This window comes from Salvia miltiorrhiza, unplaced genomic scaffold, assembly GCF_028751815.1.
Source record: "Salvia miltiorrhiza cultivar Shanhuang (shh) unplaced genomic scaffold, IMPLAD_Smil_shh fragScaff_scaffold_39, whole genome shotgun sequence".
Taxonomy (NCBI): domain Eukaryota; kingdom Viridiplantae; phylum Streptophyta; class Magnoliopsida; order Lamiales; family Lamiaceae; genus Salvia; species Salvia miltiorrhiza.
The window spans coordinates 1,268,868-1,340,956 of record NW_026651458.1 but is presented as its reverse complement, the minus strand read 5'-3'; the positions used below and the strand labels follow the sequence as shown (position 1 = coordinate 1,340,956).

At 39.3% G+C, this 72,089-nt stretch overlaps 2 protein-coding genes across 2 annotated transcripts; one reads left to right on the top strand and one right to left on the bottom strand.

The window, feature by feature from the left end:
- The first annotated feature begins 25,658 nt into the window (after positions 1–25,658).
- LOC131002949 (uncharacterized) lies at positions 25,659–30,761 on the top strand. The gene is made up of 3 exons (XM_057929440.1): positions 25,659–25,853; positions 27,592–28,084; positions 28,667–30,761. Exons 1-3 carry the CDS (start codon positions 25,659–25,661, stop codon positions 29,098–29,100), a joined length of 1,122 nt encoding a protein of 373 aa, XP_057785423.1. The 3' UTR covers positions 29,101–30,761.
- A 547-nt stretch (positions 30,762–31,308) lies between these two features.
- On the bottom strand, positions 31,309–47,096 carry LOC131002911 (uncharacterized). The gene is made up of 16 exons (XM_057929396.1): positions 46,723–47,096; positions 46,285–46,418; positions 44,977–45,034; positions 43,433–43,648; positions 42,404–42,676; positions 40,657–40,791; positions 40,439–40,564; positions 38,211–38,255; positions 37,901–38,008; positions 36,378–36,520; positions 36,155–36,278; positions 35,213–35,287; positions 33,427–33,795; positions 33,251–33,343; positions 32,592–32,751; positions 31,309–31,843 (listed from the first exon to the last, which is right to left on the bottom strand). The coding sequence occupies exons 1-16, from the start codon at positions 46,951–46,953 to the stop codon at positions 31,608–31,610; spliced, it is 2,526 nt and encodes an 841-aa protein (XP_057785379.1). The 5' UTR covers positions 46,954–47,096; the 3' UTR covers positions 31,309–31,607.
- Between the last annotated feature and the right edge of the window lie 24,993 nt (positions 47,097–72,089).

Below are 72,089 nucleotides of genomic sequence, written 5' to 3'. Positions count from 1 at the left end.
GGTGTCTCTATCATGAAAAATAACATGACTATTTGCTCCGAAATTTTGAACAACTCTCTCTATACTATTACATGTCCAATTAATAACTCTGTCCAAATTCAAATAAAAGGAAATACTTTTCTCATGAACAACATACACATGCGTGGCACCTAAGGTTAGGCCACATCAATCTAAATAGGATCCAAAGGCTCGTGTCAAATGGAATCTTGAAAGACTTTCAAGCTGTTCCATTTAGAACATGCGAATCCTGTATAGAAGGAAAGATGACGGCAAGGCCTTTTAAGGTAAAGGGGAATAGGGCATCGCATGTGTTAGAATTGATTCACTCTGACTTGTGTGGACCGATGTCCACAAAAGCTCGTGGAGGGTATGAGTATTTCATCACTTTCATTGACGATTACTCAAGATATGGGTATATTTACCTACTTCAACGCAAGTCTGAATGCTTTGAGAAATTCAAAGAATTCAAGGCGGAGGTGGAAAAGAAAATGGGTAAATCTATCAAGTCATTGCGGTCTGATCGCGGTGGCGAATACCTCGGAAATGAGTTTAAGCAATACTTGTCATATTCTGGGATTACATCCCAATTGACTGCACCAGGTACTCCCCAACATAATGGTGTAGCGGAGAGAAGAAACAGGCTCTTTTGGAAATGGTACGATCAATGATGAGTTATGCATCATTGCCTATTTCATTTTGGGGATATGCCTTGGAAACAGCGGTTTATGGTATGGGCCGTCCAAATCGGTTCCTAAAACTCCTGTCGAGTTATGGTATGGGCGTCAGCCCAGTCTAAACCATATAAAGATATGGGGTTGTCCTGCATACGTGGTAGACAAGGAAGCGAAGAAACTGGAGCCTAGATGCGAAGTAATGTTGTTTGTAGGATATCCTAAGGGAACGAAAGGTGGTTATTTCTATAATTCTAAATATCAGAAAGTGGTTGTTAGCACCAACGCACAATTCTTGGAACAGGATTATATAGATAAACACAAGTCTAAGTCCGAGATTGTTCTTCAAGAAATCGAAGGCAATGGACAGGCGATTCCATCACCACAGCCAAGTGTGCAAGTGAATGCACCACAGGATACTGCACAAACCGTTGTCACAGCTGTACCACCACCGCTTCGTCGTAGTGGGAGGGTTATCGTCCAACCCAATCGATTTATGTTCTTGGGAGAATCTTCGGATCTTCATCCTGTTGATGAACAAAAGGATATCGACCCTGATAACTTTAGACAAGCGATTGAAGATCTAGATGCAGATTCTTGGTACGATGCCATGGTTTCTAAAATAGAATCCATGACTGCTATGGATGTATACGAGAAAACTGAACTACCAGATGGCCTTTTAGCTATAGGTAGTAGGTGGGTATACAAGAGAAAAAGAGATTCGGATGGCGAAGTCGTAGCTTTTAAAGCTAGACTGGTGGCGAAAGGCTATACCCAGGAACAGGGTATAGATTACGATAAAACTTTTTCGCCGGTTGCCATGCTTAAGTCTATCCGAATACTCCTTGCCATAGCAGCCCACATGAACCTTGAGGTTTGGCAAATGGATGTCAAAATCGCTTTCTTAAGTGGTTTGGCAACTGAACCTTGCCATATGCAGCAACCCGAAGGGTTTGTGAAGAAAGGCGAAGAGCATCTTGTTTGGAAGCTGAAGAAGTCCATTTATGGACTTAAGCAAGCTTTGTGGTCATGGAACAAACGTTTTGACGAGGTTATTAAATCCTATGGATTTACTCGTTGTGAAAACGAAAGTTGCGTGTACCGTTTAGATGCCAATGGTGACGTGGTTTTTCTTGCACTTTATGTAGATCATATCCTCCTTATTGGCAACAATGTGGCGCTATTATCGGACATAAAGAAATGGTTATCCGAACAGTTTCAAATGAAGGACTTAGGAGATGCAGCGTACATCCTGGGGATCAAGGTTGTTCGTGATCGCCAGAAAAGGATGTTGAGCTTATCTCAAGCGTCCTACATTGATATTGTGATTGCTCGTTTCAGCATAAAAACTGCCAAGAAAGGGTTGCTACCTTTCAGACATGGCATTCCTCTGTCTAAGGACATGTGTCCTAAGACGCCTAGTGAGATTGAGGAAATGAGGAAGGTACCATATGCTTCCGCTGTAGGTAGCCTCATGTATGCAATGCTTTGCACGAGACTTGATATTTGCTATGTCGTTGGCATGATTGCAAGATATCAGTCAAACCCTGGACCAGGACACTGGACTGTGGTAAAGCATATTCTCAAGTACCTAAAAGGACTCGAGATTATAAGCTAGTTTACCAGTCAGACAGTCTAACTCCTTTGGGTTATACCGATTCAGATTTCCAGGCTGACCGGGATGAGAAGAGATCTACCTCTGGCTATGTGTTTACCTTGGGAGGTGGAGCCGTATCATGGCGGAGTGCAAAGCAGAAGTGCATTGCAGACTCCACCATGGAAGCCGAGTATGTAGCTGCTAAAGAGGCTGTATGGTTCCGGAACTATCTCTTGGATCTAGGAGTGGTACCTGATTTGCCTAAGAGTATCATAATTTATTGTGATAACTCGGGTGCAGTGGCAAATTCTAAGGAACCCAAGATCCACAAGGCGACCAAACACATAGAGAGAAAGTACCACATCATACGAGAAATCGTAAACAGAGGAGATGTGCTGGTTGAGAAGATCAATACCTTGGAGAACTTAGCTGACCCCTTCACGAAGAGTTTGCCGCAAAAGGCCTACGAGAAGCATGCTCGAGGGATGGGATTGCGGTTGATGCCACCCACTTAGGAAAACGTTCAGTATAAGTGGGAGAAGTGATAAGTGTTGTAATAGCTAGTATTTAGACACATTGTATACTAAAAGTTTGCTTTAGTATAAGTGGGAGATTGTTGGATTTGTATATTGAAAGCAAGAACGTTATATGCTTGTATACAATGATTCATGTGTTCACTATTTAATCTCCTATCTGATTGTGTTCATGATTGCATATGTATGTTCCTTATCTCTTTATAAGTAGATTATATGGTGTGTTGTAGATCACAGAAGACCATATAATTGGAATAACCTTAAGAGATATAAAATGATCACAGCTGAGATGACTTTAGGACGAGTCATTGGTTTAGGCTGCAGTATAGATGGAAGGAATTTGTCTTGACTACTTGTCTATACTGGTACGTCATAACGTATTGATAGGATCACAGTGAGATGTATTCTTCTGTCTGACATAAGTGAAGAATCAAGATCTCGGTGACTTAAGAGAATCTTAATACTAATAAGATTTCGAATATATGTGTTGATTCGTGTATCACTTTGATTTACTATGGGTGAGAGTTATATAGTAACTTGAGTACTCTGTATCTTGGGTGATAACGGTCAATATATGATATTTGATTATCTGTATTAGTACCCGTATCCGGTAAAGGATAATGACATCCCCTTAAGGAGCTCAATAAGGTTTATTGCGTTAAACCCTGCAGGTTGATTAAGTTCAGGCGCAATAATAAAGTTTGAGTGGTACTGCTTAAGGATTACAAAGAGATTAATTAATTTAAGCTGTCAGAGCTCTAATTAATTAATGGATGTCGGATATTTTAAATACGGAGATTTAATAAGTTTAAATACAAGCCCCGACTCATCACCGGTAATAAAGGGGTAAGTCAATATTGGTTCTCTAGTGGAATGAACTAATATTTATAAATTAATTATGGTCTGGTGACGAAGCCGTCGTTTGAGCTTCGCACAAATAAAATATCTTGTGCCCACAACTAGACTAGCTAGCGGTAAGTCCAGAGTCGAATCCACATGGAACTGAGCAGTAACTCCTCCTGCAAGGGTGTCACTAAAAAGGGTTTGTATCCTGTAGTGTTCTGACCACAACGTGCTTATGGGCAGAACGGGGTTTCCAACTTAAACTGAAATACAAAGGTAGATAAATCAAATAACAAAACAATTCTGACTTGGGTTTGAATCACTAAACATGAACTAAACACTCGATCATTAGTGCAAAGATAATTACTATACTCGCATACCAGTGGTTATAGGAATAAGGATTGTTACGCCCCTATTGTCACTCGTCACGCATGCAAAAAAGCCCTTGCCCAATCTATCCTTTCAGTTTATGATCCCTTAGAAGGTTCAGCTAATGGAAATCAGCTACCCCGGGCAACATCCACGCTCTTTGCGATGGCCTATCGCTAGTTGTATTTTGCCCAGAATGCTTTAAGATTTAGATAGACCCACTTGACTCTTACGCCGATATTTCACAGCAGTCACGGCTCCAACACTCGTTGTACTATTTTGGAGGTCGATGGCATCTCGCCTTTTGCCCAAAGTTTACTTGTGGCCAAAACTCCCTAGTTAACTAGTGATCAATTAATTAACCAAGTTGTTACAACCTTATGGGAATCAAACCTAGTATATCGGGAATATGCTCGTATAGTTGTTATGCCCAAAGTAGACCTCTCGAGTTAAGTGTTCATGCTTAGATCATCTTGCCCAATTCAGAATATAAAACTTAGCCAAACATTAAATAAATAACAAAGGCAAAAGACATAAAAGAAAACATAAAGTAAAAACTGAAATAGAAACTTACTTAAGGCAAAAGGGTACTTACGGCCAAAAGTGCCGCAGAAAACATGAGCAGAAAATTAAACAGCTATGCCCATAAGGGGCAACTACTCCTACCTAACTATGGAAAGTAAAACTACAGCAATGGTCTCTCAAAATTCGTCCTCCCCTCTCTCCTCTCTGCCTTGAATGGTTCACAACTATGTGGTATTTATAGGCATAAGTTAGGGCTACGCAGGCTGGGCCCAAAAGGAGTGGGCTGGAATTAGGGCTCCTTCTGCCAGAGATTGCATCCAGATCTGGAGGCTGATTCTTTCCTTATCCAAACCTCAAGGGATAAGGTTTTTGGATTTCTTTCCTTATCTACATCTTCTGCACTCTTCTTCTCTACCCCGTCTGTACCTTCTGCCCACGATCATCTTCTGGTGCAACTGGGTCCCACACGGTGCTTATGGGCAAAACGCTATTTTGACTTGAGCAACTCCAAACTTCATCTAAAGCTTTTGTACCCTGATGCTTTAAGCTCTGATTGGCTTTGTATCTATGCTCATACTTCTTCCCCGAACCGAAGTCGCATTATGCCCAGAACCTTCTTCCGATGCAACTGGATCTCGCGCGGTACTTATGGGCAAAGGGTCGGTTTGCCCAACATCCTGCTTCTCGGTCTTTTGGTCTTCAAAACAAGCTTCTGAGTGTCCCAAACTCCTCTGCTTCAAACTCATGCCTCTTTCGCGGAATGCAGCAGCATTATGCCTTAAAAGCACCTTCTGCCCAAAGAACGGGCCTGCCCTGGAACTACGCCCTCCCAGGCGACTAACTCTAGCAAAACAAAGGAAAAAGACTCGATCTAGACCCAAAACAGACACGAAAAATGAGCACAAATATGGGCTCATCACACGCACACACTTTAAACACGATTGTCCTCAAGCGTGGACATGCAATTATGCCCAAAAGACAGACACAAACAAAACGGACAAGACTCGACACAAGGGTTAGCACAACCAAAACGCAATACAAAAATGCAAGAGAATATCTAAGCAAAAACACGCAAGCAATCAGAGACAAAAAAAATCATGCCATGCCATCAGTTGAGTCAAGAAGGGGTCTTTGGGAAGTGTTTACGCTCGTGACATCATACTAGGTTCTGCCATAGGCTTGCCTATCTTCTATTGTCTCCCCCTTTTGTCAAAGTTCTAGGTGCATCTCATTAGGTCTTTTATTGTTTGTAACGTGGCTTAAGGCATAAGGTGGGAATTTTTGGTACGAGGCTAAGGTCATTCTGAACTTCATTCTGGGCAACAGACTTCCCAGATTTTTTAAGATCCTTGCTTATTCTTGCGGGCTTAAGCACATACTAACCAAGACATTAACTCTTTTTTTTTCTTTTCTTTTTCCCTTTTTTTTGGACTTTTTCTTTATTTTGGGATTAGATGTCCCATTTTACAATTTTTGCACTAATCCTGCCCATAGGATTCACTACACTATCTCCCTTTCTTTTGCCCTCAAGTTCAGTTTGACCGAGACGGCTCAAATCTAGTAAATTTATAAGTGAATTCAAATGAATTATTAAGCTCAAAAGGGCTCACAAGTGATAGATGTAGGGTTGGTCAGTTTGGCTTTGTGGGCTAAAGAAAGAATTGCCTAAATCATTTAACACACCTAGACTATGTACACAGGGTTCGACTAAGAATCAAGGCAAGTTCTAGCATTACCCTAGTCAAGATGTCAATTTTCACACAAGAAATATAAAGTTGTTATGGGCATAAGACAACATATATCAAAGCTCAAAACCTCACATGGTATTCCCACAGCCCTATCCATCGTCCTCAACTACATACGGCATGCTTGGAAATTCGAATCTCAGACTACTTGCACAACAAACTCAGAATATAATCATGCTTAATTACTTGCACCCAAAGGGGTAGGGCTCTGTTATGCCTATACGGGCGTCATTACTTGCACCCAAAGGGGTAGGGCTCTCTGACTTTTCCTTGTTCTTACTTGCTGGGGCAGATGGCTGAAAGATTGCTGCGGGCGTAACCTTTTCAAGGGTGATGAATCTAACTCTCTTGCCCTTGATGCGCACGTCCTTCAGGAGAACCATGCTGAAATGCGAACAAAACACATAAAAAACAAGTATTCCTCCCCACTCACACACTTTGCCTTAGGCAAAGGGTGTTAGAAGGAGGAATACCAACAACAAACGAAAATAAAAAAGGTGACCCTCCCCACACACACACTTTGCTTTGGGCAAACTGGGTGTGTAGAGGAGGTCGAAGCACAGACACTACGAAAATAAAAATGAAAATAGATAGACTCGGCCAAAGCTTTGGGTGCCCTCATCATGTGTTTTGCTTTGGGCAAAACACAGGTGAGGGCAAAAGGATCACCCCTCCCTTGACCTTGACCAAACAAGATAAAACAAAAATAAGAAAGAAGGTAGAGACGAAACAAACTCAAAACAAAACCATAAGAATATGATGCATGCACACATCTTTCACGGTTGGATTGAGCTTTCGTTGTGGGTCACGAACTGGAACGTCATCCTCCTCCATGAGAATATGATGCATGCACACAGTCTGGCTTATGCCCTTGATGTCCGCAAGGGTCCAACTGATTGCCTCCTTGTGTGTGCTCAAAATCTCTCGGACTTGCTCCTCCTCTGTTGGGCTTAACTCCAAACTGACGCTCAAGGACAAAGTCTCATTCTCACCTAGATAGATGTACTTTAGGTGCTTAGGCAAATTCTTCAATTCGAGCTTGGGTGCTCTCTCGGGCGACAACACCAACTTGTCTTCTAGTCCGATGGTGGGAATATTAAGGGCTTCTGTGTATCCCACTTTCTCCTTTAGGGTATCCATCATTCCAGTTAGGGCTGGGAATCGAGTCGGGATCGGGTACCTTACCCGAAAAAATCGGGTACCCGGTCCCGAATAAGGAGAAAAACTGAATCCTAAACCCGAACCTGATTTTTAATCGGGTATCCGAATCGGGTATTCGGGTACCCTAAATTACCCGATCAAAGTCGCAACTTTCAAATCTGTACAGAATTTCATTTTTTTTGCCCAATTCTCAAACCAAGATAAAAAAAAAGCATATCTGTTTATTTAAAAAAAAAAAGAGGAAGAAGAAGAAGAAGAAGAAGCAGCGCCTGTTGGAGCTCGGAGGCGGTGCGGCTGCTGCGGGGCGAAGTCCTAGGCGGCGGCGGAACGACTGGCGAGGGTATCGGAAACGGCTGGGCGACTGAGCAAGGGTCTCGCCGTCTCGGATCTGGGGGCGACTGGTGAGGGTCGCGATGTCGAGGAAACGGCAACGGCGGGTGGGCGAGGGGCGCTGGGTAGGAGGCCGGAGATTCTCTGGAACAGCAGGGCGGGAGGCGGAGACGGAGACTCTGAATCACGAAGACGAAGGGAATTAGGGAAAGGAAGGGAAATAGGGAATTTGGGCGAATTTGGAATTTGGCGAATTTGGAATTTGGGCGAATTTGGGCGAAGGGAAATAGGGAATTTAAAATACATTTAATTAAATTTTCGGGTATTTCGGGTATACCCAATACCCGATCGGGTATACCCGATACCCGATTTTTTTAGACCCTAAATACCCGATCCCGAACCCGACCCTAAATACCCGATCCTGAACCCGACCCCATACCCAATTTTTTCGGGTCGGGTAATCGGGTACCCGATACCCAAACCCTATCTTCCCACCCCTAATTCCAGTAGCTTCCTCCATATCCTCGTCTTGGGCATAGTCTTCTGTCAGGCTTTCTTGGATCATAACATCTGTTTGGTCGAGAAGTGCTTTCTGGGGCAGGATATCTTTCGCACTCATCAGCTTCACAACATTCACCTCCTTAACCTCCACCTGGGCAGGAAGCTTTCCCTGCTTCTTTTCCATCCGAGCGATCGTTTGGGCAAGATGGGATAACTGGACATTGACATTCTGCATTCCTCCTCGAGTTTCCATCTTGAATTTCTCGAACTCTTGCTAGAATTTAATGTTTTCTTGTGCCATCGTGTGCACAAGTTCTGCCAAGGAAGCCCCTCTTGCCTGTGAAGGCTGTTGTGGGCACTGCTGTCTGTAGGGCTCAATGAGCTTCTGACCATTTCCTCTATTGTTTCCTCCCAGCTGTCCCAAAGCATTGACTTCTTCTTCATCCTCAAAGAGTTGAGGGCATTCATCCGTTGCATGGGTGTATGCCATACAAAGTTGGCATGCTTTCACCGGTTTCTTGATCAAATGAATTTGGTTGCTCATGAACTTCTCCAAGGCAATGCACAGCTTGTCAATCTTATCGTCTTGGGCACACGATGGTTCTGGTGGTGACATTCTCTCTATTGTGCCATCTTCATCCCTTGACTTCTCCGCCATATTAGCTATAAGTTGGAATGCCTCTACTGTCGATTTGTTCAAAATGGATCCTCCACATGCAGCATGCAGCCATTGCCTTTCTTGCCTTCGAAGTCCTCCCACAAAGTATCGAACAAGATCGTGGGCTGGTATTTGATGTTGTGGGCATTTGGCTAGCATTTGTTTGAATCTTCCCCAGTAGTCATATAAGATCTCTCCATCCCCCATCTTGATGTTGCTTATTCTGGTCCTTAGGCTCTGGATCCGGCTGACTGGGAAGTACCTTTCGAGAAACTTCTGCTGCAACTGCTGCCAGGTCGTAATGCTGTTCTCGGGTAAAACGTACAACCACTCCCTCGCTCCCTCTTGAAGAGAGAACGGAAAAGTAAGGAGTCGAATGTACTCAGTAAGGGCAGGAGATGCGGTGCGGATAGTTCCACAAGCCATCTCGAAATCTTGCAAGTGCCGCATAGGGTCCTCTCCGGGCATATCATTGTATTTGGGCAATATCTGGATCAGGGTGTGCTTCAACTCCCAATTCCCAGTAATATTGGGCAACACTATGCCCGTAGGTCGGAGGTTCAGATTGTTTGGGAACATCATATCCCGAAGAGTCTTATTGGTTGGATTGTCTTCTCCGACCATATCTCCCTCTTGGTTCCTGTTTAGCTGTGTCTCTTGCTCTGCCCGACGTCGTTCTCCATTATTTCGGTGTACAGTCATTTCGATCTCGGGATCAAACAATAATAGCTCCTTATGACCTGCACTCCTAGTACAATGCATACACAAACGTTAAGGCAAAACTCACATAAAATTTTGCAAAAGAAATTACTAGCGCACTCAGTTCCCCGGCAACGGCGCCAATTTGACGAAGCCGTCGTTTGAGCTTCGCGCAAATAAAATATCATGTGCCCACAACTAGACTAGCTAGTGGTAAGTCCAGAGTCGAATCCACAGGGAACTGAGCAGTAACTCCTCATGCAAAAGTGTCACTAAAAAGGGTTTGTATCCTGCAGTGTTCTAACCACAACGTGCTTATGGGCAGAACGGGGTTTCCAACTTAAACTGAAATACAAAGGTAGATAAATCAAATAACAAAATAATTCTGACTTGGGTTTGAATCACTAAACATGAACTAAACACTCGATCATTAGTGCAAAGATAACTACTATACTTGCATACCAGTGGTTATAGGAATAAGGATTGTTGCGCCCCTATTGTCACTCATCACGCACGCAAAAACCCCTTGCCCAATCTATCCTTTCAGTTTATGATCCCTTAGAAGGTTTAGCTAATGGAAATCAACTACCCCGGGCAACATCCACGCTCTCTGCGATGGCCTATCGCTAGTTGTGGTTTGCCCAGAATGCTTTAAGATTTAGATAGACCCACTTGACTCTTACGCCGATATTTCACAGCAGTCACGGCTCCAACACTCGTTGTACTATTTTGGAGGTCGATGGCGTCTCGCCTTTTGCCCAAAGTTTACTTGTGGCCAAAACTCCCTAGTTAACTAGTGATCAATTAATTAACCAAGTTGTTACAACCTTATGGGAATCAAAACTAGTGTATCGGGAATATGCACATATAGTTGTTATGCCCAAATTAGACCTCTCGAGTTAAGTGTTCATGCTTAGATCATCTTGCCCAAATCAGAATATAAAACTTAGCCAAACATAAAATAAATAACAAAGGCAAAAGACATAAAAGAAAACATAAAGTAAACACTGAAATAGAAACTTACTTAAGGCAAAAGGGTACTTACGGTCAAAAGTGCCGCAGAAAACATTGTATACAAACATGAACAGAAAATTAAACAACTATGCCCATAAGGGGCGACTACCACTACCTAACTATGGAAAGTAAAACTACAGCAATGGTCTCTCAAAATTCGTCCTCCCCTCTCTCCTCTCTACCTTGAATGGTTCACAACTATGTGGTATTTATAGGCATAAGTTAGGGCTATGCAGGCTGGGCCCAAAAGGAGTGGGCTGGAATTAGGGCTCCTTCTGCCAGAGATTGCATCCAGATCTGGAGGCTGATTCTTTCCTTATCCAAACCTCAAGGGATAAGGTTTTTGGATTTCTTTTCTTATCTACATCTTCTGCACTCTTCTTCTCTGCCCCGTCTGTACCTTCTGCCCACGATCATCTTCTAGTGCAACTGGGTCCCACACGGTGCTTATGGGCAAAACGCTATTTTGACTTGAGCAACTCCAAACTTCATCTAAAGCTTTTGTACCCTGCTGCTTTAAGCTCCGATTGGCTTTGTATCTGTGCTCATACTTCTTCCCCGAACCGAAGCAGCATTATGCCAAGAACCTTCTTCCGATGGAACTGGATCCCGCGCGGTACTTATGGGCAAAGGGTCGATTTGCCCAACATCCTGCTTTTTGGACTTTTGGTCTTCAAAACAAGCTTCTGAGTGTCCCAAACTCCTCTGCTTCAAACTCGTGCCTCTTTCGCGGAATGTAGCAGCATTATGCCTTAAAAGCACCTTCTGCCCAAAGAACGGGCCTGCCCTGGAACTACGCCCTCCAGGCGACTGACTCTAGCAAAACAAAGGAAAAAGACTCTATCTAAACCTAAAACAGACACGAAAAACAAGCACAAACATGGGCTCATCATCTGGGCTGACCATGGAGAATTAATTTATTTGAGGCCGATCTTTATTCCTTGTATCTGGTCCCTGGACTGGCCCAAAGTCTCCTTGCCCTAGCAGAGGGAGAAATCGCCTAGCACTAAGAAACTGGCGCCCCACACGTGTATTTTATTTAAATACAGTTGTCTGCTCTCAGGAAAAATACGCACATAAAAATTAGGTCTTTGAGAGCAGGGAAAGTGGCGCCAAACGTGTGAAGCAGAATTCTCTCTTGGCACTTTCACAGTTCGTTGCCCGTCCAACGGTGAAAGCTGAGCGGGATACAGTTCAGAAGGTCAGAGCTGGAGTCGTTCAACACGATCATCGACAGCCTTTGCATACAGTTCACAAGTAAGTAATTCTAATTCCAACGTGCAACACTTAAATTCATAGGAGCATGTTAGGATTAATTGTTGTATGGTAAATTAAGATATCCAAGAAATAATTCTGTTGGGGCTATTAATCCTTCAGGAGTTGCAACACTATGTTGAGGTGGAGGAGATGGTTCACATGGCCATCGAGATAGAGAATCAACTCAAGAGGAGGGGCAACAACAGCAACAACCAGCGGCAGAATCAGTCCAATTGGAGGCAATCCCAACCAGTTTCTAGTGGTTCCTCATCAAAAGGGAACCAATGGGAGAAGGAGACTCCGCCGAGAGATAACAAGAAGCAATTCTTTAGGTCTCGAATAGAGGCTTCGAATTCTGTAAATCTGGCAGTTTTCGATGGTCGAAATCGAGATAAGAAGTGTTTCAAATGTCAATGATTCGGGTATATTATGAATGAGTGTCCGAATAAGAGACTTCTGATCATGAGAGATGACGGTGAAGTTGTAACTAATGGTGAGGAGACCGATCCGGATATGCTAGTTTTGGAGAATGTCGCCTATGAAGAGGAGATTGAGGAGATTTTCGCAACTGCTGGACAGCTGATGGTAGCTAGGAGAGCTTTGAGTGTTCAAACTCAATCCGATGATAGCGACCAGTGGGAGAATCTCTTTCACATGAGATGTCTTGTTCAAGACAAGGTGTGCAGTATGATTACGAAAGTGGCTAGTAGAGCCATGGTTGAGAGGTTGGGGCTGACCGAGGTGAAGCACCGCAAGCTGTACCGTTTGTAGTGGCTGAATGAGACCGGCGTCATCAAAGGTACGAGGCAAGTGAAGGTTCCTTTTAGCATTGGGAAGTATGAGGATGAGGTGTTGTGTGATGTGATTCCCATGCAAGTGAGCCACATCTTGTTGGGGCGTCCGTGGCAGTTTGATCGACGCGTGACTTATGATGGCTTCACCAACAAATATTCCTTTGAATATAAGCATAAAAAAGAGTTGGTTGTTCCTCTTACTCCTAAACAAGTTTATGAGGATCAAGTGCAATTGCAAAAGGAGGTGGAGAAGGTGAAGTCCAAGGAACAGCCCGTAGTTAAAAAGAAGAATAGATTGATGCATAAGTCCCTTCTTGCAAGGACTAGTGATTGGAAGTGGACCGTGAAGGAGAAGAGGCCATTTGGCGAGTAGTTGGCCAAGGGGCGCGTGAGAAAGAGTTTGAGTCCAAGATACATTGTCAAAGTGGTGTTTGAACTTGGCGATTGGGTATGGTTGCATATGCGCGAGGAACGGTTTCCTTTTGATGTAGGTGACAACTTGGATTTGAGGATGAATCCTCTTCAAGAGTAGGAGAATGATGCAACCCAAGGTTCGTCGTTGAAGACGCAAGAGTTGAAGAAGAAATCTTTTGGAGATGGTGGAGTTGGCGCCTCATGTTTATGTTTGCTTTTGATTTATTTGTATTTGGGCCGAAGTTGGAAGACCTTATTTATTTTATTTTCAGCCTTGTTATTTTAGAGCCCAATAGTTTAGTTTTTGGGTATTTTTGAAAATTAGGAGTAAAGGCCTTGTTTGGCTGATTAGGGTTTTATTTAAAGTTGTTTCCTTATTAGACTAGATTTAGTTTTTGCCTATATATAGGGCATTATGTGTTGGCCGAAAATTCAGCCTTTGATTAATAAATTTCATGATTTTTAATTCTCTCTTAAGAGTTTTCGAGTTCTTCTTGGTTTTGCCAAGACGAGTACAATTATCAGCGTAACGACGAGTCAACCAACCCTCGTCAGGTGTCATTCATCATCCCCGAGTTGTTGCGTCAATATCATGTTGGGGTATAGGGATTCCATCGCCTATATCATTCCGTGGGTTAGATTCAGAGGTTTTGGGATTCCATTCATCTATCGTTCGTTTTCATAAGTCTTCGGTTTGCATGTTCGTTTGAACGGTCTGGCAATGATCGTATCAAAGGGGCGAAAGCGGGGTTATCTGAGTGCAATGGTTCGGGCGGAGCATTCGAGGTTTCCCCTCTCCGCTTTCCCACCGTCTTTTCGGTCTTCTTGCTTTGTTAGACGGGCACTCTTTTTCCTTTTAAGGGTTTTTCCAAGGTTTTCCTTAAAAGGTTTTAATGAGGCCCGACCCTTAGTCTGCTTCTCTGTGCTTCAAGGGTTTAGGTTCTTATTTTGTTCTTTTTTCATTTCAATCAAATTTCTATTTCAGTAAAATAAGATTATGTTGCTCCTAAAATACCTTTGGTCCTCACTGGCACATTCTCTGGAATGCACCTAGCCTAAATTTGGCAGCAATAACAACCTTTGATTTACAGGCTAATGTCTTATTTCAAGATCGAAACCTTAATGAGGACATCTTCCTTCTTGATCGAAAAGATTAAAATTACCTTCTTGATAATTATCCTTTCATGCTATATATCTTCTTGCCCTGTCAATCTTTATGTTGTGTCCCAACATAAATCTAATTCTTCAAAAATAAGATAAATACTACATACAAACACTTATCTATGCGATCAAGTTCAGTTCACATAGTATTAGATGCACAGTCGGAATTGAGCAGGACATCTCGAACACAGACGATAACTTCGGAAGTCTTGAACGTGGTTTTTCCATTAACAATGACAACACCAAAAAACTCCCCCTTTGAAATGAATTGTTACTGGAATGCTCGAATGCTTTGTGCATTCATACATTCAAAAAGGGTATAATTAACCTTTATCATCTAAAAATGGATATATTCCATTTTCACTTCTTTTTACTCCCTCAAACCTCAGTTCTACACAAATAAATTTATATCTATTCTCACGCAGCAGGAGATCAATGATGTCATCGAATATCTTGGCATTAAAGAAACACAAGGGCATTCAATGTTTCTTGGGCTGCCTACGTTCGTGGTCAAACAACGCCGACTTTAGTTTGATTACTAGCGCGATCGTATTTGCAAGAAGGTGAGTGGATGAAAGCACAAATGGTTCTCAGCTGGTGGTAAAGAAGTGCTTATCAAATTCATTCTTCAATTAATTCCCACGTATGCCATGGCCTATTTTTGGTTGTTGATTAGGCTTTGCGAGGATATTGAAAGGCTTTGTTCAAACTTTTGGTGGGAAAACTCAGATAGTGGCAAGCAGATGCACTGGGTGGCTTGGAGAAAGCTCTGCCTACCCAAGACCCATGGTGGACTCGGTTTCAGGAATTTAACGAAATTTAATCAAGCTATGATAGCAAAGCAGGTTTGGCGCATATTAAAGCACCCAAACTCGCTCTTGGCTAGGGTCTTGAAAGGCCGCTACTTCCGAGATGGAGACGTGATGACTGCCAAGGCCTCCAACAACTGCTATTTTGTGTGGTGCTCCCTTTGTTGGGGGAGAGAGTTGCTCTGTGGGGGCCTGCGGCAGAAGGTGGTGATTTATGCTTAATTGTTCTAATTTTGGGGGTTTGCATGAGCATATTTTAAGTTAAATATTCTGGAAATTGGTGCGTTTATGGTTTGTTTTATGCTTTGCAGGAGATTTAGGTTTTATAGATGAAAGAGTGTGATTTTGGAGATTTTTGGGTTAGAATTGAGTAATCTGGCGTAAATTGGTGTTCAGAGCTGAAAAGCCCGCGCCAGAGCTGAAAAGCCCGCGCGCAGAGCAGATCAGAGAGGCTCATCAGAGTAGAGCTGCATGGATGAGTCTGTGCCAGAGCAGAGCGTAAATACCATAGCAGAGCTGACTTCATAGTCAGAGCTGAAATCTTGTAACACCCTGTACTTTTCCTTATTAGAAATAGTGCCAAGACACTATTTAGAGTACTGAGATATTGAGATGATAGATTTTTTTTTATTATCTTAGATAAGACAGAGTTTCTTTATGGATAGAGATATGAGTTGTTAGAACCAATGACGGAGTTAGAAAGTTAATAGCTTTGATAAAACGAGTTGAGTTAGAGATGCTGATTGAATTGAGAAGAGATTATATTATATTTCTGAGATCGGATATAGAACTACCGATGAGACTGACTGACCTATATGTTAATAGGAACAACGAGTTAGAAATGGAGTTGAGAAAAATAGCGAGAACCCCTATAGAGAAGAGTCGATGTGAGAGATAATTTGTTTGTCGTTGAATGTGGTTTGTCTTGATGTGATGTTATCTGAGACTATTTGTTTGACTGATTACGTGACTTTTTGTTACGTGCGCATTTATGAGTGAGTTATTATGATTTTTTTTTTAGAATGATAGCACGTGAGTTTTATTTTGAGTTTTCAAAACAAGCGAGATTTATTTTCATCGAGAAATCGAAAAGTGCCGATTTATAAATTTTTCCAACAATATGTTTTCAAATTATTTTTCCTAAAATGATTAATATTATAAATTGAGTGAGTGCACTAATATTAGTGCTATATTATTTTAATTTTGGTCACAAGAGTTTTGTGCTATAACATGTCATTAATTAGTGACTAATTTTCCATGACTTAAGTTCCTACACCATATATATTTTCCCAATGAGTTTATTAATTCTTAAGTTCCTACACCATATATATTTTCCCAATGAGTTTATTAATTCTTAAGACATGTGCTTAATTCTTTTTTTTTTTTTGTCAAGTGGCAAGTGGATTAGAGTGTAGAGATTTGTGTAGAGATTTTGGGAGACCAAGAATTAATGAGGGAACAGTGTTTTGTCCCTAATCATTCTTCATTAACAAGACAAAACTTATCTCACTTCTCCCTCACACCATCATTTTCGTCCCCCTCACTCTCTCTCTCTCTCTCTCTCTCTCGATTTCTTCCTCCATTACCACCATTAAAGTGAGCTTCAAGCTCCTTAGAATCATTTCGAGAGAGAAATCCTTCTCTATTTCTTAATCTAAACACTTTCTATCTTCCTTAATTCAAGAAATCCTTGAGTTTAGTCTTGAAGCTAGAGAGAGAAAGCTTTGTTCTTTGTTTGATCTTGGAAAAGTGGCTTTGATATTCATGAAATTAGTTGTCTATGATGTTCTATGTGAGTTTATATGGATGATTGAAGCAAGAAAACACCCCCTCACCCCTTTTATAAATTTTCGAAAATTTAGGGTTAAACCCTTCAACGATCTTTCTTGTTCTTTTCTTAAATTGGGGTGAGAAATGTGTTCTATGTGATGTTTGGTGATGTTTGATATGTGTATTGTGAGGCTATGTCTTGTGATGCAAAGTTTTTGCATAGTTTAGTTTGACTAAAAATTGGGAGATCTTTGAGTTTATGGTTTAAATAATAAGTTGATGATGAGTATGAGCTTATGAGATGATTAACATGATAATTGATGGATTGGATTGATGATTGGAAGTGGATGTGATGTTAATTGATGACTTTGATAGGTATATGTGTATCTGTGCCTAAATTGTTAATTGATGGTTTATATGTGTGATTAAGTGGCTTGAATTGATAGATCTAAGGTTGGATTGATGTTTCTTTTCTGCTCTGCTGAGCTGTTTCTTTTCTGCTCTGCCGAGCTGTTTTTGTTCTGCTCTGGCGATCTGTTTCTGTTCTGCTCTGGCGAGCTATTCTACTCTGCTCTGCCAAGTCATTTTGCTCTGCTCTGCCGAGTCATTCTGCTCTGCTCTGTCGAGCCTTTCTGCTCTGCTCTGTCGAGCTATTCTGCTCTGCTCTGTCGAGCTATTCTGCTCTGGCGTCCGAGCTGATTTTGCTCAGTCTGTTAAACTCACACTACTCTGGCTACCGAGTAATCTCTGCTCTGGCCACCGAGCTGAGTCTAATGAGTCAAATGTTTGCTTGTGGGTTGAATGTGGAGTCGTTTTGCAACTCTTTTGTATCTACTGTTTCGTAAAGTTATTGTTACCCAAACACCATGAAAAGTTTATGAGAAGTATATATGAGAGTCTTGAGCATACTGGTAAAATTTCAAGCCTTTTCGGCAATGTTTACTATTTTTCAAAAATCGTAACTTTCAATTGCTCAAAACTGCCAAATATGGTAGACTGTAGGAAAACAGTCATATCTCCTAAACTACTTGGAATTTTTCATCCTACTTTTTTTTTTTGAATGAAACTAGACTCAAAGAGGTTTCTAATGGTATAAGTTTCGAATCCAATGGAGTTCTGTACCGAGTCTGGTGAAGTCTTTAAATTGTGAAAATGCAGAATGATGTTTATTTGTGACATGTCTATGTGTGAACTTGTATGCTTATTGTGCTTATGCATGTCTATGTGCTTGTTTGCTATGAGTTTAATCCAAGTTGAGTGTTAAGCGAGAGTAGGACTGATAATCCTTAGGAGTTAAGTATACCTAGAGATTGAGATTTATTTGGGTAAATAGAAGATGAGTGAATAGCTAGTTATAGCTTGAGACGAGATTGGATTTTAGTAAATGAGTTTCTAACTGAGGTTTATTTTATCACATGAACCTTCGATGATGATGATGATGATGTATGAAGGCCCGAGCGAGACGAAGAAGTAAGTCGCCTGTTTTCTTTCCAAGCTTGAGCGAAGGACTTCAGGTGCGCAATATTTTTAGTATTCTTATATCATATGAGCTTTCTAAAATGATTTGATGATGTTATGAGTTTATCAAATGTTTTGAGATAAATGTTGTTTGAAAACTGTTTGACTTGCCAAGTTTTGTTAATAATGACTTGTGTGTTACCCTCTACTGATGAGATGAGACGAATTCGGTCCTGCCACAAGCGGGATTTTGTGCACAGAGGTGACTGTGAGCCGTCTTTGGGTCGGCCGGTCACGGTACTTGAGAGGGAGGCCTACTTCTCAGTACCTTTGATGATGATGAGTTGTAGATGTGGTGCATACATGTTGAGATCTTTGACTGCAGTCGTTTCTTTATGATGTCATGATTATTAAAACTGCTTTCACAGGTTCATTTACGCTAAATTTATTCCTGTGTATTGCTGAGATGTGGCAAGTTTTAAACTTATAGCTCTAAGAGAAGCTTTTCTTATTTTTCGGCGTTTGCCCGCTGAGTATTATATACTCACGCATTGCATGTATTTCTAAATGTGCAGGCTAAGCGATGGAGCGAGATTGGTCTAGTGATGGCGGGGGATTATTTTGACTGATGTATCTCCCTTACTGTTATTCCATTGTTGATAGAGTCCTAACGATGATACACTTTACTTTTCTTTTGAATGTTGATAAAACCTTAATGATGAGATACATTGTTTTATTTTTAATCAAGCAATTTACTCGCGGTTATATGTCTTCATACATATAATCGATTCACCTTTTGCTGCGATACTCTGAATATTATGCTTCCTTATGAATTTTGAGCTATACCTGGTTTGTTTTTGTTCATCAGAATCCTATTATTTATGGAGATATGACGATGTTGACGTTTACACCCTTGAGTTGATCTATGATGCCTTGCCTTAGCATGATTTGATGTGAGCTTCTGCATGATGTTCAATCTATTTCTTCTTGTCTTTTTATTCTTTTATTATAGTCGTATCGATACTCGGACTCATCTATTACTAGTGTTGAGATCGGGCTGCGGCAGAGTGGTATCAGAGCAGTTCGTCTGCTCTGAGTCTATTGCTTGACTGAGTGGATTCTTTGATTTCTTTCATCTTTGAGTTGAGTACTAGTCTAACTTGAATTCCTAGGCTAGTTTGAGAGTCAGTTTGAAACCCAACACCCCATATCCTCCGGCTTAACGAGGTGAGAGGTTGATGATGTTTCTTTGTTGCTTTCCTGTTGAGAGTTGAGTTTGAGTCACTAATGAGTTATGTATTGTTTTGATGGCCGAATTGTTTGAGGTGATGGATTGTGAGATGAGGCAGTTGTTGTGGATTATGAGGAGAGATGTTGAGGCTAGTATAGCCAATGCCCCACCGTACCAAACGAGGGTGAGTTTGTTGTTGATTGAGATGTACCAAGTAAGTTCGTTATCCATTTTCTAATGGACATGATATTTTATATTACAGGATGCAGAGTCAAGTAGAGGCAGCAATGCAGAGACGACATAGTGAGGTGATGCGCCGTTGGTTCAGATCTACTGGACCGAGAGAGGGCGATACGCTTGGAGAGTTTCTAGCACTCTACCACCGTCGTTGGTTGGAGGCTAGTACCCACGGGATTGACGAGGCTGAGGCCATCACACACCTGATTCCACAGCTACCACCCGAGTGGCAGGACTGGGTGGCTTTGCTGGTACCGCAGCACATCTTGAGGACAGAGTTCGGGCATTTCGTAAGCGCCGATTTTCGTGGCTTTATCGCGACTCTTAGCCACCGCTACTTTGCCTATGGCGAGCCACCTTCTCCGTCGTATGGAGAGTCTGAAGAACCAGCCCAGGGAGGGGAGCTAGTTGTTGTGCCCCCACTTCCCGATGAGCCTTTTCCGATGGCACCTCCACCCCCTGCTGATCCGATTCCAGTTTCACCTAAGCATATTGTCCCTGAGCCGATGGTCTTTGAGACGTACTCCCCTGTGATAGAGCATGATCCGTTCTCTTTTCTATCACTTATTCCTTTTCCCAGCGCTGATTTACCGCCTTAGGATTTGACACTGGTGACGGCACCTTTGCCACGACCACCTATTGAGTCATCACAGACGATTGTTTCTACAGAGCCGCTGATACAGCACATTCCCTATGATCCTTATCCGAGGGTTGCCCCGTTACCCGAGCCAGGCACTTTGGCTTTCCAGATGTACATGCATCCTATCTTATACCCACCGTCCCGAGATGCCCAGGAAGGAGGATCTCGGCCAGCACACTTCGACAGCGATGAGGAGGATCCGGACGAGGAGTCTCTGGAGATGACGGTCGGCTACGGACGGACCCGGCCACTGCAGCGGGAGACTACTGCTGATGGAGACGAGTTTTGGGTACCGGTTTCCTGAGGTGCCGGTGTATGGTCCGATGGTGGACATCGACGTCGAGGATGAGTCGAGCGACAATAGCACCTAGCGACTGATCGATGAGTACGAGAGTCAGGAGACGGAGCCGAGCGAGGACATGCCGGTTGATGACGTAGGTAGCAGGGTATCTGGAGACGATGGACAGTGATCATGTTTATCTCGTAGACGCGTATATATATATATGTATAGATGCATAGTTGATATATATATATATATATATATATATATATATATATATAGGGTAGCGCTATTCAATGAACTTCCTTAAGTCTATAAAATAAGACTTAATTTTGAACGTTGATTACAGCCTAATCAGCGGCTATGATTCAATTTTGGATAGATTTCATATTTCATTAATTTTGGCAAAATATTCATACTGTTTAATTTCGGAAGGGTATTTTGGACATAATCGGTTAACCTTCCAAATCTTTTCTTATACCTTCCGATTATCACTCCCCAATTAAATAGGAATTTTAAGGTTTGTAATGATTGCTTATTGATTTCTTCATTGGAGTAAATGAACCGAATCAAATTTAAGCAAATGATATATGTCATTGAAATGATAAAGTTGCGTTAATCATGGCAAACAATAAGACCACATTTCCTGCATAGAATTATATTCGTACGTAATTGATAAAGTTGTTCATAGAATAGGTGCAAAAAATTCGTGCATATAATATCATGTTCGTAGGTCATATGGTAATCCTGCATATAGAATAATATTCATACTTACTTGCTAAAGTTGTTCATACAATAAGTGCCAAAAATTAGTACATATAATATAATGATCGGGTGTCATATGGTAATCCACGGCTGGAATCTCATTTCTTGTGGATTTCATGTTTCATTGAAAAAATAGAGTTATTCCTACTAAATTTTTTATTCAGCTAAACTTATATATTTCGTTCATACCTCAATTGATTCATATTCATGCAATGATAAGATATTCATGCAACATAATATTAGTAAACGAATCAAACAACAATTGATATTAAGATATGAATTTTCATATTGTTAATGAATCAAAATATAGTCGTTGCATGAATAAATATGTGTACATTCGTGAACTTAAAATTTGAACATATTAATACGTGTACATACATGAATAAATAAGTGGATGAATTCTCTCAGTTTTTGGGCTCTGTTAGCAGACGTGCGTAACTATGGATGAATGAGAAGATATGGAATGTTATAGTGTATAAACGTGATCCCTTAAATTGTGGGAATATATTAATTAACAAAATGAAATTACATTGTTAACCTCATAAATTATTTTGGCAGATCCCATTGTAAAATCACCAAAAAAAAAATTTGACCGTGTAAATTAATGAGATCAAGGGTTAAGATTGAGTCTTATTTTATAGGCTAAGAGTGGGTCTTATTTTAGCGCAACCCTATATATATATATATATATATAGATAGATAGAGAAGCATAGTATAGTGTGTATTAGTATATATCTTTAGATGCTTAGTGCTTATGATGCTTGTATAGCTAGAGCATCATTTTAGTGTTAGGGCCTTTGTACATAAAGCCCTACTTTTGTAAAAGACCCCGAGAGAGAGGCAATTTTCCTTATATATATATATATATATATATACACATAGATGTTGATGATTAGCGAGTCCCTATTTCCTTATCAGAGCTTGGAGATTGATGATTTTGATGAATGATGATAGATGAGTAATAAAGTTGACGAGGACTATGAGATCACGTATGAGATGTAGAATTGAGATGAGAAAAGAGAACTTGTTTTTTTTTTAAATGACGAAGGGCTAAGCTTCGAGGCCAATCTTTATATATTTTCCTTTTTTCTTTTTAGTATGCCTCCGAGAAGAAGAGGGAACAGAAGGAACATAAACTGAGAAGAAGAAGAAGAAGAAGAAGAAGAAGAAGAAGATGAGCAAAGAGACCCCACACCACCACCTCCTCCACCACCAGAAAGGAGGATAGAGGAACTTTTTCTGAGACAAAATCCACCAACATTCAATGGATCAGGAGATCCCGCTGAAACTGAGGAGCGGATTCGGAGTATGGAAAGAATTTTCAGATTCCTTAGATGTAGCGACGATGAGCGTCTCATGTGTATGTCGTATCAACTTAAGGGATCTGCAGATTTCTGGTGGGAAGCGAAATAGAAAACGATGAACGAGGAACAGATAGCAGCTCTTACTTGGGAGCAGTTTAAAGAAGCTCTTTATGAGAAATACATACCACGAAGCTATCGAAAGAAGAAAGAAATGGAGTTCGTGAACTTGAAGCAAGGGAATAAGACAATAGCTGATTACGATCGACAATTTTGCGATTTGGCTCGATATGCTCCATATCGAGTAGATACAGATGAAAAGATGTCGGAACTGTTTCGCTCTGGTTCGAGGCAAGAGATACAAGTCGTTTTAGCGAGTCAGAGTGCGCTAACCTATACCTGAGGCTTTGAACCGAGCGTTAGACATGGAACTGGCAATGCAGCCAGAGAGACCGAGTCAAGCTTTGATGTCACAATCAAACTCAAATTTTCAAACGAGGAATCAGTCCTTTGCTGGACAAGGCCAAAAGGGCAAGAGAAAATGGGACGACCGGAGCCAAGGTCCCAAGAAGCCGTGGCAAAGCTAGAATGCGCCACCGTAATATCAGAACCGAGACAAACGACCTTATGTTGGCCTAACTGCCCCAGCAGCAACTCCTCAAGGACCGCGAGGGATACCACCTTGCCCGAAGTGCAATAAACTACATTTAGGAGAATGCAAGATGGGACAGAATAGCTGCTATACCTGCGGAAGGGTCGGGCACTACTCGAACCAGTGTCCGAATCGCCAGTAAAGTGAAAGCGGAGGGCGACCGAGTCAGTTTCGGCCGCAACTCAAAGCGATGGAGGGAATCCTACCGCTACCTCTACCACAGCAACAATAGTCATCCTATCGACCACGTCAGTCAAGAAGGCAGCCACCAGCCCCGCAGGCGAATCAACCTCATCACCAGAGAATGTTCGCGCTTGAGCAGAAAGCACCGGACAAGAATCGAGGGAATTTAACAGGTATAGACAAGTTGAAAGGTGCACCCATAGTAGTATTGTTCGACACTGAAGCATCGCATTCTTTTATCTCTCATACTTGTGTCCATACCTTGGAACTGAATGTAGAGTCTGCTCCACAACCTCTAAGAGTAACCACACCCATAGGTAGAACTTCTATGGTTTCGCACGTGAGCACGATCCAAATGGACTTTCCTTCCCTTGCACGATTCTATTTCCTTAAGAGTCCAGTTTTGCATGGCAAGTTTGATGGTGATCAAGATTGGATTGAAGTCTATAAATAGGGCCTTGTTATTCATTGTAAAATTATTCCCTTTGCCCTAATTTTCGTTCCACCTTGAGAAGCATTGTTCCGCAAGGCAACCAAGACTTAGGCATTTTTAAGCTTTCTTAGTTTCTTCAAGTTTTCAAGTTTTTAGTTCTAGTTTACTTTCAAGTTAGTTTATTTAGTTTTTGTTTTGAAGGTGTAATCAAGTGACAGATTTCATCCTCGTGACGTTTATGGTATTTCGTATTTAATTCAATTTCTTTTGTTTCATCATGTTTATGCTTTGCTTTTACGTTTATCTTTCCTTTCAATTATGCAATTTCGTTTCATGCCTAGTTTAGAAGTTTTAATTCAAGTCTTTAAATTTCGTAGTTTAATCGTCTTTAATTTCTTAAGTTTAAGTTTACTTTAAAGCGTTTAATTCTTGCTTAGGGTTTTCATAGTTTCTTGCCTAGATTAAGTTTAAGTTTAATTTACAAGTTTAAGTTTACTTTTCACGTTGAGTTTAATTTACAAGTTTTAGTTTTTAAATCAAACCTTTACTGTTTTTCTTGCGATATAATTAAAAGCCTTTTAAGATCTTCCTTGAGAGACGACTTGGGTTAGCTTACACGTTACAATAGATCTCGTCCTATTGCGAGTCAATCTAGCGTAGTGTTTAGGTTGAGTCAGGTGGCAAATGGGAAGGATATTCGTGCCAAAGACATTTGGATTCCGATAGTTAATGAAGAAGGTGGCGGTTGTATCGATGATACTCCTAACTGTTGTATAGTTTCCCATTTCATTGATTTCAAGGCGAGTGGGAAGTGGTCAAGCTGAGGGAGATCTTTCATCCCCATGTGATCGAAAGAATCTTATCTATCAGCCTAAAAGAGCCGTCTGATGTGGATACACGTTACTGGTGTTTCAAAGAGAAAAAGCAATACACCGTCAAGACCGGGTATCTCTATGCAATTGATTACTATAAGCCTCATGCTACTACTACTTCAATGTCCGAGGAAAAATGGTGGAAGTTAGTTTAGGCTCTCAACATTCCACCAAAAGTGAAGTATTTCTTGTGGCTCATGCTTAAGAATCTTATCGTGGCGAACTCCAGCCTCTCATCATGTGTCGTGTACCGGCTTATGTTTGTGGTGTAGGAACGCTTGGGGCACAACAACTCATTGATTGGTTCTTTGTGGGACGTTGAACAGAATATGGAAGGATTCGGAGTTCTGGCCAGTGATCAAACCTTACTTGCACCTCTCTATGTGGGATATTAGCCATGTGGTGAGAGATAACATGGGCAAGGATGGCCTGGAAAAGTGGTTTACGCGGCTATGGGTCGTATGGCATTTTTTATGTGAGATCAAACATGGTGAATCCATAAACTTAGCCGCTAGGAATTTCAACGGAAATAAGTTGATGCTTACTAACTTCCAAGAAGCTCGTGCCTAGTTGTCTTTTGCTCAACGGTTGCTTCATCCGGAGAGGGAGAGTTCGTGGCAGACACAGCAGCAAGGAGTCTTTCGTGTGGATGTGGACGTCTCTATTCGGGAAGATAGTTCAAAAAATGGTGTGAGGTTATTATCCGAGATCATCTCGGTAATGTTATTACCGCGGTAAGTTGCCAGGCTGGACATATGGCAGCGACCCTCATGAGTGAGCTACATGTTATGATTCTTGGTATTGCGTTTTGCTTGGAGAATGATATTGGGCCTATTGTGATGTTGACTGACTCGCTTCTGGTTATTCATGTGCTCCACGGCACGTTCAAGGGCACAAACTCCCTTAGCGACGAGCTTTGGGAAACTTTTGAGCACGTTAGGCAGTATTTGGTTTTTTATTTTTACCACGTTGGCCGTGAGGCCAATTTGGCAACCCACGAGCTAGCACGTTTGGCTTTTACTTCTGATGATGTCACGATCTGAAAGTCGGACTATCCGTCTTAGCTTTTGGATATCGTTCGTTCGGATATTAATAAATAAGTTTTATTTTTGCTTTAAAAAGTATATCTATCCTCAGCCCAACATTAGCAATCAATTTGGTATTTAAAAGAATGAAAATTATCCCCTTCGAAAAAAGAATGAAAATTATCAATTAGATACTTACGGTTGAAACCATCGATCAAAGACTAAAAAAAAGAATCAATCCTAATTGGGATTTTTGCGGTATATACAGATAGAGCTCGACTCAGGAGCATCACCTGACCTGGAATCTTTTAAAATCCCTCTCACCTTTTATGGTTGCCCGGTGGATCTGTGGGGGGGATTTTAATGAGACAATATTGAGAAAAGAGGGGGTGATTCTAAAGCTGATTCGCGGCTAGCTGCTTTCCGTGATGCGGCTGATTTCTATGCTATCTCGGATTTGGGTTTCACTGGTGAGCCCTTTACTTGGACTAATAATCAGGAAGGTCCAAATTGTATTCAAGAACGGTTGGATAGGGTGCTTGGAAGCTCAGCTTGGATTGACGCCTGTCCCAGTTTTGAGGTGAGCCATTTGCTTCGGAAATCTAGCGACCACTGTCCCCTTTTCATGTTGCTGGAAAAACTGGAGGATTCTACTCTTAATCGCCCTCGACCTTTCCGGTTTGAAGCAATGTGGTTGAATGATGAAAATTGCAAAAGTGTGTGTAAAGATCTTTGGAATTCTGGTGGACCAATTTCATCTGTTGAAGACGTCCAAACAAGACTTACTGATATGGGCCGTGAACTAAAATCTGGGAAAGGCGGGTGTAAACACAAATTTTATTGTATTCAATTTAATGAAATACAAAAATGTGTACAAATCCAAAATATATGGATTGAGGTGAATTTGTTGCGGGTTGCGAATCTCTACTTGATCCTCTGATTATCCTCTTCGAAGTTTATTGAAATCTTTGGAGGGAAGTACGCCTTCTTGATCTCCTTGGACTTGATTTGATGACTTGAACTTGAATTTGAATTTGATATGTTTCTTGAAATCTTTGGAGGGAAGTACGCCTTCTTAATCTCCTTAGATTTGATTTGATGACTTGAACTTGTATTTGAATTTGATGACTTGAACTTGTATTTGAATTTGATGACGTCAATCCAGAGGGCTTCCACCTTATTTCTGAATTAATCGTTGACTTGATGAATTTGATGAAGAACTCGTTGACTTCCTTGTAGAACGCCTTGATTGTTAGAGATGACTTCGTTGTAGTGAATTACTCCTTCAATGCTTGAGCTCTCAAATGATTTGTGTGTCCTAATGAGCTTCCTACATCTCATATTTATAGTTGTAGGAAAAGCTAATTAAGGAAGCTTAGGCTTGGGCTTCAAAGCCTGAGCCCGTAAATCTTGGGCCTAGGGCTGAGGTGGCACAATATGATTGGATCTTCTTGATTCATTTCCTTTTATGCAGAATTTGACACATGGCAGCTTATGATTGGCCAATAAATCCACATAATTAAATATCAATTATATATTTATTTAATTTTAGAATTATATTTAATTTAATTCCAAAATGTAAAATAAAATATATAATTTAATATTTAATTTATAATTTCCACATGGCACAATTTAATTGGCCATAAATTGTAATTGCCTACAGCGGGAATTTGGTAATGTGAGGCGACAGTGTGTCAAGCTTTGTGAAGAACTGGAGGAACTCCAAAAGATGAACCATGAGCCTCATACAAAAACTGAGCAAAGAAATATTCAGGAGGCTCTCGATGATCTCCTAACTAAAGAGGAGATTTTGTGGAAGCAGCGATCTAGAGCTGATTGGCTTGAATCGGGGAACCGAAATACTGGCTTTTTCCATAAGTTGGCCGAGGGGAGAAAGAGGCATAATCATATACGTGAGATTGTTAAGGCTGATAGAACAAAAACTCGAAAAAATGAGGAGATGGATGAGGTTTTCAGGACCCATTTCAATGCTCTCTTCTCGGCTAGTTCTACCCAAAACCCCGTGGATGTTCTCTGCTCCATCGACCCGATTGTTACAGAGAAGATGAACAGATCTTTGACCATGCGCTACACCCCGGAGGAGGTTACCCAAGCGCTAAGCCAAATGCACCCCCTCAAGGCCCCGGGGCCGGATGGTATGCCAGCTCTTTTCTTTACTTCCTTTTGGTCTTGTGTTGAAAGTGACATTATCCCTATGGTCCTTGATGTTCTTAATAATGGTGCCAGCCCCCTCCCGATTAATTCCACTCATATTTGTCTTATTCCTAAGAAAAAGAAATGTATTTCTCCGTCTAATTTCTGGCCCATTAGTCTCTGTAATGTTGTGTATAATTTAATTTCTCGTTTGAAATTGATTTTACCTTCAGTTGTTCATGAAAGTCAGTCAGCTTTTGTCCCTAGTCGCCAAATTACCGATAATGCCTTGTTAGCTTTTGAAATCTTTCATATGATGAAAATTAATAAAGCTAAAGCTCATGGGGTCTTTGCTTTTAAGCTTGATATGGCCAAAGCTTATGACAGAGTCGAATGGAATTTTCTTGAATCTATGATGTTGCATCTCGGTTTTCATAGTTCTATTGTCGATCTCATCATGCGTTGTGTCTCTACTATTTCTTTTCGTGTGTTGGTTAATGGCTATCCGGGTCACTCTTTTATTCCTAGCCATGGTTTGAGACAAGGAGATCCCCTATCTCCCTTTCTTTTTATGTTTTGTGTAGAAGCTTTATCAGGCTTACTTCGCAAAGCTAAGACCAATTCGATGATGCATGGGGCTTGCTTGTGTAAGACGGCTCTGAGGGTGAGCCACCTTCTCTTTGCCGATGACTGCATCATCTTTGGTAGGGCCCAATCGTCGAAAATTAAGGTTGTTAAGAACATTTTGAGGCAGTATGAAGGTGCATCGGGGCAGCAAGTTAATTTGGAGAAATCCAAAATTTCCTTTAGTAGTGGCGTACCTGAAGATATTCGTTGTGCTTTTGCTGGTCAACTTGGGGTTGTTCGAGCTTCTCATCGCGGAAAATATCTGGGAATCCCAAGCACTGTTGGCCGCTCGAAGACCGAAATTTTCCAAATGCTTGTGGACAGGACGCGGAAAAAGCAAAGGACTGGAAGAGGAGATTTTTGTCTAGGGCGGGAAAGATGGTTCTCATAAAGTCGGTGCTCCAATCAATCCCGACTTATCTTATAAGTTGCTTCTCTTTACCTGACCAAATTTGTCAGAGGCTGAATAGTTTTGCTGCTAGCTTCTTTTGGGGTCAGAAACAGGAGGAGAGACGCATACATTGGATTTCTTAGAAGAAACTTTGCATTCCAAAATGTGAGGGCTGTTTGGGGTTCAGAGACCTTAGCCTTTTTAATCAAGCTATGTTGGCTAAACAATCGCGGCGCCTGCTTCTCTTTCCCGACTCCCTTTTGGCTCGGTATCTTAAGGCTCGCTATTATCCTAGATCGAATATTCTCCTAGCCGGTAAAGCTCATAACCCATCCTTTACATGGCAAAGCTTATTGGTAGGAAGAAATCTTCTCTTGGAAGAAATAGCATGGAAAGTTGGTCAAGGTGACAGAATTCGGTTGGGTTGTGATGCTTGGATTCCGGCTGGCTCGGGGAATTTTTCAGTGGCTAATGTGGCAGACGAATGGAAGAATGTAAAGCTTCGGGAGTGTTTTAACGATGAAGTTGCTTCATGGGATTTTAATATGTTATCTGCGATCTTTAACTCTTGTGATTTGTCGAAGATTGTAATGCATATCAGGCCCTCTTTTGATTTCCCCGATCAGCCTTTTTGGCCGTTGGGGAAGCTTAGCTCGTACACGGTAAAATCTGGATATATGCTTGCATGCTCTATTCGGCAAAGGAACGAGGCCTCTTTTTCTTCTCGTAGGGACGATCTGTGGAAATGGGTTTAGGGGTTGGAGGTGATTCCTAAAGTTAAACTCTTTTGTGGAAATGTCTTGCTGGGGCAATTCTTACGGCAAAGGCTCTCTCTCGCCGAGGGATTGATGTGGATGTTCTTTGCCATCGGTGTGGGAAACATGAGGAAACTGTGGAACATGTGTTAAGGGGTTGCAAGTGGGCTTCTTTTCTTTGGGAGTGTTCTCCTCTTCGTCTTCCCCCGCTAGCTGCTACGAATCAATGTTCTATTATCTGTTGGTTCGATCGAATCAGGCTTTCTCATCACTCTGAGGTTCATAAAACTTTTGCGAACCTGGCTTGGTCGGTTTGGTATGCTCGAAATATGTTTATCTTTTAGGGGAAGGAGTTTTCTCATGAGGAATGCCTTTCGATTGCTCAACGGGCAATGTGGTATAAAATGCTGAAGGTTCAAACGAAGAAGGGTGCTTTTAAACAGGTGGTGTGTTCCCATGATTCCCAGACGTTGGTCTCTTGTGATGCAGCTTTTGATAGTAAAGATGGGTTGGGTTTTGGTGTGGTTATTTCGAACAAAGCTGGGGACATTCTTGCCTGTCGTTTTGGCTTTCTTCCAGGCAGGTTTTCGGCGGAAGAAGGTGAAGCTTTTGCTGCTTTGGAAGGCATCGCTTACTGTCAACGCCATGGAGATAGGGATATTATTTTGGAAACCGGCTGTCAGCCTCTCTATTGGAGACTTCTTCAATGCAGTAAGGATCTGTCGTACATTGGGATATGATTATGAACATTCTTGAGATTTCTTCAAGCTTTCTCCATTGCTCGTTTAGCTAGACTCCTCGTGAAGGCAATGCTAATGCGGCTAGATTAGCTAAATTTGCTTTATCTAACCGTGCTATCCCCTCCGATGCTGAGGTGCTTCCTTTGTATTAAACTCTCCAGTTGTTTAATGCAATTTTCTCCTTTCTCTCAAAAAATAAAGACTAAAAAAAACCATGCATTAGGGTTTCGCAAAAAAAAAAAAAAGAACATGCCGTTAAATTCTATTTAATTTTTTAATTGGAAAATTAGTATGAAGAAATAAAATAACAAAGGCGGCTTACATTACATAAGAGCTGTGGCACTTGAGTAGTATGCAAACGTATTTTGAGGGTCAAGCGGATTAGTAATGAATACTTTTAATATGAAACGACAAAATATCCACAATGTTTTAAAAAAAAACGTAAGATATTCACTTTTTTGGTGAAGGGGCAAAGTTAAAGAAAATGAAGTAAAAAATCCACCATATCAAACAAAATCAAAATCAAAATCAAAATCATAACCCTAGTTCCCAAACCCACACCTCTCTATCGTGCTCTCAAAACCGCTCTAATTTCTGGGACCTGTTTTTCTAAAAGTATAGAAAAGGTGGGAAACAAGAAGATTTCGTTGTGGATAGTTCATATAATTTGAATAGGGTGGGTAAATTTTGTCTAAAGTTGAAAGCGGGTACCATTTTCGTATACTCTGGTCTCTGCATTATATCATATAACTATAAGCTTCAACCAAGTCCAATGTGCCAAAAATATGTACTGTAGCTCCCTAACTTGAACAAATAGGATCTCGACAACATTACATAAGGCACATAGGCCTTGTCCAACTGAATATATCAGTAAACAAACACTGCTTTGATACCATATGTTGAAGCAACAAGCTGATAAAGATATTCAATGTGCGCCCCATTAGAAAAGATCTTCAAGCAAGCCAATTTTTTAATCGATTACAATAAGCATAGCCAGTTGCATATTTGACCTTCATGTTTTCATAAGCATCTTCCTGAACTCGTCGTTGGATTTTGGGTTCCCGTCCTCCTGTTCGTTAAGTGCATCAGATTGTGGTTTGCTTCGACTGCTCCAACCGAGAGGTTTCACGTTTCTTGGTACTGCAAATGTGTTCCTCCCCTTCAGCTGCACATCAACATGCTTAGAAGTGGGAGATTGTGGCTGAACGTCCATTTTTCCCTTCGGGGTCTCTCGTGTATCTGTTCTGGCTGCAATATCATTTTGTTTAATCCCATTAACTGTCACTTTGGAACGTAACAGCAATATAAATCACATATATGGTTTAAAGAATTTCAGCAATCAGGAAAAGCAGAGAATCACACATAAAGAGAATGTATCATATGAACAACGTGATTCAAGTAATGGGTCTATCAGATGGGAGTAAAGAACATAAATAGGGACAAAGTTAGGCCAGTAAGATCCAGTCTCTTCTCTGACGTTAAATATCTAATCAACATTTGCTCCGTATGAAGTCAAAGATGCTTATAGGCAGGCTATCCATGCCAAAGCAGATGGGATGAGGGATACAATCTAGCAAAACACACTCTACAAGCACATCTTCCACTATACAACCATTATTTTCGAGTCTGACATAATTATCACCTCGGACTTGTTTTTATTTTTGGACGAGAACGTTTTTTTTAAGATTACAGCATCTTTTAATTACGTAGCACATCTGGCAGGGATGTCCTCTACTTCAAACAGGAATTTGTGATGCGGCATTTTTATTATCTCGAATAGAAATTATTACGGAGGTTCAATTCATTATAGAAGACAATCAGAGTCCATTGCACATTGTACAAGTTTATCCTAGCTTAGATTAATTTTGAGAAAATATCGTGAGACTAATCCAAGCAACCCATGTGGGACCAGGATAGAAGATCTATTCAGTAACAGTTGACAAACACTAGGCAGCATGCATAATTTGAAGATAGACATGCTGTTGCATGAACTTACCATGTTCTCCTCTGACACTACGTCCAGAAACTTCTTTCTTCCTGCCTTGCTGAGGATCTGATTTCAAAATGCTTAATTTCTTACCCATAAAGATTTGTCTGTTTTTCTGCAAAGCCGCAGCAAGGTGTGGATCGTCTGAGAAATCCACATATGCTAACCCCTTCACCAAGAGACAGGTGTGTAAAATACCAAGGACCAACAGAATATAGAATGCACATGGCAAATCCAAACTCTAAATGAAAAGAGATTTTAGAGTACTCAACCACATCTTTGTGCTACTTTGAGCAATGCCCAGATTAATCTGATCAATTTCTTTTTCATTTTACAAAGAAAGTGACGGGAAAAAAGGATGTGCCTCCAAGATTTTATTCTTTTCAAATTTGATTGTAGAGAAAATAAATTTTTGAGAATAGAGCACCAGTAGCACAACCAGAACAGGATAATGAAGCCAATGGAGACGTAAAACATTATCAGAAAGTCACAAACTTCGGAAGGCAAATATTTTTTTTTTTTTTTTTTTTTAGAAAGTCAGAAGACAAATACCACTATATGTGAATTATAATTAGTATTAAGACTATTCTTTCTTTTTTATCCAGCTTGACCCTTCACCAAGTTTACTAATTACAGCCCCAATGAGAATCAAATGCTCTAGAACTCACTCTTGATTTTCTGGTAAATTTGTCCTTTAAAATCCGAACAGCTACAACTCCACCAACATCAGCAAAGAAATTATGCAGATCGTCAGCAGTTGCCTACAAATATTGTAATGAATATCTTTATCCATGAGTTAAAGATGATTAGTTAAGAAAGAAAGTTATAGCAAAAAACAACATGCCTGGAGGCTCAGATTGGAAACGAAGGCAGTGCATTGATCATTAAATTGGACAGGTTTTTTAGAGGATTTATCCTGTATTTCTGGGTTGCTAGCACGTTCTGCATTTTTGTTATCTAATTCAGCAGCTTCACTTGGTTCAGCTGATTGCCTTGCTTGACCTTTATCATTCTCTGCTTTTTTGTCTGAGTTTTGAGCCATATGTTTGTGATGCTTAGCTGGCGCCTGTTCTTCAGTTGAATGTGAAGTTAGCTTCCTCTTTTCACGGGCATTTTTCCTGGAAGGATTTTCTCTCTCATTTGTAGCTGGAACTATATTTTTGCTCTCCTGCTGCAACCTAAACAGCTGCAACTCGTGAAGACGAGGAGACACCTGCAACAATGTTAGCAAAAGTATATTGAGGAGGGGTATTGTAAATAGTCAAAATATCTCAAATTCAAAAGCATCCCAGGCCCCTCAAGAAGGAGAAGAGCCTGAATATCCAAATTGCAGGTATCCCAAATTATTTTGAGCAAGTATTTTTCATATACTCATGTCTACCTAAAATCCAAAGTACACCAAGGTTAATCATATGCAGTTCAGGACATAATCAAAATCTTTTGGTTTTCTTAATGCATACAAGTTGCAAAACCATACTATTGCACCCAATGAATTTATGAAACTAGAGAATAAACAGAAGATAAGAGTATTTGAAGTATGCATAGCTCTAAAAGCACTGGTACTTTATAGATGCGAGATAGAACTCAAAGCCAAGTCTTAGCAATAACTTAAAGTTAAATGATTCAAACAAGAAAATAAGTCAATTCCCTCAAAGTAACAGCAAAAGAAAGACAATAATCAAGCTCATGTGCATCCACAAGATAACTTTTGATTGAGATATACGACAATATCAATTAATATAATGTTGAAGGAGGGATTTTCAAAATATTAAAAGAATTGAAAATACTCAACGCTGTATATTAGAGTAGAAAACTTATTAAGAGGGACATACAAAATATAATCAATATATCCTTGAATTTTATTCATGAATTGGTTGCAAATATGTACTTCAACAAAATTAATGAACAAGACAAATTTTAATTCTATTGAAGTTCTATCCAATTCTATTTGTGGCAAACAAGAAGAGAAGAAAATTTAGCAAATAGAAAACATATAGTCTGCTATCTTCTAAATGGGCATCAATAAGGAGAGACTTCTTATTTTCGCTGTCTCCAGCAGCTCTAAAAGTCCCACACATGTTAACGGACAGGCTTCATATTCTATTCTTGGCAAACAAGAGAATAAAATTTTGCAAATAGAAAACCGATAATCTGATACCTTGTCAATGGGCATCAATTAGGAGAGACTTCTTATTTTCTCTTTCTCAAGCAGCTCTAAAAGTTCTACACATGTGTCAGAGACCGGCTTCTTATTCTAGTTGGCATAAAGAAATGTCTGGTTATCTATAATTATGATATTGAGCATTACTTATGGTTACTGACAGTTCAATATAATACTATACTACTATTAAATGCACTAATCCATATGGACACTTGGGGGCACAACCTGGTACCAAAAGAAAATATAAAGAAGAAAAAAGTGACCTACCTATTATTCATCACAACCATTTGCATATATATGGTCAATAATGCAGCACAAATCAGAAGCGCACTACTTCTAACAAGTGCAAAGTAAAACTTTAAGAATTATAGATGCTATATGGAAAATATAGTCTAATGAAATGCAATCCCAAAGTAGTGACTAGCATGCAAGGCATATTGAAAAACAAAATATAGACAGAAGTAAGTACCTTTTGAACAGCAATATCAAACTCTTCTAGCGAACCATATTCTCTCTCAAATCGCAGCCATGAATGGCAAATGTCCTGAACGATTCTGTTTTTTAGGAAAGGAAGGTATCATCTAATCCAAGGTATCACATGTATCTTAATTGAAAACATCAAGAAAACATTGAACCAATACAAACTTTGAATAAAAACTTAAAAGAATGCTGATAAATGGTACAGAGTGTTAGATTACTTAATTGTATCTAATGCGTCACTGGACTTGACTGATCCTGCTCCAACAGAGGAGGTGAACTTATTAGGCTACTGGAAGATAATTTTTTTTAACATATTTGGTAGACTTTTATGAGGAAAAGTCAAACAGGACATCAACATTTTCTAAAAGGACAAAAGAAAGACTTGAATGCATGGGCTGGCTATTTGAGTTCTGCAACATCAATGGTGGAATAATTGGGAAAACGTTACATATGCATCTTATAACTGAAGAAGCCAAATAAGCTTGTCTGGCTCATACTAAAGAAGCACAAAATTGTATCAGCTTTCCATTCTAACATACAGCATAATTTTAGCCTCCAAAGTTTTTTACGATGAATAGGCCCATTTCCTATTCTTCAAACAAATTAATCATATGCAGCACATAACAACCAACAGCAGTAAGACCAACTGTGACTAAAAACTTTTTGAAAAGTTACTCCTGTCTTCAAGAATTTCAGAAACAAGTTCAAAGATGGTTATGGAGAGCAATAAGCAGATACATCCCCTGAGAAAAATCATTTTTCTTTTTTTCAAGAGGAATATGAGATAATGTTATGACTCCAAAAAGAGGTAGAAGACTCACTTAAAGGGGAAATTTTCCTCTACGAACTTCCATTCCCCACCCAGAAAAAATCAACGGAAAGGGGAAGCCCCTTCGAACCATCTAGAAGAATAGTCAGCACGAAATCCTACCTCTGAGCCTGTTCCTGGGAATCTCTTACTATAGCATCGTTTGTAAAGGGATCTGCCTTCATTTATATTGCCCATCTCAATCTCCCATGCTATATAAGCTTGCCAAGCTTCCACCATAGACCCACTTGAAAATAACAGAAGAGCAAATATAGTTCAATAAATCTGTTTATAACAATCAACAAATCCAGAACCAAACATAAAAGAGAAACAATACAGGAATCACCATATTTTAACCAAGCTCTCCCAGACACCACGAGCTGCAGTCAAATCTTTTCCATACTTTAACTCCAATCGGGCCCAATAACTTTGTATGCGAAGTAAACTTTCTGTGTTCTTTAGATGTGGGGACAGGAAATCTGATGCACGCTAAGATCCAAAAACAAAAAATTAGGTATTAAGGGGTTAACAGATTTCAAAATTACACAGTTTCGCCACACTGGCTAAGTAAAAATAAAAGAGACACACTAGCCAATATCAGCAGTTGACATAAAATAGACTGCAAACATTAAGCTGTACATCTTTTTGAGACTTTGACAGAAGTGGACACGAAAATAATTATCAGAACAATCTAACTGTTAGTTAATTGATTGTACTTTGCACTTCTTCAGGACAGATCCACACATCAAAATCAATAGAGAAAAATATTAAATGAGAGTATTTGGTGGCTATTCAATCATGAAGGATACTAGGCATCTATAAGCATTCAATGAGATAGCATGATTGTGGGCAACTCATATGTTTCAAGCCAGGGCTTCAAAAAGAATAAGTAATAGCACTAAAAATAACTATTCCATAGCCTTGCGATAGTATAATTTCCTGATAGAAGACAAGACCAGATTTTCACCTAGTCATGGTGATTTTTTATAACCAAGCCAAAAGAGTATCTGACAGAGCAGAAAGTAATTAAACAATGTCAATCAACAATTACGATAAAGGACAAATATGTACCAGATCCCTGTAAGGTAGCTTATTGTTGCAAAAGCAAAACTACCAATTATCAACCAGCACTGACTAATGCACCAGCAGCAGTAAATATATGAATGAAGCTCTGATTTTAAACCTGTGAACCCTTTCGAGCTAAATAGTGCAGAGATGATATGGTGTGTTCAAAGTCCTCTGGGCTCCTTTTTCCACATCTTCTTAAAGAAAACCATATGTATTCAGTTGTTGTTGTGTTTGTGCATGAGATGTTATGGTTTCAAAAGTGCAAACAGATAGAAGTACTGACCAAATAGTATTTGGCAAAAGCAACAGTAGAATGAAAAAAGTGTGCAGTTGTTGATCTTCTTTCAGGTTCTAGATAAGTGAAATGAGACTGAACTTTCAGATTGCTGTATCAACTAGTTAAACTACAAATAAAGGGAGCAAACTGAGAACTTCAACATGTCTGACAAATTTGTCAATCCGCATTTACTAAAAGCGGTGTATGTATCTGGCTGTTGGGGTGTGTGTGTGTGAAGTTAAGGCTTCAATAGTTCTAACAGACAGGTGAACGGACAAACTAGTATTTGGCAAAAGCAACAGAAAAAAAAAGTGTGCAGTTTTCTATCTACTTCAGAGTTTAAGTTTAGACACATCAACTACTTTAACCACCAACAAAGGGAACAAGCTAAGGACTGGCACATTTCTGACAAATTAATTATCAACTCCATAGTTACAAAAAACAAGCAGGTTAAAACTGTAGGAGATCTAGGATGCCCAAGGCAATAGTCAGTAAAACACTTAAATAATTCCACATTATAAAACCTGAAATATAGCCCTTAAAACTGCATAATCCATCTCATCCTTCACAGCTGTAGATGAAGACATTCTCCGCCTTAACCCATCTGCTCTTGTGAGAAATACATTTAGGTACTGAAACAGAAAATGCAGGCGAAGTCAAAAATATACAAGAAAACAGCAATCAGTTTACTTCTACGTTCCAGGTATATAATTCTAAGATCCAAGTTATTCAGAAGAGCCAGACAGTCAAAATGTTGTGTAACTCTCCGAATACTTGAAATGCAAATATTTTCAGAGCAATTAATCATATGAAGAGAAATCCTTATACGGTTACCTCATCAAAGCCTGAAAAAGTGCACAGCAGCGATCGTTCAAATACCTGAAAAAATGAGATGAGATGTTGCACACAATAGAAAAGGAGGAGGGAGGGAGAGGGCATAGGAATAGCAAGAAAATAAGAGTTTAGAGATTATGTATTATGTTTGAAAACACCGCTTTTGCAACAAAATGTTGTTTCACTTAATCAAATAGTAGAAGAGTAAAACAATATTCTTCAAATAACAGAAGCAGACAGAATTAACATGCAAACAGGTATATAATTCTCATGGATATCTGACATGATACTGCACACTTGTTGTTGCAACTTGCATGTGCTCTTTCTCGTTCTTGAATGAACATGCAAACAGGGCACACACAACAACAAGTGTGTAGTATCATGTCAGAGATCCATAAGAATGTGTAAAATATGTGCAGAAACAAGTATGCAACAACAATAAGAATTTGAGTTACTGGATTACCTGAAAGTATGTGTAAAATAGCAGTAAGATAACTCTGACACAGGATGCCTTAGTTATTAATACATTTTTCTTGGCTTTCTAGATTTTTTCCATTGCATAAAGAAACAAGTCAGTTTGGCTGAGCTTATATAAGCTCCTTAAAACAGCTTATAAGCTCTTCAAAAGTGTTTGACAAAATAAGCTCCTTAGCAACTTGTAAGCTGTAAAAATAAGCTCCAACAACTTATAAGCTCCTCAACAAATAAGTTCCTCAACCCAACTTATTTTTTCATAATCTTATAAGAAACATTAATTTTACAAAAATAACTCTACTATGATTTATTATTTCCATCATATACCATTTCAATTTCATCTCTCTCCAATTTTCTCTCTCTAACTAGGATTTTCTTTGTAACTCACAATTTTCTCTCTCTAACTAGGATTTTCATAATCTTATAAGGTGAATTGTTCAAACATTTTGACAACTTATAACTTATAAGCTCTTGGGAAATTACATCTTATACATCCAGTGTTGTAAAAGGCGTCGGTGAGGCGCGCCTCAGGCTGAGGCGTGAACAAAGCGCCCCAAGGCTTAAGCCTTATGTGCCTAAATTGAGGCTTACGCCTTTTGAGTGTGAGGCGTACGCCCTGGGCGCGCCTTAAGCCTCGATCAGTGAAAGGCGCGCCTCTGTCTAGGTTTCAAATTAGCCTGTTTTGGGCTTTTTTGGTTAAATTGTTTGAATTTTTGCAAAGCCCATATCAATTAAAGAAAAGCCCAACCCTAATTGATGTTAAAATTAAAAAACTCAACCCTAATTGATGTTAAAATTGAAAAATATAAAGCAAAAAAAAAAAAAACTCCAGCGCTGATTCTGTTCGCTTCCTCTCTCCCCTCCTCACTCCTCAATCAGTTCTTGCCACCACCCTCCGCTGTGACCCTCCTCCAGCGCCACCAACCTCCGGCGCGCCACCAGTTTCTGGCGCCAGCTACTGAGGTATTTAGGGCGATGAGGAGGAGCAGGAATGGGAGGAAGATGGCAATGATGAGTAGATCACTATGATGCTTAAGTATTTAGGTCTTAAGTGGGGTTAAACTAAGACTTAAGAATTAAGACAACTATGGTGCTTGAATTTGAACATTTTATGACTTCATTGTGATGTTTTTATGATTTATAAGTTATTAAGTTAAAGTTTGGTTAATTATCTAGTGTTTAATTTGTTTTATTTTGATTTTATAAAGTTTCTGAATTTTATCTTTTTAAGTCCGAGGCTTACGCCTTGCCTTTTAGAGACAAAACGCCTCAGCTACGCCTCTGTTTTTAACAACCTTGTATACATCTTATAAGTTATTGGAGCTTATTATAAGGTCTCTAATATAAGCTTAGCCAAACACCCCCTAAGAGACAACGAAGCACAACTCAGTTGGTAAGACGTTTCCCCTTCAACTAATAGGTCGGGGGTTCGAGTCAGCAAGGGGGGAAGTGGGGAACCATTATTGATCCTCTTTTTAAGATAAGGAAAAAAAAAACCGGCTAAGATAATAGAGTGGAATGGTTGATTTCTAATCTTATGAATCAACAACAAAGTTATGGTATTAAGTGAGATTGGTATGGAAAATACTGTTTTACCCCCAAATCTGAGAAACTAGGAGAGATTTTTCCATGTCAACTTAAGCAATGCATTAAAATGCAACTACAACATTGAATATGAAACACATTTATTGCAAACAAAAGAATAATCATTCATTATGTGTTAGACTCATAGAAGGACTGGAATACAAACATACTGTTGATAACTCTTCCTCAGAAGCATGACTACGTTCCAGGGCAAGTAAGTAGCGAACCCACAGTTCACCTACCCAGGGACAGTTTCTTGTGGCCCTATAATAACTGTCCCTCACAATTCTGGCTGTCTGCAATGCATCAGTATCAAATGTGATTTAATGCAACCTTAGACAACATAAATGTGTGAGATAAGATGACTACATAAAATGAAGTACAAAACCTTGAATGTTTTATCCAGGTACTGCGTATAGTCAAGCCATAGATCAGCAGATACAGGAAACACGGATATAGCACGTTCATACAAGATCTGTATACGGGCTGGATCTCCAGATGAGTGCTCAAATTTCAAGTAAGTCTGCAGAAGTATGAAAATCATTATTAATCTGAAAGTAGTCTGCAAATATTAGAAAGTACACGTTTTACATAAATAAATTTGGTGTTAGATGTCATCTGTCTTTTGACAGTGATGGGAATTGGCCATTATATAATAAGAGCTAGAACAATTTCGGTATTCAACGTCATAGATGTGAAAATTAAACTTCAGCAAGTCAGTTAGAAGGATTTGTGACATGGATATGAAATCCACATAACAACTTCATTGAGCCATTTAGATGAGTTTATTCTACCATTTGAAACCCTTAACTCTAATTGTGTACCATTGTTTGAGATAAATTGGAGTATTTGAGGCCAACTTAATACAGAGCCATTCAGGTCTTCCCCTAATTCATCTCCTAAAATCAAAACCTCCAGTCAGAATGCAACCTCATTTTCTCTGAAACATAAGTTACGTGGAAGAAACACACGGGTGAGAAACTACAGCAGAAGCTCGGTATGTAAACCTTGAAGGCCTAATTTGTTTTTACCTTGGACACGTTTTTCCAACTTTGTACTGTGCTTGACACTCATAACAAGTGTCCTTTCAATCTATTTTCACTCAAAATACCCACTTACAAAAACTTCATTCAGCCCTATATCATCATGTCGGAACCACTGCTAAAATATTCATCGTTTTGTATTAGCCATAAATTTAAAGTTCACCCACCATATAATAAAAGATGCTATAAACATATTTTCATTTCAGTCCTATAACTCAGGTCAAAACATCATATAAACATACAATTTCCAATTTTTTCAAATAAATAAAGAAAAAGCAATAATACACAAAAATCAACAGAATAACATAAAATGCTTATGAACAATTGAAACTGGAACTGGAAATGAAATATCTAGATTCTTAAAATATTTCATCAAGATATGAAGTGCTAATGGACAACTAAAATCACCATTCACCAAGATGCTATAAAATTAAGCATAGAGCAGATACATGTCTGATTGAACTTCAAAAGTCAAATGAAGTAATTTTTCTTTTCTTCAAAATTAAAATAAAGTATGAGGAGCTTATGATTCTTATACCTAGATTTCTTCATCTTATAATGTGTAACTTCCAGATTGTGATAACAGCAACTCTTAGTAACAAAGCCAATCTCCGAAAGAAAAGGACTATGAAGGGCCACTACCAGAGATAGAAGGACATCATGCAGTAATGACACAACAGCTGAGAGTCTAAGACACCACATTAAATTCCCTGATTTAGGTTCCATATGGTGATAAGAATATTATTACAAAAAAGAGAAGTGCTGCGGATCAGTCAAAAACAACAAAGCAAAGTCCTCTAACAACTCTCAATGGTTTTTAAATTTTCCACCTCAGACAACCCCTTTGAGCAGTAACGAGGAATCAACCGAGATCGGTTCAAATTGCATTGCGCTTTTCAGCGCCAGCACAATATTTCTGTAAGCGAATCTCAATTTGCATCAACCTAACCTACAATGTAATCAAAATATAAACATCTCGTCTTTTGAACAAGCACTTCAATCCTTTTAAGTGGTCGATGAGTCTTCCTTTTTGTTTATAGAAAATATAATTTCCTCTGGTAGAGAGAATAGAGAATTCTATAGTGAAAGTACCATGAAGTCTTGAAGTTTTTCAGAGTCTGTATTGTTCTTGGAAATATTTTCTTCTAGATGAGCACGGTCATTCAGCATCTCCAATGCCTTTTGATATACAGAGACAACATGAGATGGAAGGTCATCTGATTCATTACTGTTAACATTATTGAGACGCCCATGATCAGCTTCCCATGCCTTGTAAGCAACAAGTGTTGATTTTAGGTCGGTATGGGGAATAGACAACTGACGATGAAATAAATTTCGCACGCGCTGAATCTGCTTTTCTTTTGCCTGCAAAATTAGTAGCCACTATTAACTTGGGAAACTTATAAGGATTCAGAAGTAACATACCAGTTAACAAGAAAGAACATACTTTTTTCTGATTAGGAACAAAAACTGGCTGAATGAGCTTATGATAAGCACAAACACGTAATTCATAAGATTTAGGGTTTAGGGTTTAGGGCTTAAATTGGCAGAGTAACTTATAACTTATACTCCCTCCGTCCACAAACAGTGTGTGGTGGAGTGGAGGGCACGAGTTTTAATAAAAAAGTTGGAAGATGTGATTTTAGTGTTAAACGTATTGGGCCCACCAAATTGTAAAAGTAAAGGGTGGGTATTTTGTAACAATTGAATGTGAATTGAGGTTTAAAGTATAAAGGAGGTTTCTAAAAAAGGAAACACACAATCTTTGTGGACGGAGGGAGTAACAATTAAAAAGGGACTCTCTTGATAAGCAAACGTATGATTTTTCATAGAAACAGCTAATCAAAAAATATACTGCATCTGCATCTATATCAAGTGATGCCCGTCCCTACACATAAGCTGAAATAACTAGGCCTATAGTTGCATAGACCTCCATGTTCCCAACATCCATTAGTAATGTCTGAAAAGGCGAGGATGACAAAAGAATGATCAATTCTACTACCACACAGTGAATAATTAAATTTCAACCACACGTACAGCTCAGATACAAGTACCATAGGGAAAACATTATTTACAGAAAAATCATAAACTTAATGTAGGAAATGAATAACAGTCTCTAACCCCAGAGTCAGTTTCGTCAATAATAAAAATAATTGCTTCTTCAAATTCCCTGTATAGTTCCCATATACGATGACCTCCAGCAACATGCAAGCCAGCGGCAGTAAGTGCACGCTCAAACAGATTTCTTGCTTTCGAGATGCCCACAGCAGAACATTCTCTGACAGATGGATCATGTTCTTGGACAAAATTTAAGTAGTCACACCAAAGGTCAACAGACTGCACAAAGAAGCATCAGTCAACTCTTTATTTTCATAAGTAGAGCTGCTTATAAACCAGCACTTTTTTCAATATACATTTTCGGAAGCAAATGGGATTTATCAATCTTTAATCAAAAAAATAGACCAACTTTTATTACTAGAAAGTAAACTGCAAAATGCTTTTCTAGAATGCACTATACATATATACAAATATATATATCATCTTCTAGAAGAAACTGTTCAATTTCCATAATATTCTTGGCTGTTATATGCATATATACCACTAAGGCAATGCACTGCAGAAAATAACTAAAATGATCAATAGAAATAACTTTTATTGGCTTTTTAGTTTATTGCTTACTAAACTAAGTTCTCTTCTTAGGGTGCATTCTCTTTGATGGAAAAGGGTGGAATACATATATTTTTCCCCTTTTTCCACTCTTTTCACACATTCTCTTTGTTTGAAAATTTTCCTCGGGCAGGAGGGAAAATTTCCCGGGCAGCACCTTTTCACTCCAATTCATGATAATATTATCACAAGTTATAGGTGTGATAATATTTTCCCATATGTATATTTTTATGATCTTTCAATTTAACCATCAAAGTTTATATACAATTTAACTCATCTTTCTATATTTCTTCTTCTCTCTCTTCATATTCTCTCTCCCCACTTTCTCTCTCTATCTTTTCTCTCTTCATAATATTTTCATACTATATTTTTCCACCAAAGAGAACATGAGATAAAAAGAGTGGGGACCACTAAAATGTGATAAAAAATTTCCATCTTTTCTTTTCCCTTCTTTTCCCATGATAAACTTACAACCAAAGAGAACACACACTTAGATGTGAAAGGGGATAAAAATTTAATCATAATTAATGGAGATTGACAACTACAATAAGAAACAAACTAAACTTTAACAACATATCATGGTGATACATTCCCATTCACTTTCCTTAACCAATAGTATCATTTGAAACTCATATCCAGAAAGACGTTCTGCAAGCTTAGCTCAAAAATTATGAGCCAAGCTTGAATGGCTGAAATCTCAGATAACTTGGCCATTTTATTACCCCATTAAAAGCATTAATTAAGGCTCGCTAAAGAAAAATAATCTAATTTTACTACTTCAAACATGGTTGGGACAAGTAAACAAAAAGAAAACTTTGTTCAGCCCGATATATTAGTAAAAGTCACACTATGAAGCTTGTGACCACTAATGACTAAAGGAAGTACGTAAAAATCTAAGACAATTTATACATCTGAACAGAACCTAATCTGATTACCATGGCGAATAGAAAACTGCTAATCTTAATGTAGGTTTTCAGATATAATGTATAAGAACCAACCATATAATCAGATACTCCTTGTTCATACAGCTTTTCGATCTGAGGAAATGCTTCTACCCTGCAAAAGAATGGTTTATCACATAATAATGCGACAGAATGTCCACCAATACTCACAATATAAAACATGAAACCTAATTCTGGCATACATTAATCAAGATTCAAGTGTACACAAAACACGTGAGCAGAGATAGGGAGAGGGGGAAAGGGAAGAGAGCATGCAGTTTAATATGCTCTGGTGCAGACCATCATGTATTACTAATTGTTAAAAAATAGCCAAAAGTTAGCTAGTCCATCATTGGTCAGCATATTGCATATAACCAAATTCTATCATAACATTAATATGTAACTAATTATCAACTACAGAATATAAGCTATATCAAGATATTGGCTAAATTACTAAATAATAGTGAGCAAAAAACATGGTACAATCAAGAAATAGCAATATCCTTAGAAGCCACAAGACGAGTGAAACAAACTATTCCCATAGGAGAAGAATTAAAGTATTCTGATCCTGCAATCAAGGAGAATTATCTTGACAGCTGCCAGCTCTAGCTAAAGTTGTAAAACTGCATCAGTATATCGGCAGCTAAGAGTGTGTCATGCTATATTTGCCATATATAAATGAATCTTCAATGGCTTCCACAGAAGAAGAAGTTTTATAATATGGGCTTCTTTTATCAAAGGACCTTATCACACATAATTATAGTTTTATGCTTACACTCAGTAATCACCTTCTATCTCACTACTATCCAATCAGCTACATGCATTAAGTCATAACGGATACCTCACTAACTTAATTAAGACTTACATAATTCTAATTGATTGCTATTTGAAAGTACATTTTTCTCCTCCTGTTCTATTCTTTAAGAACACATCCACCTTTTCCTCCCTACAAAATTATAAACCATCTCACTTACTCTGTCCCAACATTATGTATTAATGATCTTGGTAAGCGACAAAAAATTCATGTAGTCCGAGAAACTAACACCATATCAAACTATCAGACAGAATATATGCAAGAGATTCATTGGGCACCAATACAAAGATCAGATATGCATATGCCAAAATTTTATAACAGTTCGCACAGGGCAATGATCAGCCCTAAAATATATCACCTTGTTACAATCATAATTCAGTAAGCCAAAACACTATTGTCTTTCTTTCTGTAGCTTATAGCTTATAAATTATACAGGACACCAGTTAAAATCTTAGAAATTAGAGTAACCAGAGTGATCAGACAGAATTGTAACATCGAAACATGGATTCAAAACAAGCCAAAACAAACAAACATGTAAATAAAAAACTCACGAGGAGCTAATGGTAGTTTGATCTTTAGCCCATTCCCGCCACATTTCAGGAGTCAATGGGAATAACAAACTCATTGCTTCCCTTGCTTGACTCAGCTTCTCTATGTCCCCTTGCTTCCGCAGAGCTTTTATATACTTTTAAGAATCACAGAGAGAGACCGAGAATCAGCATAATCCTCCATACCGTGGAAAGGCAAAGCTACAGACTAAGAGATCAAACTCTGAAGGCTAAAACGTAAGGGGAAAAATTCCGTCCATCAAAAGAGATATATATGCGCCAATATAATTGCAACATCCCTGAAATAACTCTAGTTTCCAGACAGAAAAGCTAGCACACACAAGTTCATACATATTCATTTCATCTGAATCTTCCCAAAATATAACCATACAAAATGAATGAAAGTATGCATGTTTTTGTGAGGCAGGTGAGGCTGTTTACTTGGACATGAGAATCATAATCCGATGGATTATTGTAGAGCTGTGTTTCTAGTGCTGCAATTTGAGCCTTCTCTTTGGATTCATCTTCGGAGTCGGAGTCCGATTCAGATTCCGAGTCAGAGTCCGAGCCTTCACTAGGGTTCTTAGCGTCGGGCATCAACTCTTCGTTTGTCTTGGTGTCTTCTTCTAGGCCAGTTGATGGAGCAGCTGCTAGGGTTTCAAAATCCGCCATTTTCACAAATTTGAAGCTTCAGGAGGAAATTTTCAGAGCTAGTACAAGTATCGAAGTAAAACAGTCTCTTTCCAAACTTCTGCAATTTAAGGACATGTTTATCTTTGATTTGTTCCACTTTTATTAAAAAAATTATGTTATGCAAATTTTCCGAAATAAGTTAGTTTTATTTAATTTTAATTTCTACTGATATTTATATTTTCTTGATTAATTTAATAATTTCTTGATTAATTTAATTAAAATTTAATGTAATTTATTAATTAAACAAATATCTGTTAGAGTCAATGTTGACTCCGACAATGTTGGGACCAATGTTGATAACATTCGTATTTTCAATGTTGGGTGGAATATTGATAACATTCATGGTGTCAACATTTCTGGGTTTCAACCAACATTCTGGAGTCTGCCTTGACTCTATACTTTGACTCTCCATTGGTAATTGTATATATTTAATCTTTACCTTCCTTTCACGTTTTCTTATTCTTTGGTTGTGAAATAACAGTTCTATGCTTGTTGATCACGTTTCTAATAAGTGGATATGCGGTTATGCATGGTTCAAAGTAGTGGGAAGGCTGTTGCTATTTTTCAGGAACCATGATCTCGTAGCCAACATCCCAAGGCTGGTCGACTAGCAGTTATTGAAGACGGATTGCAGCAGTTATAGGAAGGTTCTGGAAGTGGGAAGTGGATGAAACCAACCACGACATGAAGGCCTATAAATGCAGCAAGAAGCTTCAATCATCCTTACGTTTTGGAAGTGCAAAATCAGAGACTTAACATTCACTCACAACCATCTCGTCATTTTCCTGCTGCAAACGTGTCACCGGTTCTTCAAGGATTGCTTTGACGAAGTAGACTTAGGCAGCCAATCTGTAAAGTCTATCTTTGTATCGACGGGACGTCGAGGGCAAAAGTTGAAGTGCAAGGCCATTGGAGCGTAGCAGGTTGTTTGCTTTGTCCGATTAACTTTAGTTATTCGGCTGTTTTGGGTTCTGTGTTGTATCAACATTGTAGTACTGAAAGTAGATAGGTTGGTTTATCTTAGGCAGTCATTCTGTAAAGATAGATCTCCAAGAAGATCCAAATCTGTACTTTGTATTGTTGATTCAACATAGTGTTTTTTGCCTTGAGGCACTCACGGGTTATTTATAATCCGTGAAAAAAATATTCCTGTGTGTTATTTATTTCCGCTGCATGTTGGTTGTAATGTTAGTAACATTCTGTTGATAACATTGCATCCAACATTACTCTTTTATTTACACAGTTTTACTTTGTTGGTAATTTGGGGCACTAAACTCTTTCAATATCTAAACGGGCGCACGCAGTGCAAAATGTGTGCGGGTCGAACCTGACCCATACGGGTTTGATTTGATCCAAAACCCTATCAAATTCTATTAATTTATTTTTATGTATACGGACTATCACTTTATTCATTAACACTCTCACTTTTACTAAGAATAACTATTATTTTTGCAAATGTCATTTTTAAAAATAAAAATTTATCACTTTTATTTGAAACATTGTTACTTTTATGTAAAATTAATGTCACTTTTATTCATAAGAATTGTCACTATTATAATGATTACTTTTAGTTTAAGCACACGAATTGTTACTTTTATTTGGAATATAATGTTATTTTTATTCATAAAAATAGTAATCTTTATTTGCAAGAACTAACAGTTTTATTCACAAAAACTGTTTACGACCCAACCTGCACGCACCATGTGGTCGTGCGTATGCAGGTATTTGTGATATGTAAATAGGCATATAATCGAATCGTCTGTAGAGACTACTTTTATGTGAGTATATGCCAACGGAAGCGCCTTGATCGACGTGAAAATGGAAGAGCTTACACTTCGTGTAAACGAGGATAGCCAAAAGTTCTCCATTTATCAACCAATCTGATGCAGCCCAAGGTTCGTCGTTAGTGCAAGAATTAATAAAGAAGCCAATTGGAGATGGTGGAGTTGGCGCGTTGGATAGCCCACTTTTGATTATGTGCATTTGGGCCGAGGATAACCAAAAGTTCTCCATTTTATTTTCAGCCTTGTTATTTTAGAACTCAATAGTTTAGCTTATTGGGTTATTTTCGAAAATTATGGAATAAGGGCCTTGTTTGGCTGATTAGGGTTTGTTTTAAGTTGTTTCCTTCTTAGACTAAGTTTAGTTTTTGCCTATACATATGGCTTTTATGTGTTGGCCGAATTTGGAAGATTATTATTTATCAAAACTGTGAGTTTTATTCTCTCTTGAGAGTTTTCGAATTCCTCTTGAAATTCCAAGACGAATTCATCTATCGACGTAACGACGAGTCAACCAACCCTCGTCGGGTGTCAACATCACGTTGGGGTTGTCACAGCCCACTATACCTAAGTACAGATTAACCGGGGTTATGACTCGAGGTGGGAATTAAGAGGCGAAAAAGAAAGGAAATTATTTGTGACTTAACACTTTAAGAAAAAGACATTCATTTAAAGCAATTACTAATATATATATATATATGACTGTTTGAGTAAATACAAACATTCATATCAAAAGACTAGACCCACGTGACATTATCCAAAAAAATGTATTAAGTTCATATAGAAGCGATAACAAATATCAGAGTGTTGCAGCGGAAATACGTGTGAGTTATGCATATGAAGATGCATACTCAAGGTTTCATTACTTAATCATCATCAAAAGAGAATCCGCTCAACACCAATCCATTCCATCGCCAGCTCAACCTGCACATTTAGAAATACATGCAGGGCTGAGTATAAAATATTCAGTGGGCACATGCCGAAAATACAAACATGCATAAACATATATAAATTGTACTGCCAAACAGTAACACATAGGGATTTTCTTGAAAGACCTGTGCTTACTAAAACATTTCTTTCATTTTCATAAAGTCGACTGGCCAGTCACATTTTCCTTTCATATGTTCCATATCTGTCTTTTCTGTCATGCGCCGGGAATGAGGCTTCAAGACAGTCATATATATATATATATATATATATATATATATATATATAGGGGGCGGTTATTCAATAAACCACCCTTATTTTAAGAATTACGAACCAGCAAAAATGCATGAATTTTTTATATAACACGCATGAATAAACTGTATAACGGTATGAATATCGAAAAAATAAATTTTTGCTACCTTTGGGATTCGAATTCATGACCATGAATATATCCAACAAGGTGATGAATCAACCGTAGATCTTGATGATCTAAGGGCTGAAAATGGTTCTTAATTTATATTTTAATAAGTGTTCTTATTTTAGCCTTCTCCTATATATATATATATATATATTAGTAATTGCTTTAAAGGAATGTCTTTTTCTTAAAGTGTTAAGTCACAAATAATTTCCTTTCTTTTTCGCCTCTTAATTCCCACCTCGAGTCATAACCTCGGTTAATTCGTACTTAGGTATAGTCGCGACCACACTCGCTATCATACTACGTGGTTTTATCACTTCTATTCTCATCTTATCAAATTCCCTTATAAGCTCATCTGCTCTCGTGAAGAGGTAACCTAACTTTGATGACACCTTCCGGCTTAATGCGTCAACTACTACATTGGCTTTTCCCGGGTGATAATTAATACCGCAGTCATAGTCTTTTACGAATTCGAGCTATCTTCACATTCTTTTGATATGAATGTTTGTATTTACTCAAACAGTCATATATATATATATATATATATATATATATATATATTAGTAATTGCTTTAAAGGAATGTTTTTTTCTTAAAGTGTTAAGTCACAAATAATTTCCTTTCTTTTTTCGCCTCTTAATTCCCACCTCAAGTCATAACCCCGGTTAATCCGTACTTAGGTATAATGGGCTGTGACAGAGGTATAGGGATTCCATCGCCTATATCATTCCGTGGGTTAAATCAGAGGTTTTAGGATCTTCCATTATCTATCGTTTGTTCTTAAGTCTTCCGGTAGCGTGTTCGTTTGAATGGTCTGGCAAGGATCGTATCATTTGGCACCAGAGCCGCGTTTTATATCCAAGTTTCGTTTTCGTTTCTGTCTTCGTTAAGGGTAGAAATTCTACAGTACTTGATAGCACCATCGAGTACACAGAGTACTCGATGACACCATCGAGTAGTATGTGTACTCGATGGACTACCAAGTACCGTATCGAATAATGATTTTTTTCGTTATTTAGATTACAAACGATGTAACATTTTTATTTGTTAATAAAAAAAATACAAAAAATATTATTCTTCATTACTCGACGGTGTACTCGATGGAACCATCAAGTACGTGATCGAGTACTCAGTGTACTCGATGGCACCATCAAGTACGTGATCGAGTACTCGGTGTACATCTTTCACAATTTTCAATTTTGCCTATTTTCTTGAGATTTGTAATCATAATTATGTTACATCTAATTATTAACGAATTATCGTTTGTGCGAATTATAATCAAATAAGATAATCAACTAAATTATCACCCAATCATCAAATATTATAGCCAATGACACATCAATTAAAAATAAAACCAAAATAGTTTAGTTTTCAAACAAAACTTCTAAAAGAATAATCTAATCACATGTCAACCAAAATATTCTGGATCCTACAAACCACCTGTACTCAAGAATATAGGCTCCATCTGTTGGTTGTCCCTTATGCTCCAAGAGAAGCGCGACGGGGGCAGCAGAACAGGTCGCGCGACCTAGGTTGGCTGGGCGTTCGTGGCTGCGCTAGCTTCGACGACGGCGACGGGGCAGACGGCGGAGAGGGCGAGCGATTTTTTTTTTTAAATATGGCTGTGCGATTTCATTTTGAGAGAGAGAAGAAGAGATTGTTTGAATTTCCAGAAAAAAAAATAAAATAAGTAAGGGTATAATAGTGTTTTTAGGAAAAAAGGGTTATTTAACTTGTATATTGAAAAGTAGGGCTATATAACTAATATATTTATGAAATATGGCTATAGAAAGATTTGCCTCTATTTTTTATTACTCCATTCATCCCAACTTTTAGTATTTTACTTTCATTTTTTGGTCGTCCCACATTTTGGTATACATTTCTATTTTTAATAAAAGTAGGTGAGACCCTTACTCCACTTTTATTATTTTAACACTCACATAAAAGGTGGAACCCTTATTCTACTCACAACACCCAATCACTTTATTAAAACCCGTGTCACTCTCAACTGGATACTAAAAGGTGGGACGGAGGGAATACTTAACATTATAAATATAACAACTAGGGGTGTCTAAACGGGATGCGGGTATCGGGTTACCCGTCCCGACCCCGATACCCGATCAGGGTATCGGGTACCCGATACCCGCAATTAACGGGAACCGGGTCGGGATCGGGATTAATGCTTTGGAATTTTGCGGGTATCGGGTATACCCGGCGGGTACCGGGTATACCCGAATACCCGCTAATATCATTAATTTAATATAAATTTTATATTTTTATTAATTTTTAATAGTAATAATTAGTAAAACTAAAAATTAAATCCCTATCCTAAATTCACTACAGTGACGTGAAATTCAAACTCCCTCCCCACCAGCTGCTGGACTGCCTCCTCCCACCCACCCACGCTGCTGCAAATCTATTTCAATTAAAATCAGATTAATTCGTGAAAACTAGAAACTATCCATGACCATTTATTAATTGTTTAATCAATGATTAAGTAGAGTTGAAATTAAATAGTAGGTAAGGATTGAATTAATAGCTACAACTTACGTATAAATATAATTGATCGAAAAACAAAGGAAAAAAAAACAAAGGAAAAAATTACAAATCGATCGGGTATGCGGGTACCCTAATACCCGCGCCGGGTACCCGCGCCGGGTATTAGGGTACCCGACGTGCATGGCGGGACGGGTATCGGGACTAACATTTGAGCAAAAGTCGGGGTCGGGTACCCGCAAATTTCGGGTAGGGTACCCGACCCGCCCCGTTTAGACACCCCTAATAACAACTCTGAAAAATATAGTGAAAACTCGACAACCTCCGTGAACGTAGATCATTATGTTCGAACCACGTAATCTTCATACTCCCTCCTCCGTCCCTGAAATAAGTTCCGGCACGGGTTTTAAGGAAAAATGGAAAAGTGTATTGATAGTGGAAAAAAATGTGTTATAATTAGTATTGAAAGTGGTGAAAAAGTGAAAAAAGTGTTATAAGAGTCGTGAAAAAGTGAAAAGTAAGAATAAATAAAGTATTATTAGTGGTGGAATAGTTGTCCAAAAATAGAAAGAAAGAGGAACTTATTTGAGGACGTTCCAAAAAAAAAAAAAAAAAAAACTTATTTCAGGAACAGAGGAGGAAGTATTATTTTTCATTCTTATTTATATTTTTTTGTTGAGATTAATCCCACCCGCCAAAATCAAGCCAGTCACTTTTTTTTTCAAGATTACCATATGCACAGTGATATATACATATATTTGTCATCGGTGGAATAAAGATTTCAGAGTTTTATCATATACACATACTGTTTTAAATGAGAGATCTTTCACTTGAACAAAATCTGGGCTAAGCCTTGTACTCGGTCTCGTGGTGGCTGTGTCGAGTCTTGGTGTTTGGTGTATCTGATCGGGCTGAGTGTAGAAAGAGGAAGGCGGTGGAGGCGGTAGCTTGCTGCCCGTTTCTGCTGGCTGGATTTAGGGAGAAAAGGGAAGCAGGGGCGGTGGGGGGTTTTGAAAGCAGAGGGAGACGGAAGCATCTCCGCCGTGGCCGAGGAAGGAGACGGCGCCGTGTGGGGCGACGTCAACCCAAATCGGAGGAAGGAGGCGGCGCTCTCGTCGTCTTCAAGGAAGGAGGCGGCACGGAGGTGTGAGGTGTGGGTTCGGTTTTGTGAGGAAGGAGAGGGGCCGAGAGAGGTCTGGCGGCGGTCGGCGATTGCTCTCGTCTGGGAAGGGAGCGGCGCCGCGGAGCCCCTAAGAACAGAGAGAGAGATGAGATGGCTGTTGGTTATCCCTGACATCATCTAATGATACGCAGCGGAATATACATTCAAGGATTAGATCTAGATTTACAAATGCATTATGTGTAGAGATAGGCACACAACAAAAGAATAACTTACTCGTTGTGTGGTAAACGTGCGTCTCGATTCTTGCCGTGAATCCACTACTAAGGTATCCACGTGTATGTCGATTCGATGCAGGAACGATTTCAAGTGCACGATTCAATCGTCGACAGCTAGGAAATCTCCGATTGAATCTATAGTGCTCTCTTAGTGTTTAGCAAGCAAAAGCTTCTTCTTAGTAAGACCAAGAACTCTTACTTATAGGCCAAAAGAGTTTGGCTTACCTTGTAAGCCAAAGAGTTGGCTTCTCTTATAAGCCAAGAGTTGTCTTACTAAGGAAGCTAATTCTACTCCAATTAATAGGTCCAATAGTCCAACTAATTCCCAATTAATTAAGTGTTATTAGAATATATCAAATATATCCTAATCTAGTCCATAATATCTTTCAATCTCCCACTTGGACTAGCATTAGATTAAACACCAAGCACTATCCTTGCGCCCTTGAGCGAATCAACAATACACATAAAGTGTGACCCTTTAGGCCTCCATTATCGACGATAATCAAATTAAAGTCTACACAAAACTCCTAGACTGCGTTGTGTAGCGAACTCGATATATGAAGAACGTTTACGTGGATTCTGTAAACAAACCTTTATATGAAGTTTATGTAATATCCCTTCATTCACGAACCACTCGATTGAGCCTAGGATCTGCCATGTGTCTATCCCAATAGCTCAATCATTTTATCTCATCTTTATTAAATAACCCTTCCGATCATATTCAATTATTCTAATTGAATATATCTTTGCATTGGCCAATGACTTACGGTCAAATAATATAGAGAATTTGAAGTGTTCTCTCGAAATTCAAATCGAGGAATGAATCATATTCTTGGCTCAACTACCATTTCCATTTGCCTCATGATGTACCCAACACAAGCCGTATCTACCCCTTTGATGGAGTGCAAGCATTGTACTTGGTCAAAGCACACCACTCAACAAACAAAATGAGTATTGACCTCAAGTCAAAGGACTATTACATACTCCATACACTATTAAATCATAGACATTAGAACAAATGATTTAATAGCAGGGTATACCAATATTCTCCAAAATATCCATGTGTCCATCACGAGAATCAAATTACTCGTAGTTGTGAGATCAACTACATTCTCTAAGAATATGATGCAGACCACATGCTAACCTATCGCATGTCATCAATATCCCATTCTTGATGACCATTGGTTAGGGCATCTTTAGAATTACACTCAAACCATTAATGTCTCACATCATTAATAGTAGTGATAATTCAAGGGAACAAATAAAAGAATAAAGTCAAACAATAAAACCAAATATTCTAATAAATGCACTAGCCCATGAAATCAAATAACATATATAAATGTGATCAGGTAAGGATGTCTCAATTCAAATTGTTTCTAAGACATTCAAACCAAAACTCCCACTAAATCAAAGTCAACTTCCAACATGTCTAACACCCAAGCTCTCAAAATGTTTGTTGTGTTTGCTATACACAACGGTTTGGTGAAAGGATCGGCTAAGTTATCATCAGTGGGTACTCTTTCTAATTTCACATCGCCTCTTTCAATTATTTCTCTGATCAGATGAAATCTGCCTGTCATGCTAAGCGCATATGCCACATCTGGCCTAGTAGATGTCATGGCATACATTATCGATCCTATAGCAGAAGCATATGGGATCCTTTTCATGTATTCAATCTCTTGGTCACTAGAAGGGCAACCCTTCTTAGACAAGATTATACCATGTCCCATAGGAAGAAATCCTTTCTTAGAATTTTCCATTGAGAAACGCTTTAGCAATTTGTCTATGTAGGTGAATTGTGATAATCCTAACAATCTATTAGGTCTATCTCGATAGATCTTTATCCCAAGGATATAGGAAGCATCACCCTAGGTCCTTCATCATGAAGGAGCTAGCCAACCAATCTTTCACGGATTGCATCATGGAACGATCACTACCCATAATCAAAATGTCATCAACATATATGGTAAGGTAGACAATATTCTCATCTTTGCGTTTACTATAAACACATGGATCCTCTTTGCTTCTGTCAAAATCAAACGATTTGATGGCTCTGTCAAAGCAAATATTCCAACTCCTAGAAGCTTGCTTAAGTCCATAAATGGACTTCTTTAGCCTACATACCGCATTCGGCCTTTCTTTGGATACAAAACCTTTAGGTTGAGTCATATAAACTTCCTCTTCAAGTTCTCCATTGAGAAACGCAGTTTTGACATCCATTTGCCAAATGTCAAAGTTATAGTATGCAGCTATAGCAAGTAAAATCCTAATGGACTTGATCTTTTGCGACTGGTGAAAGGTTTCGTCATAATCAATGCCCTCGCGTTGACTATAACCCTTTGCCACCAACCTAGCCTTGTAGGTTCGTACTATGCCATCTGCATCTCTCTTCTTTTTGAAGATCCATTTGCAGCCTATGGGATATTTTCCATCTGGCAAATCAACTAGTTCCCAGACTAGATTGAAGTACATCGAGTCCATTTCAGAAATTAAGGCTTCAAGCCACTTCTCCGAGTCGGTGCCCGACACCGCTTCGGTATAGGTCTTAGGTTCATCATCATCCAAATCAACTCTATCATCTTGGTTCTCAACCAATAGATTAAGTCTTTCAGGTGCTCGACGAATCCTACGAGGCCTATGGAGTTGTTCTTGCGTTTGTTCGGGTTGTATATTCTGAATGTGAGCAGGTTCCTCTGTGTTGAATGTTTCAACAGTTTCGGAATTTTCAGGGACATCCTCAAGGTTTTCTTGAGGTGGTGGTGACACAACTATTGTATTATCATGTCTTTGATGCATCTCATTGTCTTGAGGCGTCTCTCTAAAAGATATTCCCCTTCCCAATAGATCATCAAATACTCCCACTGAATTCTTGTCCACACCATTAGACAAGTTTTCATCATCTATGTTATTTTGCGGTGCTTGAATTTCTTCAAGTTCTATCGTATTGTGACCTTGTTCCTTAGAGATAAATGTGTCTTCAAGAAACGTCACATTCCGGGAAACAATCACCTTGTGATCACCGGGAACGTAGAAATAATATCCAATTGTTTCCTTAGGATATCCCACAAAATAACATTTCTCACTTTTAGATTCCAACTTATCAGTCATCATTTTCTTAACAAAAGCAGGACATCCCCAGGTCCGCATATGGTTAAGACTTGCCTTTTTGCCACACCATAACTCATATGGTGTTTTCTCAACTGATTTAGAAGGAACTCTATTCAGAATATAAACAGCGGTCTGTAAGGCATGACCCCAAAGGAATAAAGGGAGACTTGCAAAACTCATCATGGATCGAACCATATCTAATAAAGTTCGATTTCTTCTTTCGGATACCCCATTCATTTGAGGTGTCCCCAGAGGAGTCCAGTCTGACCGAATTCCATGTGATTTAAGTAATCAAGAAACTCATGGCTTAAGTATTCTCCTCCTCGATCTGATCGAAGAGCCTTTATACTTTTCCCAAGTTGTTTCTCGACTTCTAACTTAAACTCCTTAAATTTCTCAAAGGCCTCAGATTTGTGCTTAATGAGATACACATATCCATACCTCAAAAAATCATCAGTAAAAGTTATGAAGTACGAATATCCACCTCTTGCTTCTGTTGGGAATGGTCCACACACATCTGTGTGAATCAATTCTAGCAAGTCTTTGGCTCGTAACCCCTTCCCAGAAAAGGTTTCTTAGTCATCTTACCTTTGAGACATGATTCACAAGTACCATATGACTCAAGGTCAAATGATTTGAGATAGTCTAACTTTCTCAATCTCGCTATCCTGTTCTCATTGATATGACCAAGTCTACAATGCCAAAATAGGTAGTATTATTCGCATTACTCAGCTTAGGTCGTTTGTTTTGTACATTGAGAATACTCCTTTCACATTCAAGATAATATAAACCATTCAAAAGAGAGGCACTTCCATAAAACAATCCATTAAGGGAAAACGAGCATCGACTGTTTCCAAAATGGAAGGAAAAGCCTTCAATGTCCAACATCGGAATGGAAATAATATTCTTAGAAATAGAAGGAACGAAGTAACAATTACTTAAAACAAGTCTATTTTCCGAAGGAAGATCTAATCTATAAGCCCCCACGCGTTCAGCAGCAACTCTTGCTCCATTTCCCACGCGTAGATCGACTTCCTCGGGCATCACTTTCTTGGTTTCACTTAGGCCCTGCACATTATTGCAAATGCGTGAGCCACAAGCTGTATCTAATACCCAAGATTGTGAATTATCAATAGACATGTTTATCTCAATGACAAACATACCCGAGCTCAAACCCGATGCACCTTGTGCCTTGTATTTCGGGCAGTCTCTCTTCCAGTGCCCCTTTTCATGACAGAATAGGCACTCATCCTTTGGCAACTTCGGCCTTTTCTGAGCCCCTCCACCTTTAGGCTTCAAACCAGCATCAAATGCCTTTCTTCTGTTTTTTTTCTTCTGCTTGTACTTCCTTTTGGAAGACGTGGTAGTAGAGCTCACCATGAGCACAGATTTGCCTTTAGAGGTGGAAGACTCATAGGTCTTCAACATGTTATAAAGCTCAGGCAGGCTTGCCTTCGTGCCGTTCATATTGAAGTTCACAATGAAGTTTTCAAATGAGGCAGACAAAGACTGCAGAATCAGATTGACAGAGACAAGTAGCGGGTAGCATCGTTCCAATCGACGCCAACCTCTCAATCAACCCGATCATCTTCAAAACATGGTCAGAAACCAGACTCCCTTCCTGAAGCTTACACTTGAAAAGATCTCGGAGTATCTCATACTCCATAGTCTGAGCTTCTGAAGCATACAGACTCTTCAAGTGTTTCAGCATATCATAAGGGAACATGTGTTCGTGTTGCCTCTGTAACTCCGTAGTCATAGAGGACAACATCACACATTGTGCCGATGTTGCATCCTCGACATGCTTCTTGTGAGCAGCTTCATCAAATGATGCATACTCAGCAGACTGCTTGTCAGGAATGACAGTGATTGGGTTGTCCAAGACATACTCAATCTTCTCTAGCCTTAAGACCAGACGCAAGCAACAGAGCCAATCTGTGAAGTTTGACCCAGTCAACTTGTTTGTTTCTATCAAACATTTCAGTGACAAATTCGACATATTATCTGATCAATAAATAAAGAAAAGCAAATTAGAAAGAATAAACTATGATCACATTGTATCACTAATCAAACAATGGGCTATCGTATTGATTAGCTCCCACTAATTTTAACATATCTTACGTCCCCAACGTAAAATACGAATTTATAATCCATATAAATCTTAGTGGTCCAAGATCCAAGTCAATATTATGCAGCCTCTGCTTTGCTGATGACTACAATAATATTACTTAGTAGGCCTCTAAGCCAATTGCAACAACAATTTTGCAACTCTTGGTTGATTAATCCAATTAATCTGCGTCCTTAAATAATTATTGGTCGCTTTGCGTTCCAAAATAATTTAAGCAAGTCAACCCCATCACACGGTGCCAACCTATGAATGAGTCTTGGCCTTGTCGATTTAGAGCATACAATTTTATGTAAATACCCTTGGACGAAAAGGTTAGGTACTCAAACAATTATGATGGACGACGCGTTTTGTGCTTACACAGAGACTTATATTTAATGGGGATATAGTATGTGATACTAATTGCTTATATTTAATATCCAATATTAAATAGCAAAACTATTACTGGGTGCCGCCTACCCAGGCATATAAAATGCGGACCACACATATTGGGCGCCGCCTACCCATACATAGCAAAGCGGACTACATATACTGGGCGCCGCCTACCCAAGATAAATGCGGTCTTTAACTACTATAGTTAAATAATAAGCATAAAATCAAATAGCATGCTTATCACATAAAGACATAAAAACTCTACGAATAAAATCATTAATCAAATTAATATTTTATTCTCTAATTAAATATGGGTCAATCAATTTATATTAATTCTAAATTAATATAAATTTATTTATATTATTATTAATTCAAAACTAATAACAATAAATTTAAATTTATTAATCCAATTAATAAATTAATTCTGAAATTGGGGTTCAATTATTAATTCTAAATTAATAAAAGATTTTTTTTTTAGCCCAACTGGGCCATTTATTAAAACAGGCCCAGCCCCATTTAATAAATCATTTTCCGCAGCCCACAAAAAGTCAAGGCAGCAGCCCACTTAATCAAATAATCAGGCCCAGACCAGAGCCCAAGAACCTTTGGCCCAGATACAATATTCAGCAGCTAGGGTTCAAAATTGGGTTTGCAGCTGCAACAACAGCACCTCTCTTCGATTCCCTTCAGCCCATCACCGCGATCGGAGCCTCGCCGCCGCCGCTTGAGAGCAGCGACGCCATCGACGTCGCACGGCCTCGCCGGTTGCGGCTCAAAGCTGCGTCGGAGGGAGGCGTCTTCAGCGGAGGAAGAAGCGGCGCTCTCGCCGTGAGCGCGCAGGTCCGCCGCGCGAGACCACCGCCAGGTGCGACGCCTCTTGCATCGTCTCGCCACCAACACGTCGTCTCCCACCACCGGACTCCAAGCCCGAGTCAGCGGGATCATTTCAGAGATGCAGCGGCGCGTCGGCTTGAAGCCACGACGCAGCTGCCGGCTGGTGGTCGGGCGCTGCACACCAGCGAGCCCCGAGCCACCATCGCCGCCTCGTCCATGAAGGTGGTCGGCTCAGATCCGGCGAGTGTGAAACGAATATTGCCCAGCAGTTTTCACCCAAATTCAGAAACGTCCAAAACCATTTCAAAAATTTCAATTCCAAAATCGTCCAAGCAATTTCAGAAATCAGATTTCGAACATTCTTAATCCCAAAAACAATTAGAACACAATAGCAATTGTAAATCGAGCTCCGGGCTCTGATACCACTGTTGGTTATCCTTGACATCATCTAATGATACGCAGCGGAATATACATTCAAGGATTAGATCTAGATTTATAAATGCATTATGTGTAGAGATAGGCACACAACAAAAGAATAACTTAGTCGTTGTGTGGTAAACGTGCGTCTCGATTCTTGCCGTGAATCCACTACTAAGGTATCCACGTGTATGTCGATTCGATGCAGGAACGATTCCAAGTGCACGATTCAATCGTCGACAGCTAGGAAATCTCCGATTGAATCTATAGTGCTCTCTTAGTGTTTAGCAAGCAAAAGCTTCTTCTTAGTAAGACCAAGAACTCTTACTTATAGGCCAAAAGAGTTTGGCTTACCTTGTAAGCCAAAGAGTTGGCTTCTCTTATAAGCCAAGAGTTGTCTTACTAAGGAAGCTAATTCTACTCCAATTAATAGGTCCAATAGTCAAACTAATTCCCAATTAATTAAGTGTTATTAGAATATATCAAACATATCCTAATCTAGTCCATAATATCTTTCAATGGCGGCACCTTGCCGTCGATTTGAGAGGGGAACGAGGGAGGCGGCGTTCCGGCCGGCGGAGGTTGATGAGAGCCGAGAGAGAAAGTCTGGGATGAAGGAAGAGGCGGCCTATCGCCGTTGCTCCGACGGGTTCTGAGTGGAGAGCCGAGAGCGAGAGATCTGTTTTGGTCTCTGTGCGTGTAGCTGTTTTCAATGGAGAGATTAGAGAGACATGGTTCTGCGTGAGGGTGAGATGAGAAGAAGAAAGGGGTTACAGTCTTGGGCTCCAGTGCTGGGCCATCTATTTTATTTCTGATGGGCCGGTGCTTTTAATAGTACTATGTCGAAATTAGTAAAAGGCTTTTTGGCCACTGATTCTTTTAAAGATGGGCCCTATTATAATCTTATTTAGTGGGCTCTTCAGATTTTTTTAAGTTGGGCCTGATTTTATTTAAGCATGGGCTGCCTTTTATTAATTTAAGGGTAATTTTATTCATATAACCTCTATTTTTCTCTTTATAGCCCCTTGTTTAATACTCACTCCGTCCCCAAAATAAGTTCCTTTTTGGGGACGGCACGAGTTTTAAGGAAAAGTGGTAAAGTGTATTGATAGTGGAGAAAAATATGTTATAATTAGTATTGAGAGTAGTGAAAATGTGAAAAAGTGTTATAATTAGTATTGAGAGTGGTGAAAAAGTGAAAAGTAAGAATAAATAAAGTATTATTAATGGTGGGGTAGTTGTCCAAAAATGAAAAGAAAGAAAGAGGAATTTATTTGGGGGACGTCCCAAAAAGGAAAAAGAGGAACTTATTTCAGGGACGGAGGGAGTAATTAATAAAAAAAATATTTGTAATTGTCTATTTCACCCCTATATCTCTAAATTAAATTCCACAGCCTCCGTCAATTAGTACGGAAACAAATCTTGTAGCCTCTCTATAGCCTCCATACATTTGTACAAAGAAAAGTCTTTTAGTTTTTCTTTTATATTGAAGCTTTTATATGTTTTTTTAAGCTTTTATATTGAAGCTTTTATATGTTTAACTCTTGCACATAAGTTCATTACATTATGAAATTAACAAAAATCCTTGAAGAAACACCAAAATTTTTGGACGAAAATCAAACATATATAATTCAAATCAGACAAATTAAATGTGAACTCTCAACTGTCATAATAGAGAGTAATTTTACAAAAAAGAGAGAGAAGCGACAGACGTGAGTCAAGAATAGGAGAACAAAAGAACAATCCTATAATTAATTGAGTGTGCATATGTCAAATCACTCATCGCAATGTTTAGTGAAAATGTTAATGGATTGAGCATGATCTTCAGATAGTGGAATCTCTAAGTCTATTTCGGTGCAAAGCAATTTCTTCTTCTTGCTTCTCCAAATCGTGGAACTCAGCGCAAGCTCTATAGTCAGTAAAACTGTCTCTTTCTCACGCCATGAAAACCACTTTTTTCGCCGGATCCGAAGTATGCGGAGGAGTAGTCCGAAGGCTGTCTGCAGCAGCGGAGAAGTCTCTCTGCAGCAGAAGAGCACCGGATTCCTAGCAGGGACGGATCCAGAATTTTTTTTTATCATGGGGGCACAAAATAACTATATATATATATATATTAAAATGCGGTTTTATATAAAAGGAAAAGAAAAAAAAAGATCTCATGAATGCACAAAGACGCAGACTAGGAGATCGGGACTCAAAAAAGAGAACAAAAAAAACAACGGAATAGAACTCACAAGCCAGAAGGCTTCAACACCCTAAACACACAACCAACTAGTAAAAAGGAAAATTCATATTTGTGTGCTTCTCTTGCAACTCCATTTCATCTGCCCATCTACCGTTGGCGATATTATTCATAACCTGCATACTAGTACTTCTGCCATGATTAATGGCAAAGTCTCTCGGCTTATAGCCCATTTCCACTGCGTTCCTTAGGCGATTTTTTATAGTATCTTCTGAACTCTGTGGAACACGTGGACGTTCCATCCCCTTCGGAGGACGGCCCCGTCTCTTAGGCGTCGCATTTTCAGCGAGCATTTGCATGCCCTGGTTAACTTGCTCCTCTAACCTACCTAGACGACTAGCAAAATCATCCGTCGTAGTAGTGTTCGAAACCTTGCCATCATGAGAAGTGATTCCCGCTGCCGCAAGTGCATCCTCATTCCCGCTGCTTGTCTCAAGAACCGAAGCCTTACGTTCCAAATTTGAGGAAGTCAAGTCATTCCCCAAAGCAACCTCAGCTGCGCTTCCATCCGGCATCTCAACCTGAATCTCCTCGTCCACCTCCACATCGCTCCCAGCCTGCTGATCCCCTTTGTCATCCGGAGCCGTCGCCGCAGCTGGCAAATCAGGACAATGAGGCCGCAGCTCCTGAACCGCCGAAACAACTTGGAGTTGTTGCTGCTCTTGCTGTATCTCTTGCTCTTCCGTTGAAAGAAGAGCAAAGGAATTCCCCGGAGAACGCTGATGCACCCCGGCGGCCAGCTCCGTTGAAGCCACGTGTTTCTTTCCCCTCTCAACAACCTGCCACTCATTGCCAGGCAGTGTCTTCGGATCTGGTAGTTCAGGCACGCCTTCAACAGTCGTAGAGTCGATCTTAGAGGCCGGCTCTACACGTCTTTTTTTCTGACACGTATCCGGTGCATGACCAGTTATTTTGCAACTATCACAGTAGAGCGGTAAATTTTTGAAGACAAATTCAACGTAAAATGAAATATCCCCGCGGTCAATCAGAAGAGAAGAAGGGGGATTGTGAGACATATATAATTACATATAAAAAACTATATTCTTTGAAAAAAAAAATACTACATAATAATTCAAGTCTATTATAATTGAAATCTACAACAATAAAAATTTATTATATAAAATATAATAAAATTTATAATTATAGAATTTTGCGATTACAGAATTCATAATTAATATATTAAAATTTATAAAATATAATTAATAAAAAATTATAAAAAAATAATAAAGACATTAAAAATTTTATAATCACGGAATTCTTGGATTACAAAGTTTTATAAAAATTTATATTATAATTAATGAAAATATATATTATAATTACAGAATTTTGAGATTGGCAATAATAAGATATAATAAAATTTATATAAATATACATATATAATTAATATATATAAAAAATGTTGTGGGGGCACATGCCCCCGTACTGGGGGCCGTGGATCCGTCTCTGATTCCTAGTGTTTATGGAGGCTACGCGAGTCTTATTTTGTCCGTAATTTTTGGATTATAAAGTAAATGAATTTAATTTAGGGCTACATAAATAAAACAGTAATTTTACATATTTTTTTATTAACTTTTATATAAAAGGCCGTAAAGAGAAATTTGGGGGCTATGAATATCATTACCTTTAATTTAAATAGGACGTACTATTTTATTTAATTAGACTATTAATTAGTTTAATTAATCATTTTTAAGGATGACTTCATAATAATATTATACTCCCTCCGTCTATGAAAAAGAGTCTCATTTGAGGTTCAGCGCGGATTTTAAGAAAGTTGTTAAAGTAGATGTAAGTAGAGTAAAAGTAAATAGGGCTGGGAATCGGGTCGGGATCGGGTACCCTACTCGAAAAAATCGGGTACCCGACCCCGAATAAGGTCAGAAATCGATACCCGACCCCGAACCCGATTAAGAAATCGGGTACCCTAATACCCGACTCGGGTACCCGAGTCTGGTATTCGGGTACCCTAAATTACCCTGATCAAAAATGTTAATTTTCAAAATCAAACTGAAATTCGGATAAATTGGGTATTAGGGTACCCGATTTAACTTAATAGGCTATTAAGGTACCTAATACCCGATTTTAAAAAAAAATCGAAAATGTGCCCTCTATTTTAAGCCCTTTCCCTAAACCAACAAATAACAAGGAATTTAGACGAAGAAAATCATACAAATCAATTGCAATTCAATGAGACAATGACCAAATTCAAAGCAGCAAATTCAACATTAACATAGAAAATATATACTAAAAAAAAATGAGAAGATTAGAAGAAGAAGAAGAAGTCGGAGCTCCACTGGCGACAAGCGCGGCTGCTGCTGCACTGGCGACAAGCGCGGCAGCTCCACAAGCGGCACGACTGCCTGCTGCGGCCCGAGGCGGCGGGACTGGGAGCGGCACTGGCGACTGGCTCTGGTCTGGGCGAGGGGCGCCGCTGGGTCGCCGACTCTGGTCTGGGCGACGGCGGGTGGGCGAGGGGCGCTGCTGGGTCGCCGACTCGTCGGAGACATGAGGGATTTCTGGAGTGGGGGCGGTTGCCGATCGGGCTGGAGACTCACGATTCACGAAGGGAATTAGGAAAAGGAAGGGATCAAGGGAAATAGGGAATTTGGGATTCATTTTTGAGAATTAGACCCTCTAATTCTGAAACTCACGATTTAAATTTAATTATATAATTTAAAATACATTTAATTAAATATTCGGGTATTTCGGGTATACCCGATACCCAATTTTTTTAGACCCTAAATACCCGATCCCGAACCCGACCCCTAATTTTTCGGGTATAGGGTACCCGATACCCGATATTTTCGGGTCGGGTAATCGGGTACCCGATACCCGAACCCTATCTTCCCACCCCTAAAAGTAAATTTGTAGGGGTAGTGTTAATGACACAATTTATTCCATTTATTTATTTTTACTCCCAAATTAACTTTTTAAGTTGAATTTTTTTTAACTTAGATGAAATTACTGCATTCTTAATTCCAAATTAACATGTATTCTTAAATTATTCAATTTATAAGATTACATTATTCCATTTATTCTTAATTTCATTTATACTCCCTGCATTCTTTCATTATTGCCGTCAAACATGAATTTATGATTACATATTCAGACTTTAATCATGGATTTTTTTTTTCTTCCAACCGAATTTTCATTTTGCAAACAGAATGCAAACATGATCAATTTATGGACAAAATCGAAAAGACAATCGGATTTAAGTAAAAGTGAAATCCAAATTCAGTAAATGGGTAAAGAAATTCAACAAATCCCAAACATATTTAGGGTATCAAGAAATCAATTGAGTAAACAAATTCAACAAGTTGAGGAAATCAACAAATTTCAAACCACATTCAGCAAATAAGTAAACAAATTCACCAGCTAGAAGCGCCGTCTTCGCCTTGAAACTCTTCACGTGGGCAGAGCGGACGAAGGAGTCGGCATCGCAGAGGAATCAGCGTCACGGAGGCGGCGGCGGATTCGAGCTTAGAGGGAGGCGCCGTGCGCTTTCAGATGATGAAGAAGAATGAGAGAGGTGTCGCACCACTATAGAGAGATCTAGAAAATATGGTTTGAAGAGTTGATGGGGGGCGGTGGGCAGGGAACGGCGGCGGCGACCTACCTGCTGCTGGAGAGGTGAAGGGGAAGAGGGGTGCAAGTCAAGTCCTAGCCTCACCGAAGGAGGAACGACGGCGGCGGCTCTGACAAGTGAAGCAGCACAAATCTAGAAAACTCCAGGTTTTTAATGAAAAATGGAATAAATAAGTTTTGACCAAAAAATGTAGGGGGGTTTAATTAATTCAAACGAATGAATTTAATTAAGGTATAATTAGGGAGTTTAAAATTGATTGTGGCGGGTCCATTAATGGCATTTAAAGTAAATATTGAAGTAAAATAAGGGTAAAGTTGTCAATAAAGTGAAACATGACTCTTTTTTGTGGACAAAAAAAAGAGGGAAACAAGACTCTTTTTCGTGGACGGAGGGAGTATCATTATTATGTGCATATTATAAATAATTACTTATTATATGGTTAAAGCATGAAATGAAATTGCATTTGCATTATACAATAAAAGTATTTATGATTTAATTGATTTTTATTATAAATTCAATTATTAATGAATAAATAAGAATATTGTTGGTGTCCTTAGCTCAAGAGTTAGTTTTCAATCTTTATTATTAAATTTTGAAAACCTGGCATGATGAATCATAGAATGTTAAGCACTTCGCTCTAACTTAAGATTAGATTCATGAGACCTATTAAGAATAGATTTCTTGTAGCCTTTGTGGATCAGGAGAATTAGCGTTGCTATTCTGAGACAAGTTATGAGTAAAATTACAGGTTTTGCCTAATCAGGTGGGCTTATTTTTCAAATGTATGATTTAGCTTGTTAGGTCCGGGGGGGTCTCGAATAGGTGTATGGGGGGGGGGGGGGGAATACACCTATAGGCTATTTTTAGTCTATCTACCAACCTCAATCAGAGGGATCTCAGTCAGAGATAGAAAAGAAACTTTACAAGCAAACCAGACACCTGTTTAACCGAAATTAGTTTTGACCAACAGGGTTGATGACTGATACTGAAAGCTCTTCAGTAAAGAGTTATCAGTTAAGTCACAAGAACTTAACTGATCCACGTAAGGGCTTCAGTCGTGTTTGCAAAGATAGAGATGATATCACTCTTGCTTACTATCAGATGATAGTTCAGTCAGATTGATATCACACGCAGCGGAAATTAAACTTAGTTTCGAATAGCCTCGGTGGAGCAGATAGTTGGATTAAGGTTTCTCTAGCAGTTAGTCAGTGTTCAGTTTTATCAATAGAAATAGCACAGTTAAGAATGTAAAACTGAAAGCTGTAAATAACACAGAGACTTTTACGTGGTTCGGAAAAAATCTTTCCTACATCCACGGCTGGTTGATCAGACCAACAAACCGTGAACTGAAGATAAACTCTCTTCAGTACCTACACACCTCGCGTAGGGTTTCTCTACCTACACACCTCGTATAGGATTTCAGCACCTACACAACTCGCGTAGGATTTCCCTGCTAAGCACACCTCGTGCTCAGACTTCCCTTTCAGAGATCAGAGTACCTTCCTGAATCTCCGAATCACTCAAACACTCTTATGGGGGAGAGGTTTAAACGAGTGCCAACTATACTTACAAAGAACAAGTTCTTTGAAGCAAGTTTGACCTTTGGCTTCTGAGTACACAGAATATATGCCTAGGGTCTAAGAGAATGTATGCAATCAGCAGTGACTGATTTTGGCTTTGGAATTCTCTTCTTCGATTCAAGCTTTGAGCGGTTAAGCTTTGGGCTGAGTAGCTATTTCGGCAGAGCTTCAGCTTATGTTGTTGAATCGGTGAAGATTGAAGTGATCCTCGAGCGCTATTTGTAGGAGAACTCTTGAATAGATCCGTTGGCGTAAATCGTCCTCAAGATTTCTTCCGTTGGAGAGCAATTCGAATTTGGGCTGAGGCTTCAATCTTCGAGGTTCCTTGTCTGTGTGGAAATGGCTCTCTTTGAACGACATGAGATGTGACATCTCTGAAAAGTAACCAACAGATAGGAATGACCTCTGCAGAGATAAGATATTGAGATATCTCTGCATTTAATGCGGCTGTATTTGAGCGTACGTGGCTTCCTCTGAACGTTGGAAGATCAGTCCTAGGAGGAATGTTCAACTGATACTTGACTTTAGTATCAGTCTATGGCGCGCATGAAATAATCAGTCTTCAACTGATTCTTCAACTGATACTTCAGTTGGTAACTCCAGTCTTCAGTCTTCAGTCTTCAGTCTTCAGTCTTTGACACCGCAACTAAACTAGAAACGAACTCTAACACTTGAGTTCAAAACGATTCTAGTCTATTACATTTAAGTCCTATGAATTTTGGTATCATCAAAACAAGGGTTAGGATATTCCACAAGGTTCCCAACAATTTCCCCCTTTTTGATGATGCCAAAACCACACAGCAGTTCTAGACAATAAAAAGACTGAGCTCTCAGTACAAGTTCTAGACGAGGGGTGAAAACAGTTCCCCCTTAACAATAGAACCTAAACAACTTATACTTAGAGCAAGAACGAAAACAGTTCTAAACACAGAACTTAAAGAAGACAGAAAAAGCATAAATCAGAGCCTGGACAAAGAGTTATTGTCTTCAGGGTGAGATCAATAAGAAGTTCATTTCATTAAAAGGACTGATAAGCCATCAGTCGAGGTACAGAGCAAGACTTACATTGGAGTAAAACGATAAACAAAACAAAACATCATGGTTAAACCATGGACTCCAGCAGTCTGCTTGGCTGCGCCTTGAACTTCTTGATCTTCATCTTCTGTCTTCGTGTCTTCATGTTCCTAAGCTTGTTCCACTCTCACTTGTTTTACCGTTGAATTGAGGTCTTATCCTCTGGTTAATCTTCCTCATGATCATCCTAATGAGATAGGACGATCATTTCGCTTGATCGTCTTTAGTCTTTTGAGAATAAGTCTCTTAAGAATTTCCTCCTTTTTGGCAACATCAAAAAGGCGGGATTTTGACTGAAGGATGAAGCTAAGACCACTGCGTGGAAACTGAATCGCAGAATGGTCCAGAGAAAGATGCTGAGGGTCAGAGGTATACGGAGAAGGCGGAGGGTTTAGAAAAAGAAAAATGAAGAGTGGGGAGAGGAGGGAGGAAGGAGATGGAGAACGGGGTGGAATCAGGTTGAGAGGAGGGTTGATGGTGAAGAGAAAGAGGCATGTGATAAGAATTGTGTGTAGGAGGAAAATCGACTGAGTGGCTATCATGAGGATAGACACGGTCGATGTTGCGCCGGTTGACAACGAGCTCCAGCTCATTGTTGTTGCTTGGCATCGAAGCTTCACAGTGGGCAAGAGGCCTTTATGTGAAGACGATGAAGTCTGTGTTATTTCAGACAGTTACTTCAAGCCGATGCACCGGGCATGAGGATAGAAGACGCTCGTTTCGCTGGATACAAGTGAGGGTAGAGCAAACTTTAACGTCGGAGAGACGTTGTGATCCAGTGGAAGGGTCCGGTGAAGACCAAGACTATGAGCGTCATTCTTCCACTCCATGACTTTGCAGTCATAGATTTCTCCTTTAGTCGGAACAATTTTTCTCTGCAACTTTAAAAAAAATTGAAACTTTTTCTCACAGTGAAGGCTGTGGAGAGTTGTTAGTTGATGCAGAAGAATCGTGAAGACAACATGGTGTATAAATAGACAAGATGTGAACCATGTAGAAGATGAAAAGGTTTTTCGAAAATTGTGCCTAAATTGCAATTGAAGAAAAATTTCGCGTCCGCCGTCACTGCGAAGGACTTTGAAAAGCATCATTACATATGTCATGTCAATGAGCATTTCTAGAAATTTTATTGCAGAGGCAGAAAGGTTGGAAGGATTTTTGGCAAAAAGATCAGGACAAGTTCAATCAAAACAGATTTTCTCTTTATAAAATTCTTGTCCTTTTCGGATATTCCATTTTCCAACAATTCCAACAATCAGTTAAAGTTTTTGAAGAAAACTGATCAGTCAGAGAAAAGGTTTTGAACTAAACACTTAAAGCTCTAAACTGAATTAACTGATTTTTGAAAAGGTAAGCATTTAAAATACTTACTGATCAACTGAACATAGTAGTCAGTTGATACCACGTGATCCTGGTTGAATCATCAGGATGACTTCTTCTTCAGATGAGTATTCGGACTTCATTGCATTCCACGTCGGCGATCGTAGAAGCAGCAGTTGGTTGACCACTAGTCAGCAAGACTGTTTGAGAAAATCTTCAAACACAGCATCACTCTTCAGGGTTGATGAGGCCGATCTTTGCACATAGATCATTGAACCTCTCTTCTGGAAGAGCCTTGGTCAGCAGGTCCGCTCTCTGAATAGCAGTGGGAATCCATTCCACAGAGATATTCTTCTTTTCGACATGATCACGAATAAAGTGATGTCGAATCTCAATGTGTTTGACTCTGGTGTGATGAACTGGATTCTGGGAGATTGCAATAGCACTGGAGCTGTCGCAATAGATAGAAACTTTCTTTTCTTCGATCCCATAGTCCTTTAGTTGATGGACTAACCACATGATTTGTGAGCAGCAGCTTCCGGCAGCAACATATTCAGCTTCAGTTGTAGAGGTGGCGACTGAAGTCTGTTTCTTTGAAAACCAAGAGATGAGCTTGTTGCCTAGGAATTGACATGTTCCGGAGGTTGACTTGCGATCAAGCTTGCATCCACCGAAGTCGGAGTCTGAAAATCCGGTAAGCTTGATGTCGTCGTCTGCTGGGTACCACAATCCTAAATTGGGTGTGCCCTTGAGATATCTCAGAATCCGCTTAGCTGCATCCAAATGAGCTTCCTTGGGATCTAATTGATATCTTGCACAAACCCCGACTGCAAATGCGATATCTGGTCTGCTCGCAGTCAAATACAGCAAAGATCCAATGATTTCTCTGTACTTCTTCGAAGAGACAGAGCTTCCTTTTGAACCTGGATCGACTTTCCAGTTTGTGTTCATTGGGATCTTGACTGATTTCGTGTGCTGAATACCGAACTTAGCTATCAGCTCCTTGGCATACTTGGACTGGCTGATCAGTATTCCTTCTTTGGTCTGCTTGACTTGCAATCCGAGAAAGAAATTCATTTCTCCCATCATGGACATTTGGAATTTGTTCGTCATGATGTCAGCAAACTTATTGCACATGCGTTCGGATTTGGATCCGAAGATTATGTCATCGACATAAATTTGAACAAGCAAGAGATCTTCTCCTTCTTTGAGAGTGAACAAGGTTCTGTCCACAGATCCCTTTTTGAAGCCTTGTTCAATCAGATACTCAGAGAGAGTATCATACCACGCTCTTGGTGCTTGCTTCAATCCATAGAGCGCTTTCTTCAGCTTGTACACCTTTTCTGGTCCAGCAACCTCAAATCCGGGAGGTTGTTCTACATAGACTTCATCTGTGAGCACTCCATTAAGAAATGCACACTTAACATCCATTTGGTGTACC

What these genes read in the sequence shown, in the direction of transcription:
- LOC131002949 (XM_057929440.1), top strand. Translation starts at nt 25,659, where the DNA reads ATGGCAGCGACCCTCATGAGTGAGCTACATGTTATGATTCTTGGTATT. An exon ending in AGCACGTTAGGCAGTATTTG is followed by an intron (nt 25,854 to 27,591) that starts GTTTTTTATTTT and finishes AATTGCCTACAG; the next exon opens with CGGGAATTTGGTAATGTGAG. An exon ending in CAAGGCCCCGGGGCCGGATG is followed by an intron (nt 28,085 to 28,666) that starts GTATGCCAGCTC and finishes TGTTTTGTGTAG; the next exon opens with AAGCTTTATCAGGCTTACTT.
- LOC131002911 (XM_057929396.1), bottom strand. Translation starts at nt 46,953, where the DNA reads ATGGCGGATTTTGAAACCCTAGCAGCTGCTCCATCAACTGGCCTAGAA. An exon ending in TTGATATTGCTGTTCAAAAG is followed by an intron (nt 33,796 to 35,212) that starts GTACTTACTTCT and finishes ACATTGTTGCAG; the next exon opens with GTGTCTCCTCGTCTTCACGA. An exon ending in TAGTGTCAGAGGAGAACATG is followed by an intron (nt 31,844 to 32,591) that starts GTAAGTTCATGC and finishes ATGATATTGCAG; the next exon opens with CCAGAACAGATACACGAGAG.